Below are 61,657 nucleotides of genomic sequence, written 5' to 3'. Positions count from 1 at the left end.
ATTTTGTGGTAAATGTAATAACTAGTGACAATCTGGTTAATTTTATTTTTTTATTTTAATCAGTATGTGTTAATTGTAATGAAATTGTACAACTCATGTTAGATCACTACATTGTATATATTCATGGATAAGAAGCGAGGCCAAGAATCTTATCAATGAATAACTGCATGAATGTTAATTCAATGAACACTATCATCTTAACAATCCTACGATCCTCTGTTTCGATCCTTTGTTAGCATGTATCAGTAATTGAAGAGCATTTTCATGAAGATATTCATCTGTAAATCCGCTGCAATCAACACCATTGAGAGTTAGTAGTAGTTTTATACAATAAGGGGTTAGATTAAGAATCTGTTCTTCGCTTAGCAGATCAAGGATGTTAAATAGATTTAAATCAACATTGAGACTTGGTATACAAAGAGATAAAGAAGCTTTAGCATTTTGAATGCCTGGAGCGACTGGAGTGGATGGTGAACCTGGAGCGGATGGAGAACCTGGAGCGGACGAAGAACCTGAAGTGGCTGAAGAACTCGAAATGGCTGAAGAACTCGAAATGGCTGAAGAACTCGAAATGGCTGAAGAACCTGATGTTGCAGCTGAAACAGACACAGTCATAATGAAACCAACGATAGCAATAATTGCCATCAAAAAGAAATACAATACGGATTTATCTAATTGCATTTTAACTTTTTTATGATTAGTTGATTTTATAAGTTTGAACGAATATAAAATTCACTTAATTACTTTTCACAGTTTAATCTTCAATTGATACATTTTCTCTGAAAAACTAGACTTTTATACTCATTCACATGCACAGATGTTTATACATCTGAATTAATTTATGGACATAGTCTGTTAGATCTGTCAAATTGTATTAAAATTACTCCGCGTGAAACCCAAAACTCGATATAATAAAATACTGATCAAAATATTTATTCAAGTTTAATCAAAATCTATTTTTAATTAAATTTGACATGCGAGACAATCAAATATTATGATATTATCAAACGATTGTTTGAGTTTGATTTTGATTTTTGATAATTTTGCATACGAGTCTATCAAACATTGGTCTGCTTTACAAAAAACAGTTATTTATCAAAATAAGTGCTTTCTCTGGTTGACCCGAGGAGTGTGTCCGAATTGTTGATGGACTCTTTCCATTACCTTCATCCTTAAATTTTCAGGTAAAATAACCTTTTTTTCCCCCTTTTGGCAATTTTAAAACACAATCCATTTTCATTAACCAGTTATGACAAATTCATTCTCAATTTGATTTGTTCATTTCTAATTTCATTAAAATTAATAAAATTAACCAATTTGAGAGGCAATTCAATCTCTTCAATAGAAATCAGTTCTCTGGACAAATAGTCAGCTACTAAATTCTCAATTCCAGGTCGGTATTTTACTCCGAAATTGTATTTGACCAATAAGAAAGCCCAGGTAAATAACCGACTATTAAGTTTATTAATTTTTTTAATTGATTTCAGGGCAATATGATCAGTAATGATAGTAAATTGCCTTTCATAAAGATAATGGTGCCAGAATTTAATTGATTCAACGACCGCTAAACACTCAAGATGAGTAGCTGGATAATTTTGCTAATAATTAGTCAATTTTTGTCAAAAGTAACCAATAGGATGTAACTGTTTAGATTCATCACATTGTTTAAGAACTGCCCCAATTTCTATTTTGCTTGTATCTGTCTCGAGAACTATTTCATTATTGGGATTGAACATTTTCAATACTGGCTCTGAGGTAAGTAATGATTTAATTAAATTAAAAGATTTCTGGCAGTCTGAGTTCAAGCAGAATTTATTTTCTTTTCGAAGTAATTGATGCAATGGTTCTAAAATTTCAGTAATATTATTGATAAACTTTCTGTTGTAATTAACTTTACCTAAAAACCTTCTTAATTCTGTTAAATTTTTAGGAGGAGTTAGTTTCAAGATCAAATCAACATTACTATGGAGGGATGAACTTTATTCAGGAAACTTTATTTCATAGCCCAGATATCATCAGACTGATAGCCAAAAAACATGCTGAATTTTGTGGTAAATGTAATAACTAGTGACAATCTGGTTAATTTTATTTTTTTATTTTAATCAGTATGTGTTAATTGTAATGAAATTGTACAACTCATGTTAGATCACTACATTGTATATATTCATGGATAAGAAGCGAGGCCAAGAATCTTATCAATGAATAACTGCATGAATGTTAATTCAATGAACACTATCATCTTAACAATCCTACGATCCTCTGTTTCGATCCTTTGTTAGCATGTATCAGTAATTGAAGAGCATTTTCATGAAGATATTCATCTGTAAATCCGCTGCAATCAACACCATTGAGAGTTAGTAGTAGTTTTATACAATAAGGGGTTAGATTAAGAATCTGTTCTTCGCTTAGCAGATCAAGGATGTTAAATAGATTTAAATCAACATTGAGACTTGGTATACAAAGAGATAAAGAAGCTTTAGCATTTTGAATGCCTGGAGCGACTGGAGTGGATGGTGAACCTGGAGCGGATGGAGAACCTGGAGCGGACGAAGAACCTGAAGTGGCTGAAGAACTCGAAATGGCTGAAGAACTCGAAATGGCTGAAGAACTCGAAATGGCTGAAGAACCTGATGTTGCAGCTGAAACAGACACAGTCATAATGAAACCAACGATAGCAATAATTGCCATCAAAAAGAAATACAATACGGATTTATCTAATTGCATTTTAACTTTTTTATGATTAGTTGATTTTATAAGTTTGAACGAATATAAAATTCACTTAATTACTTTTCACAGTTTAATCTTCAATTGATACATTTTCTCTGAAAAACTAGACTTTTATACTCATTCACATGCACAGATGTTTATACATCTGAATTAATTTATGGACATAGTCTGTTAGATCTGTCAAATTGTATTAAAATTACTCCGCGTGAAACCCAAAACTCGATATAATAAAATACTGATCAAAATATTTATTCAAGTTTAATCAAAATCTATTTTTAATTAAATTTGACATGCGAGACAATCAAATATTATGATATTATCAAACGATTGTTTGAGTTTGATTTTGATTTTTGATAATTTTGCATACGAGTCTATCAAACATTGGTCTGCTTTACAAAAAACAGTTATTTATCAAAATAAGTGCTTTCTCTGGTTGACCCGAGGAGTGTGTCCGAATTGTTGATGGACTCTTTCCATTACCTTCATCCTTAAATTTTCAGGTAAAATAACCTTTTTTTCCCCCTTTTGGCAATTTTAAAACACAATCCATTTTCATTAACCAGTTATTCAATACAGCTTCTCACCGAAAATTTTTTTCTGGTGACAGAAGATGGCGCGAGAAAGAGACTCTTTCTTTTCTCTTTTTTTACAAATTTTTTATTCTCATTTGCTCTTTCATTTTTTTTTCTTTTCAGAATTAAAAATTCAGTTAATACAATTAAAATAAACATTAGAAAAGGCTTTTTTGATTGTTTTTCAATGTTTCAACGTTATTTTTATTGATTTTGATGATTTTAATGCTTAGATTTCTTATGTACAGGGCTATTCAGCTATTTTTACCGATGTTAAACGGCTATATCTTGGCCTGTGATTGACCTTGAGGGGTCAGATTTTTTATAATTAATTTCGCCGATACTTATTTGCTATATTTCAAGGTCAAGGTCATTCAAGGTCATTTGTCGGAAATCGCTCCTAATGCTATTAGAGGTCAAACGAAGGTTGCATAATAATTTTCAAGGGCACATAATCGGGCTGGTCAAGTTTTATTGCTCTGTTATTAGCGTAACCTCATTTATTCAAACTTAAAAGCAATCAAACTCACTTTAAAATTTCAATTTTGCGATTTTGTAATTAATCATTTTCATTAAAGCATTTTATCAAACTGTCATCAAAATGTCACACAAATTCACTAAAGCTCAAAAGATTGATCTTTTGGAGTTTTATTTAGCTTCAAAAAAATCCTGCACGGAGGCATTGCGAGCTGTAAAGTTAGCTTGGAATCAAAGGTTTCTAAAGATTTCACCAGGCACATTCAGACACCTTTATAAGGTTTTTCGAGAGTATGGGTCTGTGACATATCAGAGAAAAAGAGAAAGAATTGTGAGGACAGAAGAAGCTATCGAGAATGTACGCACTCTCGCGAGTAAGGCATCTCAAGATGGTTTGTCTCTGTCCTCATCGAGAATTGCAAGCTTGACTGGTATGTCACAGCCCACAGCCTGGCGGATTCTGAGGAAAGATTCTGACCTCTGTTCTGAGATAACTGTTGATAAAATCAAAAAAACCTTCAATTAGCCGAACTAGAATTTTGATGTAAAGCTTAAATACGAAGAATCAGCCCGCTAGACCTTATCAGTTTTGTGCACACCTGTTTCGTATGAATAGCCCTTCGTTCTGGTTTACCATGTTCTGCTATAGTTAGGAGATCCATTATAATATTTTTCAATAGTACTAAGAAAGGCAAGATTACATATGAAAAATCAAAGCATAAATAATACCAGAAGCTGCGAAAAACGCGTTTGAATTTCGCACTTTGACCTTGATTTTCTCAAAAACTGCTGATCACAAAGAAAAAATTCTTGCATAAAAAGTATTCTTATCTTAGTCCCTATCAGCCTACGAAGCCTGTGAGCTTAACTCAAAAGTGAGAATTTGCGACCATAGTCCTTTTAGCTTATGAATTGAAATTCGATTTAATCATAGATTTTCAACCAAATGACCCTTATCTGGGTCATCACTGTTTTTACCTCGGTGATTTTATCGATTACGGTTGAGTCACGAGACTCGAACAATGAAAAAATTTCATTTTATTTTATTCGTTTTCAATTATCTATTTTGATCCTTTACCAGTTACAACAGAATAATGGTCGATGCAAATACCTGACTACACGATTGTGCAACACGAAAATGCTAGCAAAGTTTCAACTTTTAGCTAGATCTTTTCGAGAAATGTCGATCAGAGAAATTTTGACACTTCACAAATGGACTCAGATTTTATGCCAGACATAAACTAATTTTTGCCCGTTTTTTGTCCATATATGCCAATTTGATGATAATTGTGTCTTTTAAATGTACACAGTTTATCTTGATTATTCCAATTACTCGTCGGTCGCCGAAGCTTTATTGATATCATAGAAAGATAAGTGCAATCGTAATCAATCTTGATGACTAAATTTGCATCAAATTAGAACTTATTTAACTGCAAGATCGTGGATGCTATTTGTTCTCGAATTGAGAGATGAAAATCGTCTTTTTGATTCAAGTTAAATCAAAAAAAAAACAATGAAGATAGATACTAATGAAATTTTATTTATACTCAATATTTGGCCATTATTATGTCAAATTCAATTTCAAACGCTAAAATTTTTGCTCAAGTTGATCCATTGTTGATTGAAAAGGCATGAGATTGAGTCCATTTGTGCAATCAAAAGATTGCTCTGGTCGACAGTTTTTATAAAATTAAGCTTATAATTGAAACTTAATAGATCATCTTTTGTGAAATTGAGGCACCAGATCTCTTCAGCAAACTCTTTATCCGAAATGAGCTATCAACCTGAATAGGAAAAAAGTTTTTCCTCCTCACTCACTCAATGCATTTTCTGCTGAAACTTTGTACTTTTAATGATAAAATGTTTTCACTGATATGCTAAATTTGTAAATATCCTGGTACTTGTGTTATGCACAATTTAACCCAAATTATTTATCATATCGTGTTTCTATTTTATTCTGCAAATCAGAATCAAAGCGAATGGGACTCCTTTTGCTTTTTGCAGAATGATTTTGATCTTGAAAGAACTATTGAGTTGCGAAGCAAATGTTCAGGCATGCTTATTATTGCAGCAATAACTTATTACTAGCAAGCTGACCAGTTATGAATTTACCAAGTTTGAAAAAAATCTGACTTTACGACCTGAGAATCTTTCCTTGTAAGTCATTTTTGGTTTTTACCTTATCTTTTTTTATTATTACAGAATTTTCAGCTGATGAATTGAGATTCGAGTTAATCATAGATTTTCAACCAAATGACTGTTATCTGAGTAACCATTTTTGGTTTTCACCCTATCTTTCTATGATTGTGTTGCGATATGAAAAACTCGAATTAAAACTCCATTCAGGTTGAGTCTAGAGACGCGAACAATTGAAAAGTTTCATTGCTGATTTTATCTGTTTTGAATTAGCTGTTTTGATCTTTTACCAGTTAAAACAGAAGAATGTTTAACGCAAATATCTGACTACACAATAGCACAAAACGCTAGTCAGGTTTAACTTTGAGCTCGATCTTCATGAGAACTGTCAATCAGAGAAATTTTCACCCTTCACAAATGGAATCAGTTTTTATGCCCAAAAACCAACAGACTCTGAATTTAAAAGAAATCAATTTTTGCCCGTTTTTTGTCCATTTGTCCCATTTGGTGATAAATGTGACAGTTGCATCTTTTAATACTAATCTTTTAAATCTTGTATTAACAGTTTATATTGATTATTCTATTAATAATTACTCGTGAGTTTTGTACCAAGAGTTTGATGCAAATCCAAATTGACAAGACTAATAAGACACAAGAACTTAAGCCAATTTTGATTATATTATTTCACCTGTTTTGGGCGTTTTTGTTATTGAAATAAAACTGGAAACAAAATCGGTGTTTACTTTATTTTGTTTTCATTAAGTCAGATATTTGTGCTTGTGAATAATCATCTCAACTGAAAAACAATATGATTAGGTTAACTTTGTTTGTATTTTTATGCACAACTGTCATAAGTGAAGTTTTTTCAGGTAAATTTCGACTGATTAACTACAATATCGACTGCATATATTAATCAACCTTAAAATTATTTTAGTGATGCCTGCGGAACTTCCGATGATCATTGAAGATGGAAATTGGCTGATAAAAGCGAAACTTTTATATGAAGTAAGTAGAAATGAAACCGTTCGTTTGTGCTTTGATACGAATTTATTACGATTTCCAGAAGAGTTCTCTTGAGATAAATATTATCGAGTATGTTAAATCTGTCAATGGAACAATCAGAGGCAGAATAGATTTTAAGATCGATGATGATGATGTTCGATCAATTTTTTATACGAATACAAAGCGATACAACAGATTATTTTTTCGTGGTAAGTTTTGTATATAACTACCTTTACATGCATCAGTTTGATTGATCTCTGCTTTTAGATCATTACTGTAAGTCATTCGCATATACTGACGATGATTGGAGTGATACCTTGCCAAATTTATATGATTTTGAGTTTCTCAATCATTTGTTACTCGTTGGACCTTCAGTTATATTCAGAATAGTTGATTACATACATGTCTGGGTAAGTCAAGCTGGAAAAGATATTATAAAGATATTGGAAAAGATAATATTTAATATAATTCTGAATGCATACTCGGCTTAATTCAGGCTTTCTATTGAATCCAGAAACCAGCTAAAGATGAAGTTATCAGAGGTTTTAAAGATCATGCTGCTAAAGGACGTCTTGATGAACATCTCGATGTGTGGTTTTACTTCACAGGTAAGACCCATTCAATGATGTGATTATCCGAAATTCATTAACAGTATTGAACATACAGATGATAATTATGAAACTGGAATCAAAAAACCAAATCAAGTCAAGTTTTATCAAAAAAGTGGAATGTATTGGTTCTACATTTATACCAACACACGAGTTGAACAAAATTTTGATACAATTGTTACGGTAAGTAAATTTGTTGGCTCATTCGTTAAGCGATTGCTTAAAATTTATCATTAAGTTTCAATTTCGACCGTGCTCTATCCTAGCCTAATCCAACTGCCTACTGCCAGCAATCAGCTATTGATTCTTTGGATGTACCCCATGAACCTTTTCCTAGGATAACAGAACATTCGATTCATTTCATTTCCAAAACCAAAAGTTTCAATGCTGGCCCATCAAAGAAAGAAGAAGTAAGAAAAATTATACCATTTGTTTGATCAAATATATAAATATGATAATAAATGTACTTATTACAGGTTTATGCTGATGAAAAGTATCAAATCCTAAACATTAAAAGTTCAACTGATGGAGATAATAAGATTTTTACAACTGAAACCATTTACGATTATCAATTAGGAATTGAATATGAATTTACAGAAGACGGAAATTGTTCAGTTTCTCCAATGAAACTATCAGCACCGGGTTTAGTTCAAGATTCATCATTGGGTTATGACATCTTTAAACTTGATTTGAATCGATTACTCAACTTTGATTTGAATTATCGCTATTTTGGGCCAGCACTTTTTGTAAGAACTTTGTTAGTGCTTTTAATCATGATTTAAAAATAATTTAATGTTTATTTTAGGATGAACGGAATGGAATCGGAACACATGCTTGGCAAATAAGTGAAGAGCAGGCAAAAGTCGAGGAAAAGACATATCCACGTGTCGTTACTTGAAGGGTAGAAATTTGGTCTTCTCCAAACTGTTCAATGGATTGGTTTCAATTCCCTAAATTAGCTTTTATATGCTCTTAATTCCTTCATTTCTTTAGATTCAAGTATTCTGATTTAACTTTTCATTCATTCATTCAATCTTAATTATGCTTTTCTTGTTTTTCTATTGCTTTAGCAATTTCAATTCAAAGTTAAAAACTTGTTTGCTTTTAAAGCCACACTTCAAAGTTAAGAAAGTAAAAGCTTTTAGAAGCTCTAATTACAGAAAATCTGACCACAACATGGTGATAATTCTGGTCACCATAAGTCTAAAATTTAAGCTTAAAAATTAGTGCACAAAAAGAAAGAGAACCAAAATTATCTTTCTTTTTGGTTGCTTATCTCAACTTGATTTCAACACTGGTTACTAATCCCTTTGCACATACAAAGGCTAAGATTGCTAAAAAGGGTAAAATCAAGTCTCAAGACAATACTGTTAATGCTACCAACTATTGGCGCCATAGCTTTAGCTATATTAATTTTTTCACCTCTGGTATCAAACCCAAATTAGACAAATTAGACAGAGATTTTCATTTACTTTCTTAATTTTCCCACAATTTTAATTTCTTTGTTCAACATTTCATATAAAAGACAAATCTTAAGATTTCTTTCCCTAACTGTTACTTTGACTGTTAACTTCAATGTCATACTGTTCTTGTTCAGTTCAACCATTTTATGTTTCCTAAGTATTTCAATACTATTTCAGTTAATTCAATAAATCCTTTAAAATACTCAAATTGAGTCTCTGTTATACTTTGTGAAACTCTAAGTTCTCGATTCTTAAATCTTAACCATCGTGAACCATAGCTCAAGCTATCTAAGTTATCTCTCTGAGATATCTATTCAGTAGTGCAACTGTTGAATCAATTGGTCTGTTAGTGATTCGATGTGAGTCCATGATGCGAGCTAAAAACTTGTAGTGAAGCAAGTTGTGCGATCTCCTGGAAGTTAGAACCTTTCCCGAGCATAACCCTCTCACTTGGCGACTCTGGCAGGATTCCCATCGTGTCGCTCTTCCTGTTGTTTCTTCATTTGCATGATCCGTATACCTTGTGGTATCTCTAGTGCTTGAACACTTTCCCTCAGTTACGATAAGTAAAACCTTCAACCTTCCATTTCAAACATTCTAACCTTCAATTTACCTTCAAAGTTATATGCTTTAAAAAGCTAACTCAAAGTTGAACTCTTTTCCTTTTATCACTCTGTGATCTCGACCCTTGGTATCCTCGACTTTAAGTCAAATCTCCGTTCAACTCGATACTTTGTATCATCCTCTTTCAACTTTATTCAAGTTATTTCAAGCCATTGAGCTTATTTCCCGTTGAACTCTTTTATTCATTATCACTTAGGTGATATACTAGTTTACCATTGTGTCTCTTCGACTAAAATTAAAAGTCAATTCGTTCAACTCCTTTTATATTTCAATTCCGTTCAACTCCAATTCAATTTCAATTTCAAATTCAACCTCCAATTCAAAATTAACTTCTCCATCACTTATGTGATTCTTACTTTCAATTCAAATTCAATTCATCATTAAAATTCAACTTAATTCCAAATTCAAAATTCAACTTTAAAACAATCCAAGAACAACTTTAACCATTCAACTTATCGCTTTGACGATTTTAATTCAACTTTAAAACTCCATCACTTTGTGATCTTCAATTCAAAGCATTTTACTCGAACTAGAAACTTTTCATCTTTAAATGACAATGCGTCTTCGCTCCGGGTTACACTTCAATGCACCTGAAGGTGTTGTTACAATTCGTATGTTGACCCCTAATCAAGCTGTTGAACACCTCGCTGTTTGGCAAGTTGGTATTCCCTCAGCTCCTTTTGCTCTCAAGCGACTCTATGAATGTCTCCGTACTCATTTGATGATTTATGGTGATACTCTCGAAGACAACGAGATTGGTGAGTTACCCGTCGATGCTGTTCTTAACCTCGAAATTCCTGAATGGATAATAGAGTGTAGACAACAAGGTCTAACTGAACCCGAAATTCAGACCATAATTAATACTCTAGGTAGGGATACTGAAACAATTTTCAGATCTGCCCCTAATGAAATCTATGCGTTACCTATTGCGCTTGGTTCGATTCGAAGGTTCATTGCTGTTCTCAATCAGCATGGAATTCAAATTCCTGTAGCTCCCCCTCCTCCTCCTTCCATCGCTTCATCTCCTCCTGTTCCTCCTGTCAACATTCACACTCAAGGTATTGATACGCAATCACTTGCCGCATCCTTATCTGTCCTTAAACCAGATCCTCAAGTTATTGAATTTGTAAAAGGCGAAGATATGATTGAGTTTATCAACAAAACTAAAAGTAGATTAGCTCAAGAAAATGTCGATGATGCTACTCGTTATCGATGTTTCCGTAAGTCTCTAGCTCACGAAATTCTTGCAATCGCAGAATCAGAAATCGGTGAAACAATTACTGATTATCATGAATACGTAAATGCTCTTATTAATGCTATCAAAACTCCAGTTCATCAATATTCAGCTTCCTTCCAATTAAAACAATTAAGATACAATCTATCTGAACATCCTTCTACATTTATTCAAAAACTTAAAAAAGCCTTCACAAAAGCTGTTGGTACTCATACTCCTGAAATATTCCTCCATGAGCTAATGTCTCATATTCCTCAATTTCTTACTTCAGAGATCTTTACTCTTGGCTATAATGGCAACCTCGAACAAATTACTACCTATCTTATCCGAAAACATTTTGAATATACTCAGCAACAAGCAAATAAATCCCGTTCAGATAAAACTCATTCCCAACCAAAAGTTTCCACTGTTTCCTCATTATTAAAGAAACCAGATCCTCGATATAATTCAAAACCTTATCAAACAAAACCCCATATGAATACTTCCCAGCAAAGCTCCACTATTACTTGCAATTATTGCAAAAAGACAGGACATACACTTAACCAATGTCGAATTAGACCCCAAAACAATCGTCCTTACAACCGAAATGCTTCCAATTCCAATTCCAATTCCGCTTCAAATTCAAATGCAAACCCAAATCAAGCTGCTTCTTCCTCACAACCCCTTGCTATTACCAATACTCCTGCAAATTCATCCAATTTAACCATTGGATCAAATCCAAACCAATTACCTCCTGAACCAACTCAAGATGGTATTAGAGATTCTCGATTCTCTTATACTTTACACTCTGCTCAAAGTCCTCCGATTCCCATGTTAACTCATCTTGGTGAATCTCAATTGTCACATATGCCTACTGCTGTTTTTAAACTTTGCCGACCTAATAAAGAAATTGTTAGAGAAGGAAAAGTTTTACTGGATACTGGATCCGCTATTTCAGCTCTTGATTCCTCTATCGCTGAAGAGTTAGGTGCTCACATAGTTCCCTATTCCCGCTCACTCAAAGGTATTGCTGCTCAAACCGTAGTTCCATCTCATGGTTTTGCATATGCAGTGGTCAAACATCCAAAGATGGCAGAATCCCGAGTTTTCAGACTCCAAATTGTCAAAGACTTTGAACCAGTTTGTTTAATTGGTAATGCATTCTTGCATTTATATTATATGCAGTTGAAATCTGATGGTAATGACTATATAACTACTTGTTCCGAATATCTCGATTCAACCCCGCTTGATCCCAACTTTTACTTTCGATTTTGTACTTCCGAGGAAACTCAACAAATCTTTGCAACCACTTCCTGTCCTACTGGCAACGAATCTGATTCTTACATTCTTGATAACCGTACTAAACGCTCAGCCAATCCTGTTTCTCTTCAAGTTGGTAATACTCCTGCTGTTATTGCTAAATGTGATCTCCATTCACCTCAAGAACTCATTGAAATTCAAAGAAACGAACGCCCTTTCAAAACTAAGATTTATGATAAAATTGATGAAAACCTTCCTGATCACCTCAAACACCAATTAGCAGATTTAATTGATTCCTTCCAAGACACATTTGCAAAATCAAAGAATGATTTAGGTCTTGTTCCTTCTTCCGTTTGTCCCATCTCAATTGATCTTGATGGTCAAGTCCCTGAAACTCTACCGTATAATTGTCCAATTCATCGTCGCACTGAATTCAAGAAAATCATTGATGAAATGATCGCCAATGATATTATTGAAGAAAGCAATGCTCCTGGTGGTTCTCCAGCCATACTTGTTCCTAAACCTGATAAAAGTTATCGAATGGTCATTGACTATCGTAAACTTAATCGATTGACCCGAGTTCCAAGACATCCAATGCCTCGCATTGATGATTGCCTCGAAGTCGTTCGAAATGGCAAATACTTCAATATCTTTGATCTCGCTCAAGGATATCATCAAATTGAACTTCCTCCTGAGGAACGAATCAAAACTGTTTTTGTCACTCCTGATGGCAAATATCATTACAAAAGATTGCCTATGGGTTTAGCCTCAGCTCCGTTCATTTTCCAAAAACTAATGAACAAAGTCCTCGAAGGACTCATCTACCAGAAATGCATAGGATATTTTGACGATGTCCCGATTGTTGGTAAACATTTTCCTGATCTGTTATCCAACACCGAAATGGTTTTAAAACGCCTACGACAATACAACTTAAAAGTAAAACTTGAGAAGTGTCAACTTGGATACACTGAAATTTTACTTCTTGATCATCTTGTTTCAGGACAAGGAATCCGTCCAGACCCCAAAAAGGTCGAATCCCTCAAAAACCTTCCTTACCCTCGCAATGTACGCGAACTTCAATCCATACTTGGCTGTTATAATTATTTCTCCAGATATATTCCCAATTACTCAACACTTGCTGCTCCTTTATACCGATTAATTTCAAAAGAAAAAAGATTTCGCATTATGCCAGAAGATAAAAAAGCCCTTGATACCCTGAAAAATTCCCTCATCTCTACAACCCTATTAGTTCATTATGATCCTCAACTTCGTCATAAAATTGCTGCTGATGCTTCCGATCACGCAGTTGGTGGTATACTTCAACAAGAAGATGCTAATTCCTCATCATTTAATCCCAACACACCAATCGAAGAAGTTAAAGATTGGCTCCCACTTTCATTCTATTCACAAAAATTACAAAAACACCAAAAACATTATTCCGTCTCCGAAAAAGAACTATTAGCCATATTTGTTGGTATCAATAAATTTAACCATTTCCTAGAAGGTGAACAATTCCTGATAGAAACCGATCATCATGCCTTATGTCAACTTACTAAAGTTAACTTCAAAAATTCACGCCTTCAAAGATGGTCAATTATGCTTTCAACTTATGATTTCAAAGTCGTCTACAAACAAGGTTCAACTCATCCTCCTGATTGTTTTTCCCGATATCAATCTGCATGGTCCCATAGAAAAATCATAGACCCCGAAGAAGAATTCCTAGATAGACTTTATCTCATTGATTATGTCTTTGATCCCTTTGAAAATCGTTTATACGATATTGGTTTCAATCAACTCTGTGCATCTGAGTCTGATCATTTAGATGATTTTACTCCTCCTCCAACTTTGTGCTATTCAACTTCAACTGAAGTTGATCAAATCAAAAACTCTGTTAAACCCTCAAAATCTGAATTTTCCCTCTGGAAAGAAAAAGTTAGAGAAATTCAAACTACTAATCCAAACATCCAAAACATCATCAAGCTTTATAAAGCTAACGATTCTGTAACGCTTAAACGTTATGTGATAAAAGACGGTTTACTCTATCGAAAGGATGTTAACACTCCTTTTGGTTCAAGATTGGTGATTGACTCTAAACTCCTAAAAGATCTCTTTTCCTACGAGCATGAATCTCCTCTTGGTGGACATTTGGTCCCGAAAAAACTTACTTTCAAATCGCTCGACGATTCTGGTGTCAATACTTGTATGATCTCGTTAAACAGTTGTGTGATAGCTGCACTATCTGTCAAATTTCCAAACCCACTAATGTCATTTATGTCGATCCTTCAACGAAACCTATCCCTAATGAAATCTTTGAAAGATTAGAATTAGATGTTCAAGGTCCGATAGTTATAAATCAGGTAAAAAAGTACATCATTGTTTTAGTAGATATCTTGTCCCGCTATGTCTTTGCAAAATTAACTACTAACCAAACCGCTAGCACTGTCATTTCCCTATTAACCTCGTTATTCCAAACTTTTGGATTCCCTAAAGTTATTCAGACTGACCAAGGTACAAACTTCACTTCTGAAGCTGTACATCAGTTTTTAAAGGAAAATGGCATAAAGCATGAAAAATCTAATCCATACCATCCTCAGTCCCAAGGTATTGTGGAACGGTGCAACCGAACCATAGCCGAAAGACTTAGATCGTATGTTTTACAAAATGGTACTAAGAATCTGAAAAATGCATTAGAAGCCTCTGTTTTTGCGATCAACACTTCAATTCATAAGATTACTCGATTTACGCCATACTTTTTAGTATTTGGTAGACATCCAAGAAAGCCTATTGATAATTTGCTCGAATTCCCTGATTCATTTTCATTTGACGTTAACCAAGCTAGAAAACTTGCTTATGCTCGTCTTCACTCTCAACAGATTTACCAAATTAATAGGACTAAAGCCCTCCATCAGTCTTCTCCTTATCGAGAAGGTGATTTCGTATTCGTTAAAAACGAATCAATAGATCCTACAATTAGTAAAAAACTCCGCGAAAAATACCATGGCCCATATTTGGTTTGTGGTATTCAAAAAGGTTCATTACTTTTATTAGAGTTAGAAGACTTAGGTCTTTTTAGTTGTAATGTTAGTAACACGAAACTCTATCGTGGAGAGTTAACTGAGAAAATGAAAAAGTTAAAAGATCAATTTTTCAACCCAGATACATTTCTAGAAAATGAAGATTTCAATATCCCAGATACTCCTTCCTTTATTGATTCATTCAATGAAAATTCAGATGATCACTCAAGTGATATTCAAGATTTAGCACCCTCAACTAGCACAGAAAGTGATCAAAATGATCAAATTGATTCAATTCAAAATCAAACTTTAAATGCACAAAATTCAGATTCAAATGAATCCATTCTTCCTCCTCTTCTTCCTGATTCCTTAAACAATAACCAAACTAACAATTCATCTCCCAATCCGCCATTAATTATAACCAAAAACCCTTATAATCTTAACCAATTCCTTAAATTTAATTTTGAAAAACCCATCACTAATCATTCCTTTAAGAATCTAAATACTAATGAAAACAATGATGGCTTTGACCATATACAAAAAGAGTTACAAATTGAAAATGAAAATTCAAGCCAAACTGAATCAACTAATTCAGTTCCTGATTCAAATCAAAACCATTCTATTCCTTATGGAATTTCAAATCAAACCTTGAACAATCTGAATTCAAATGCTTCTTTGATTCCTAATAGTTTAGACTATATTAACAAACAATTTACTGATAAAAATAAGAAAAAACCTCGAAAGAAATACATTACTGCTGATAGAGCTATTTCAAGCCAAAATCCTAATTCAGTTTCAGAAAAAAGGTTAACTCGAAACCAAGCTAAATTAACTAGAAATTTAACAACTAACACTTATGTGCTTTTCTTATGTTACTTTGCTAAGGATAAGAAACCAGAGATAAGAGATTTTGAAATTAACAAAAGTTCAACACTTGTCAAAGCTTATGCTTTCTCGACCAATAGTGTTAATCCTTTTCAACAAGGGGAAAGAAAAATTAAGAGTGAAAGGCAAAGTGAGCTTAACCCCTATTCTCACTCATTAGTGACAAAGAAAAAATTTTCCCTCCAAAACCGTTTCTTAACAGTTAACCACAGAGCGCTAATTGCTCCCTCACTTGACTTTCTTTTCACGCCACTTAATTTTTCTCACTTTACATTGTCCACCCTTTGTGAACACTTTCTCTTTGAATTAATTTCAAGTCTTTTCAACTCTCAAGAGTTCTCCTTAAATTATTTCAATTCAATTTATCATTTTTCTGATTTTCATCTAAAGTTTAATTATTCCTTATTCAATTGTATCAATTCCAAAATCTTTAAATTCAATTTTATTCAATTTCATTTCACCAAAAATTTCAAACTTAACTCTTTAGAGTTATCTCCGTCATTTTCAAATTACTTTGTGATTTCCAACCGTTTCTTTTCAAGCTTTTATAAGCTATTTCAAATTCAGAGTTCAATTTCCTTCAGTTTATTGTCTAAGTTAGTTATAATTTCATTGTCACTTCCACGCTTTAAAATGCAACCAAACAAACAACTCATCAAAAGTCGTATCTTAAAATCGACCCTCATCGAGAAAATTTTACCCAGTGGTGAAATTGAAAGAGTTCCCACTCCTGTTCGACCAATTCGATCACCTTCACCCAACTCTAAACAAGTGAAACCCAACGATTCTCATCTCGTTCCTTCATTGGAAACTGATGATTCCACCGTAGTGATCATGGTCCCTCGACCTGAAAATGAACCTCCAAGTGAACCTCAACAAAGTGAATCTCGAAGTGAAACTTCTAATGAACCTAAACTCTCTGGTAAAGGTGCTGTACGAACTGTACGACAAAGTTTTGGTGTTCCACATCCATCTGATCTTCATCATCATCATCTTTTGCTGCACATATGCTTCCACCTCCACTTCCAAAGAACAAAAAGTTCAACAAGGACAATTTCAAGTTCGATGCTCTCGTTGAGTCTGACTCCGAGACTGATGATGAGTTAAAAGCAATTAGAGTTGCTCAAAGAATTTCTGCAAACGTTAAGCGTAATGCTGAATCCTCCAATTCTGGTCAATCAAACAATCAAGTCGCTATTCAGAATCCATCTTCCAATCAAGCTCAACAATCTAATCAAACTGGCAAACGCCCATGCAGCAACAACTATCCGCTCGACTACAAGCGAATGTATTTGGCTCCTCCGATGCAAGCTCGAAACACCCAAAGACAATACTTTATGGCAATGCTTCCCGAAATGTTAAGTAAAATTAAGACACCCATTCGACCTAAGAATAGTATTCCCTCTCTTCCTTCCAATCCTAAACCTTCCGTACAATGGGGAAACCCAATAGAAGAAATCAAACAATTTACTCGATCCGAATCCTCGAATTCGCAAAACTCTGACTCCGACAATTTACCTAAAAAGAAACCTCAACCATCTCCTCCTATCAATCTCCATCCTCGACTTTTCATTAGTCCTAATAAAAAGTTCCCCGAGAAGTATCTCAAACCTAGTGACTATGAATTCCGACCCCGAGAATATCCAGCTCCTCTCCCTACTGCTCCACTTCCTCATTATTTATCTAATGAAAGATTTTATGAAGTTAAGGAAATAGTTGAAGCGAAAGCTAAAACTTTCTCTGAGTTAAAAACTAAATTTGAAAACATGATTAGAGAGAAAATCTTCCTAAATCTTTACAATGATGAGAAAATCAAAACTATGTCTCTGAATCCAATTCCTCATGGCATTACTAAAGCTCAAGTTAGAAGTCCAGACTTAGATTCAATTGAGAAAAGCATTCGATGCTATCTCTGCGAACAAATTTCAATTGATCCAAAAGAATGCCGTTCTTGTAAGAAATGGTATTGTGCTTTATGCATTGATTGGCTTAGAGACCTAGTTTCTTCACTCAACCTTTTCCCTCTCTTCCATCCTCATCAATTCCTTTGCCTTCTTCCTGAATGTGTCCAACATTTTGCATTCAAGGATGATTATCCCTTTTATCAACCAACTTCCTCTGCTGAACTCAATGGAAAATATAACCAACTCCAATTATTTTGCCGTCGTAATTGTTGCTCCAAATCATTCCCTCCAAACCAAATTCTCGAACATGAAAAGACATGTCGATTAGGTTTATTCCTTGAGGAATTTGATTTCAATATTGATCTTCCATTTGTTTCAACTCAAGCTAGACAAGAATTAATTAATGCTCCTAAGCGTTTGGCAAACTTTTTGCCTACTCATCTAAAAACTGGTCAAGTTAATCCTCCACCTAATCAAAACAATCATGAAAACAAATGGTATGACAAGTTCAATCTTTGGGCTTGTTTATCAAACTTGAAAGATTCAAACCCTTCAGATCCTCTCCTTCAACCCAGTGCTATTCGTTCCATAGCAAACTTTAGTCTTAATTTCTGGAACAATTACAAAAGAATTAAAGATCCCTCAGAACCCTTAGACGAAGATGAAGATTTCATCCAAAATGTTGTTGGTTTTGAACCTACAATCGGTAATAGAATCCCTTCCTCAGTCCCTCAACGTCCTCATACTATCTTTTGGTCTCGTGTGCCTTTTTACTTAATAAATGATTCAGAAGAATGGTTGAAAATTGCTGTTGGTCTTGCACCTAAATATGTTCCAAGATACAACAAAGAATTTGCACCTGAAAGTTCTGATCAACCTCTTGGTCCATTTGTCAGAATTGACCCTCTCGAGAGAATCCCTCCTGAACAACGAGAAGAAATCATAGCATCTGCAAAGCATTTATTCCCAAAATCCTTTAAAGGATTTACAGCAACTAAAGAGTCAAACAAGTCAACTACCAACATTCAGTACTTGCAGAATAGGCATAATAAAGCTCAACATCAATTCCACGAATTCAACCGATTGACTGTCATCAATATGCCAAGGCTTAGGCCTTCTACTGAAAACTTAATTCAAGAGGCAATCAATTTGCATCCATCTCCAGCTACTACATATAGTATTCACATGGCATATTGCCGAATTCAAGAAATGGCTGAACCATTACAAGTTTTGATGCGACCTCGTCCAGTTTGGGTAGTTATCATGGATGGCTATCGCAACATTGTCTTTGAAAGTTTTGTTTCATACCCTTACCATATTAATCACATGGATACTCATTTCCATGGTCTCACTTATCGAGATATTAAATATGCTAAAAACTTTGAATCGGTTAGAAACCAAATACTTGAATTTTTCCTGACAGCTACTTCCATCATTGGTGCTGGACTTATCAATTTGCTTCGATCCCTCGATCTTACTTATACTGAAATTGAGCATTTGAAACCTAAACTTCGAGAGATGACTCAATACTTCTCTCCATACCGAGAAGTTCCAGCTTCCCTTTCTCTCACTTCATTCCTCTTATTCCCTAAATTTGTAATCCGCCCTGATCCTCACTCTCCTGCCTTAGAAGCCATTACGGCAATGAATATGTATCTAGCTTTTTGGGAACCCATCGAAGAGATGGCTAGAACACACAATGGCATACACTTTGGAAATATCCCTCAAACTTGTGGAAATCCTCACATGGCCAGATTATTCCAGATTTACGATGAAAGAGTTCGTAATCGATTAGCAGAATGGCCCACTGATTGGACCTATCATATTCGCAAAGGCGAACCAGTTTACAATCAAAGATGTGTAAATCCAGCTGGACAACCAAATGCTAATTACTATGATAGTGATGAACACTCTGTTCATTCACCAAGTTCTCAATCTTCTTCTCCTCCATCAGAAACTTGGAACAATCAACCTGGTAATCAACAACATTCTCAACAATTAGCGATTCAAGCTGCCCCTGAGATCCCTTTGATTGATTTAGAACCCGAGGAGCCTAATCAAATGCCTCCTCCATTAGTTCCTAGCCCTCCAAATTCAGCTTCACCGCATTACACTCCACCTACGCCATTATCCCGATCTAGTTCTGGTACTTCTGTTCAATCAAACCAATCTAATCGATCCCATCACTCAAATCAATCTCAACGCTCTCAACAATCTGCTCATTCAACTCATTCAAACAATTCAAACCGTTCAACTCATTCAAACCGCTCTCTTCCACCTCGAATCCACCCATCTTATTTTGACAGACAAGCTCAGCCTCGATCCAATTCATCCTCATCACTTCCAACTTCAACATCTAAATTCCCTCCGCCTCGAATTGAATTCCCTGATTCAAGTTCATCTTCAACAATTTACTCTTTCCTAAAGGAATCAGATAAATCAGTGGACTCTGGATCAAGTTTATCCAACTCTCAATCTTCCAGTACTTCTTCATTATCACAACATTCTCACACTCATTCTCATTCATCTGCATCCTCAGCCTCATCTAATGCATCAGCTAATCGACAGAGAGAATTGCAAATTCAAAGAATTCGACAAATGATCGCAGAATTACCTCCACCATTTGCTGAACCTCACAATCCTGAACAAATTGTTCCGTCACCTCCAAGAAGCGAACGTTATACTTCAACTGGCGAAGATTACTCCACCAATTCATCCAATTCCTACCATCTTTATGATGATTATCAAAATTAACCAGGAACCCGGAATCTCAACCAAGCCATAAACCCAGTTTAAAAAAGACTTCATGGTCTTACTTCTTGGGAAGTGAAGGGTAGAAATTTGGTCTTCTCCAAACTGTTCAATGGATTGGTTTCAATTCCCTAAATTAGCTTTTATATGCTCTTAATTCCTTCATTTCTTTAGATTCAAGTATTCTGATTTAACTTTTCATTCATTCATTCAATCTTAATTATGCTTTTCTTGTTTTTCTATTGCTTTAGCAATTTCAATTCAAAGTTAAAAACTTGTTTGCTTTTAAAGCCACACTTCAAAGTTAAGAAAGTAAAAGCTTTTAGAAGCTCTAATTACAGAAAATCTGACCACAACATGGTGATAATTCTGGTCACCATAAGTCTAAAATTTAAGCTTAAAAATTAGTGCACAAAAAGAAAGAGAACCAAAATTATCTTTCTTTTTGGTTGCTTATCTCAACTTGATTTCAACACTGGTTACTAATCCCTTTGCACATACAAAGGCTAAGATTGCTAAAAAGGGTAAAATCAAGTCTCAAGACAATACTGTTAATGCTACCAACTATTGGCGCCATAGCTTTAGCTATATTAATTTTTTCACCTCTGGTATCAAACCCAAATTAGACAAATTAGACAGAGATTTTCATTTACTTTCTTAATTTTCCCACAATTTTAATTTCTTTGTTCAACATTTCATATAAAAGACAAATCTTAAGATTTCTTTCCCTAACTGTTACTTTGACTGTTAACTTCAATGTCATACTGTTCTTGTTCAGTTCAACCATTTTATGTTTCCTAAGTATTTCAATACTATTTCAGTTAATTCAATAAATCCTTTAAAATACTCAAATTGAGTCTCTGTTATACTTTGTGAAACTCTAAGTTCTCGATTCTTAAATCTTAACCATCGTGAACCATAGCTCAAGCTATCTAAGTTATCTCTCTGAGATATCTATTCAGTAGTGCAACTGTTGAATCAATTGGTCTGTTAGTGATTCGATGTGAGTCCATGATGCGAGCTAAAAACTTGTAGTGAAGCAAGTTGTGCGATCTCCTGGAAGTTAGAACCTTTCCCGAGCATAACCCTCTCATACTACTCAGTATTTCAACAAGCTAACTGTAAGTTTAACCCGATTCAATGGAAAAACTAATCTTATTGGCATTAATAATAAATACAGTGATTTTAAAAAGAAAACGAATGTACCTCAAAAAGTGTGAAATGTTTATTAAAAACAATGAAATGGGGATCAACAGATTAGCTCTTTGCTAATCTTTGTCTTACCTTGGGTGAAATGGTTCTTTTTCTCATGAAATATTCTTTATTTTCAGTGAAATTTTTCATGTATCTTCACAATTGGTTCTAAATAATTTCTTCATTCAAACTTTATATTAGGTTGTATAATCCTAAAATTTCATATGGTATATTTACTAGTCCTGCAACAATTCGCAAGTCGTGGCCGAATAGTAAAAATTATTACATAATTGTTACAAGAAATGTATACACCATATGCTTTCGTATTGACCAAAGTGTTATAATGCAATGAGGATACATGAAAAATTTCACTGAAAATAAAGAACATTTCATGGTAAATAAGAACCATTACACCCAAGGTAAGACAAAGATTAGCAAAGAGCTAATCTGTTGATCCCCATTTCGTTGTTTTTAAGAAACATTTCACACTTTTTGAGGTACATTCGTTTTCTTTTTAAAATCACTGTAAATATACTTTTTGTTAATGTTGTTTTCACAGGATATAACTTCTGGCTATACTAGTAGTAGGTATGATATACAGGCTGAAAGAGGAGGAGCCTCTTTCAGCCCCGTATATCATACCGCATTTTAGGGAAAGAGAAAGGGGAAAGAAGAGAAAGAAAAAGAAGGAGAGGAGCGAAAGAAGATAAAGAGGGAATGAAGGAAAAGGGTTTATTGCCTTCTAACTAAAAGGTAAAGTTGTAAAACTTTTTGTCAAATGCTTTTTGCGTTTAAAATAAACGTCTTTGACAAAAAGTTTTACAACTTTACCTTTTCGTTAATGATGAAGATGAAGAAGGCAAAGACGAAAAAGGCGAAGATGAAGGAGGTGAAGATGAAAAAGACAAAGGTGAAGAAGATGAAGACGGTAAAGATGAAGAAGGTAAAGATGAAGAAGGTAAAGATGAAGAGAGAGAAGGGAAAAGAAAGAAAAGAAAGCAAAGAAAGATGAAGATGAAAATGAAGGCAAAGATGAAGAAGGTGGAAATGAACAAGATGAAGACGAAGAAGAAGATAAAGAAGCAGATGAAGAAAGCGAAGAAGGAAAAGAAAGAAAAGAAAGATGAAGATGAAGAAGTAAAGGGTAAAGAATGAAAGAAGGGAAAGAAGGGAAAGAAAAGAAAGAAAGAAAAGAAGGAAAAGAAAAGGTAAAGAAGGCGAAAATGAAAGGAAAGAAAGGAAAAGAAAGAGATGGAGAAAGAAAAGAAGGTGAAAAGAAAGAAAACGAAGATGAAGAGAAAGAAAATGAAACAAAAGCATTTTGTTTTTAATCAAATTTTATTATTATTTTCATTATTATCATCATCATTATTATCATTACAAATGATTTTAACTAACTACGTCTACGACAATCTTCGGCGCTTGATGGCCCGATTAATATTGTCGTAGACGTAGTTAGAGTTGACACTGCCCTCATTATCAGCATCAGTTTCGTCAGATTCGCTCCGCGAGAACGAATCTAACGAAATAGAGGATGAGGATGGAGAAGAGTATAAAACTTCTCCATCCTCATCCTCTACAACGAATGCTGATTCAATGAGGGCAGTGTCAACTTTGACATCAATAGCATCATCACCATTTTCACCATTGTCATCATTTTCACCATTGTCATCATTTCCATCATTGTCATCATTTCCATCATCATCATCATTTCCTTCACCATCCCGAACATAACCATCAAGGTCATCGAAGTAAGGGCGCCTTATGGAGGCTATACGCAACAAACGTATTGTTACTTCACGAAGTAACAATTCGTTGCTGCATACAGCCTCCATAAGGTCCCTGACGAAGTGGCTAACATGATAATAATAAAGAACTTTATCAGTTGGATTTGTTGCCACTTCGTCAGGGACACTGGATATGTCCATGGAGGTTGCAGGTGGCCTGTTGATAGGGCGATGATGGTCGGTGGATGGTTGAGAGGTGGGTGCTGAGCGTTTGTTGGTGGAGGGTGGGGGGTCAGAGTGCGCGAAATATCGCTCCTCTGGAGGAAAACCTATACCACATCCCACCCTGATGGTCGTGGTGGTACCTATTAGATGATGCGGTGGGATGTGGTATATTATCGAAGCAAGGCTTTCGACGTTGTTAGGGAAATTGGGGTCGGGGAGAACAATAGTCACTGGATTAGGGGCCATGTTGAACAGTTGAAAGCAAAACTTAAAGTGGTTCTCCCAGACCCCTCTTCACATTGACAGGTCTTTTTGACAGTTGCGCGTGGATTTACCCCCCCCCCGTCTCTCACTGCCCAAGAACCAAAAAATTTTCTAAGTCAGAGAAAACTGACCCGCGCATGCGCAAGCGCCATCTATGAACAAAAAAGTTAGAAAAAGTGCCAATATGATAAAAAAAGTCATTTTCAGGATAAAATAGTATTATTTACGTAGTTTTCGACCAAAAAATGTTTGACAATAGTCGAGAATATAACTATTATTGTTATAACGATTATGAAAATGTATTCATAACCTTTATATGAACTCATTATGTATAAGAGTCAGTCGAACAATATCATAAAGTTGTAATATTTCTTTATATGATTTACATCCAGTAATAATCATCTTTCCTGTATGAAAGAGTATACATTTTTTCTGTCTTCAGTGTAGTATATAGCAGGATATAATTCAGGGTTGTAAATGAATATTTCAGGACATTGGAGAGCCAACTTAGTTAGGTTTATTTTAGTTGCGAAATTTGCAGTACCAACCATATTCACGACTTCTCGAGCAATTTTGAGATATGGTATTTTCAGCATTTTACAAAACGTTTTGATGCATTTTTCGCCTTGATTGATACTTTTTACTCCAACTACGTTTATCTTGCCATTTCTGAATATCAAACAACAACCACCGCATATTTTCAGGATAGCTCCATTGAATCTACTCGGTCTGTAATCAATATTGTGGAAAACGTTTTTCAAATCGATTAGTTTGCAAGGAAACTCCTTAAGCTGATACCTTATCACCATATTACTTATAACAGGGTTGGTATCCATTTGAAAGTTAATTTTCTTTCACATTGAACAGTAATTTCCGCAATTGGTTTTCGAGATAGGCGATATAAGTTTTCTGCTCACTGAATTGTTCATAAACATACTCGAGATAATTCATTTGATGCTCAAAAACCTCCAATCATTCTTCTTTAATTGCGATCTCATTATTCATACGAACATTTTGTTTCCAAAGTCTTCTATTCAATTTTTGCAGCTTCTTGTATTTGGCTTCACGTTGTTTGAGCTTTTCTTCTAACTTGAGATTTTGCACGTTTACTGAATCATTCACAAGTTCTAAAGCTAAAGCAAGACGATCCATTGTCACCGATGCACATTATAAAGACAAATGAGATAATGGAGGCAAAAAGCAGTATTTATAAATTAAAATAGATATTTAGTGAGTAGCTCCCTCTAAGTAAAAGTATACTTAAACGCGTATAGAAAATAACAAAAGTATATAGTGATACAAATTTTATTTTTATTTTTAAAGCAAATAGAAAGAGTAATGCAGATTGACATACATTGACAGAATTACATCATTTTTCTTTTTATATACCTACAAAACTTGTTATGAATAAAGATGCTTGCCATGCGAGAGCGGAAAGATTTAGATGGTGAATGATAACGAACAGTACAGTTATCAGCTTGAAGAACATTCGGAACTCCTGATTCAGTTAAAATGTACGCTAATACAGGATCCGTTACAACGAAATAGTCAGGAAACGATGATTTGAATATTTCGTGAAATTTCTCAAAAAAGTTTATAATTTCGCTCGGGATTGCTTCCTTGAAAAGTTGAGAAACCTCGCCATCGGCAGTCAATCGAGGTATGTGACAGTAGATTTGTTGCCAACATACATCAAAAGCCAAGTCAAATGATATTTTGAAATTGTAATACATAGTATTCATTGAAATTTCCATACCATAATATCTTTCTGGTGAAGGTATGTAGTCACATTCCATCCTTGCTGTTCCAAAAACGTAATTAGCCATTATCAATTATCTTCCAAGCGATTTTGTCGTTCGATGAAGTATCTTTTTTGAAAAGATTGATGAAACTTTTGAAGGTTCTTCCTTTAGCTTTTTCTTTCACAAAAGATACACAAAATGCACCACAGTTTTTAGAATTAGGGTTTTGAATCTGACGACCGTTCCATATCAACTGACGGTTCTTGTAAAGTTTTTGCATTTCTTTGTAAATTGGAGGCAATCCAAAAGAGTCAAAATATTCGCACCTGCGCTCGTCTAACCAGAAAGCAACCCAGTGTCTCCCCCTCTGAGACTTTTTGTCCGTATTTAGAATCAAACTACATGGAAAATGATGAATAGTAGGTATTTCATCACGGGAAAATACACCCACGAAGTTTTCTACTCCTTTGCAAATTTCTTCTATCTCATAGTCATACATTCTCATTTGAAATCACAAGAAACATTTCTTTCTGAATCAATTTCAATTATATTATCATATTCACAGAAAAGAATGACATCAATCACTTCCGTAAGTGCTTTTTTGAAACGGATATTTACCCTCAAAGTTCCTCTTTTAAGAGGGTTCACATGCCCAACAAGATCACAACCATTCGATAAATCAGGAGAAAAATTGAAACCGAATATTGTGTTACCCTTAATGTAGTCCTTTCTCTTTATATTGATTGTCGATTCAGTTGAGTTCATATTCATAGCCTGGAAAAGTCCTGAATATTCACGTACATATAGTTTTTTTTCGAAATCCGGTTGATAAGGATTGCTTGGATATTGAACACCATCAAGATAACATACAACATTACTTATATTGTAATGGGTAAAATAGAAAGGATTCTCAGTCTTTGAACCATTCAATGCTGAGTTCGCCACACAACCCAGAAACAGACGTCTTGGTAACTGACCGATTATAATATTATCCAAAACAGCATCCATTGAACCAGATGCTATAGGGACATGTTTAACATCTATACGAGTTATAGGGTATTTAGCTGGTGCATTAGCTAAAGCTTTATTGTGCGCTACAACAAGCTTCTGATTAGCTTGCAACCTATGAATAAATAAACTAGCATCCATTAATTTCATCTGCACAGACATATCTTCCGTACATTCAAAAACGAATTCTGGTGAATTGAGAATTAATTTAACTATCAAATCACACCCGCCTAACAGGGCTTTACCTTGAAATGTTAGATCAGTGTGTAGCCTTCCGTATAACTCGACAACATTGCTTGTACTTTGATCCGTTGTTGCGGCACTTGGTTGGAAATATTCCCTCCTTTCTTCTACATTATTGGTCCATAAAGCACAGCCTAAGTGACTGTTTTTCGCATCACCACCAAATCCTAAAAGATTTTCAAGATATGCTCTATAAGCATATGTACCAGCATTTGAGGTGACTTCCTTGTTTCCTATTTTCAATTCAATTTGTTTTATCATTGTATGCAATAGGTTATTAGCTGGTTTTACGTTTACCCAGTCGTCAGCTTTTATTGCTATAGCTTCTTTTTTAGTTGCATCTTTTTTAGATAAAATAATCTTCATTTTAAAATAAAGATAAGATTCATGAAACAGAATATATTCATCTTTTGAAGTAGGGATATGGAATTCAATGAAACTATTATTCTCTATAGAAGAAATAGGTCGATGTTGAGTTTCATAGCTTCTTTCAATTGATTTTTGTGTCGGTGGTACTGTGAACAGATCCAATTCGGGTAATAGTGCTTCAGCAGAAAGTTTATGGATGGCGGTCATTGTAGAAAATTATAAAGAGCTTGATTCAAGCGTCTCTTCTTTCTATGTTTCAAGGTTCTTTTTATAACCTTCTTCCCTTCACCTTCCTGAAAGGATTTTGAATTCACAGCATTTAATGTATCTTGTGCTATCTTCTGCATTGTATCAGAGGCTCTACTGATCGCTGATGATTTCACATCACCCAGAATAGCTCTCCCTGTCTCCTTAGCTTGACCTCCTAAATATCTCAAAATAGGTAAAATTTTCGAGACGAAAAATCTTCCGAAGAAACCATTACCTTTTTGATATCTAACACCTGAGAAAGCTTGCAATGGTAATCCATTACCCGCCTGGCTTAAATAATAGCTCTCCATTTTTGTCTGAAATGCAGAATTACAAAAACTCTACCGAAATTGAAATGAATGTTTTCACCAACTTCATCCTTTATATCAATTAATATCGAGTTAATATCGTTACATATCAGAGGGAAGTAATAAGGTTTGTCAAATATAATATTCGTATCATCTCCATATTTAGTACTGCTGTCTATTCTGCATGACCTTAGTAGCTGAGCTTGCATGTTTCCAACTATAGAAGGTTCAACAATATCCGAATAAACCATGAGTGCATGTATACCAGCTTTCAAATCATAATGTCTGTCAGCAACTCTAGCATTTGTATTTTCTAATGACTTCCCAAACAGATTTTGCACATTCGTTTTGTTTTTCAAGATGGATTTTGGCAATGGATTATCAAATCCTAACATAGCTTCTAAATCTGCACCTAAATGAACAAACTGAAGGGTTCCAGGCTTCCGTGCACTCATACCTGCTCTTTGTAGAACTCTTTGAGCTAATGGTGACCATTCAAGAAATGGTGCTGATGCTGTGTATCCAAAAGTTTCAGTTAAACTTTCCAGAACTAAATTTAATTCTGTACATAAACTTTCGATGCTATTGTAATAATCTGCACGTATATGAATATCTTTAGACAGTGTATGATCCTCTGTTGATACCAAAGTGAATTTGTGTTTACTTTTGACATTAAGCCAACTTTTCGTATAAGTTATCTCCGCAAGACCAACTTCCCAATTCTCACCAAGCTTCAATGTGTTTGGCAGGTATGTTTTGTAACTAGCAATTGTATTATGAGTCAAACTTTGCACATTGCTTGGTAAGGCTAAATAAAAAGACTGAGACATTTTTGATGAATAAAAAAAAAGCTTTTATTTGTTTCTAGAAGTATTTATATAGATGTTTGTTTAACATTTAGTCGAGGGGCTGGTAACATACAGCCTAGAGACATTGATAGTAGTCCAATCCAAAGTTTTTGTTCTTCGAGATTCAAGGATAAATTAATTAGTGAAATCAATGATACAGAAAATAGCGTCAAAACTTGAAAAATGAATAGAATGAACTGAGCATCTTTCAACTTAGTCGCTGGATATCCTCCACTTGTATCCATGAATTATATCTGCTGGGGTATCCTAACCACTTCACGAAATAACTTGTTTTACCGTTTGAAATCTTCCTTTTAAGTATTTTCTCGATACGATGAATAGTTTCTCGAACTGATTGTAATTCGTCCTCGTAGTATTTTCTTTTTATAATATTTTCACCATCATATTCTTTGAGTGTATATCTGATTCTCTCACCGGATTGGTCGATTGCATAAATATTATAAATTTGCTCTGACCAGTTTGGATAGAAGGCTTTGTCAAAGACTCCTAACTCATATTTCACTCTAACTTTTTCGCCGATATCAAAACGAGGTCTTTTCGATTTACTTTCTTTCCTTACTAGGTCAAGTAAATTATCAGCTCCATAAAGATTTCTGAATACATTCCGTGTTTGGTTCTCTTTCACATCTATTGGGGCCATTTTAATAGATCTGTGATAACTGGAATTATAAGAGCTAACAAGGTCATCTAATATATTTATGAAACGACGTGTACCTTTAGCTGTAAAATATTTGAACATTTTTTCTTTCAAAGTTCTATTAAACCTTTCTACTATAGCACATTTAACTTTCGGATTATTCGATGTATAATGACGGATCACATTTTGAGTTAAAAGTGATTTCATTTGGGTATTCAAAAATTCTTTGCCATTATCAGTTCTCAAAATTTCAGGCTTACGTTCCTTGAATAACTTTTTGAAGGCATTTGTTACATCCACAGCTCCTTTAGTTTTGAGAGGTAGTGTCCAAGCATATTTACTGAAACAGTCGATAACAGTTAGAATGTATCTTATTCCTTTATTTTGTCTCGAAAATTCTTGCATTTCAACTAAATCCGCTTCCCACTGTTCATCAATAGTAGTTACGATTATACGATTTCTCCGGAAATTTTGTCTCTTTTTCCTGTGTAAGGTGTAAGTAAGTTGACTTTTCAACCAATTTTTAACGATTTCTCGTGTAATACTTTTATCTTTTGCTTTAGCGCTTTGATATAACTTATCAATAGAAGCAAAAGCGTTGGGGTTAGTAACAGAGTAGTAAATATCATGCAGTATTGCATCAGTATTCTCCTTCTCTAAGGGTGATCCAGTTGAATCCGATAATTGGTCTTCCATTGTTACTTTTTCTTTTTTTCTTAGCAATGCGTTCACTTTTACGGATGTTTCCAATGTCTAGGGTTTTGGCTTTTCTTTTTCTACTAACTATTGGTTCCTTTCTAGTTTGAATCACAGGTTCTAAATCAGTTTTTTCGTCATCACTAGGTACTAATTCTACCTTCGGATTATCATTGACCTCTGCATCAACCTTTTTATCAGCATCACTATCAAGATCATCGTAATCGTTAAGAGCATCTCCAGTTATTGTAAAAACTGAAGGATAAGAAAATGATTCTTGTTCTCTCAACTTTGATTGTCCTGTTAGTATTTCTTTCAGAGATTTATTTGTTATTTCATTAGCTTTAACCTTGGCTTTGCGCAAAAGATGTAAAAAGTTAGGATTCCATTTCGGTTTAGCTTTAGCTGTGAAGGCTAGTTGGACATATTTAATGATATTTGTATCTTTTAAAGATTTATCATTTATGAACAACTTAAACTTATCATCATACCCTTTTATCAGTGACAGTCGCAGTGCTACAGTCAAAATATTTTGCAATTTAGAAGGTTTTTTGTTGAGACCTTGCAATTTATCCATGATGAAATCCTTACCGTTTGTTGCTCCAGCTCCATAGTTTACAACATACTCCTTCTTCTGATAGTTAGCCATTTATTAAAGATGAAAATAAAAAGACGATGGTCGGAATAACAATTGGTAAATAACCACCGCTTTGAGCTATATGCTGCTTTCTTCTAGACTTAGCTTTATCGGTAGCTAATTGTACTATTTCTTTACCGTATTTTCGTAGTTTCTTTTTATCAGCACCTGAGAGTTTCACGTTTTTATTAACTATATTAACTGCTATTTCTTTTATAGCTTTATATATTTTAGGATCATGTTTGAATTGATCTAGCAAGAAAGCTTTTCTTAATTTAAGATTTTTGATTTTTGATGCTAAATGAAGTGTAGATAGAGCATTTTTCAATTCAGGAGACATTATATCTCATACACTATAATTTTGTGTTTGTTAGAAGTAGGAATGATATTAGTTTGAACTCTTAAATTATCAGGTGTATTTGGTGTCAGATCAACCTTTATATAACTGTAAGGATGCTTAGTAGCATCTTCGTATGCTGCAACAAATTTTGAGATTGCAATTGGGTACAATTGCCTAGCTAGTGCATATATTTGAGCTTTGTCTCTAGGATTTTTCATCAAAAGTAGATAATGACAATTCAAACTTATATTTCGCATATTTTTACCTTGATGAAAGACATTTTGCACTATGAATATAACTGATATATTGAGGTGATGACTGCCTTTAGTAAACAAATTCAAAAGTCTAGTATCAGCAGAAGCTTCATTCATGAGATCATCTATTATGATGAGATCGTATTGTGAGGGATCTTCTATCAATCCTTCGTGATATGTTATATCAGTTTGCTTGGAAAATCTTTGTTGCCATTGACCATAACACCACAATACTTTAGAGTTAATTTTTAATCCTGGTATCAATGCACGTCTATTAGCTATTATTGATTCAACTAAGACAGTTTTACCGCTGGAGGTCGGTCCTGCGACCATACACGTGAAAGGGTGTTTGAAAATGAAATGAGACATATTTTTATCGAGAAAATCATTTTTATTTGATCATTCAATTCATGTTTATATAGATTACATGAAAATATCACTGAAGAAGCAGTTTATTCATCAACTGCATCAATTTTTCGTTTTTTGTCTTTCTTAACGCAAAGACCATCTTTCATTTCAAGATTTTCTTCCTTCCAGCTTTCTCTTAGATAATTTCGTAAATCCATGAGAGCTAAACCATAGATATTTTGGCCTTTCCATAATGATGGATTGTTGGACTCTCTTTGATCAGCACTGAGCCCTATTCCTAGGATATTATCTTCCGGGTCAGCATAAACGATCAGGGAACTGCCAGTTGCTAATAAGCGATGTTGCAAATAACGGCTTCGGGAAAATTTGCTGTAGAGCATATCAGTAACTGCTTCATAGAGTTGAGTTCGATTTTCACTTTTCTTTAAAAACTCTGTAACAAATTTATGAGGCGAGAAAAACCATTTACCTTCATGTTTGAAAGGATGTTCATCCATTGGAGAGGTCCATGGGTTCTTCAAATCTATTGGAGAAACAAGAGTAAAGACACCAAGATATTTGCTTCGAAAGACAGAGATATCTGAAGCAGTTTTATCTTGAATCGGTGTTGAACTTCTTACTATTTCAGTCATGATGATGTTGATGTTGAATATACTTCCAAGTAGACTTTAAAAAGGAGACAATAAAAAGAACTAAAGAAGTTAGAGATGTTAGAGATGTTAGAGATGTTAGAGGAGTTATAAGAGACGTTTCATATAAGAAAGCAGAAAACTGAATGACTTATCTCCGATATTTTCCTCTATTTTATACTTACTTGGCAGATCGGAGCGACCTCTAAGCTCCCAACGTGTATTCTGACGAAATAATGTTGCAATATTTTGTATCTTTTGCAATTCGAATTTTTATTGACAATTAGAATGGTTTTAAGGTAAGTTTTTTTACAATTTATGACTTATAGCCAAAGGGTCTAGTATTATTTCCAACTATTCTTCTTTTCTCTGACACAGCTCGATAAATCTTAAGAAATCTATTTGTATGCACTTTGTGTGTATACTTACATGCTTTTATGTTCGTTTGTTTGACAGTTAAAGATGTTTTATGACCTTCAATATATTTTTCAACCATTTGACAAAGACGTTCTAAATTAATGGTTTCTAAAGTATTTACAGTCAGTTTTATACCCTTAACTTTTATGGTTGCTTTTCTTGAACCATCTGGTTTAACAATTTCATATCCATAGTTTTTGGGACCAAGCGTAACAAATTTATCGCATTTATTTCCATTACCAATTTCATCAGTCAATTGTCCTAAGTAGTCTCCGCATTCTATTTCAGGATCTCCTTCTTTCTCAATGTATACAACCGAATCGGTGTCGAAGTATATTACTCTACCCTCACGAACGCTTTCTATCTTTTGAATCAGGTTAAATAGCTCGAGGCGGGCATATGCTGTGACAAAGCTAGCGATTGCAATATTTGCTTTTGAAGACCTTATCTTTTCTTCATGACCTTCAGCAACTTTGTGTTGTACAAGTATTACAGATGGGGAAGCTTCGTAGACTCCGTGGATTTCTAGAGTTTCATCATTCATTAATGAGTATAAATCAGCATAATTTCTTACAATTGTTGTCTTCATGAGATTGGCATTCTGAGCGAATTTACCCCATAAACTATTTAACATCAGCTTAGCGATACTCCGTTTACCAGGATTGGTTTCGATGGATTCTGGATCTAACTTGATTTCTTCATGTTTTTCATAATTAATGATGTAATTAATTTTATCTGTTTCGGTTTCACACCATGATGGCCATCCACTTGACTCTTGTTTTATCTTGAGCCACATATCAATATATCCTGAAAAAAGATTTTTAGACTCTTGGAATTGTAAAACTTGATAAACTTTGATGATTTTATAACCATATGCAACAGCAGTTTTCAATTCGATAGTTGTCCATGTATTGGTTATCATTCTGGCAATATCTTCATGTTCACAGTCTTCCATATTATTTGTTAATACACAAGTCTTACATAAGGGAAAGACGAGTTTTTTGTTAACTTTGAGAGGTAAAACCGGAATATTCAAATCCTTAGGAGGTAGAACTTTACACTTAACAAAACCAAAATAGCTGGTAATGTCTCTTCTGAAATTTTCTTCTATTAGTAAAGGAGAACCAGCAGGAAAAGAATTCTTTTTAAGCACAAAGGGATATAATGATGTAAAGTCTACATATTTGACTTTTTCGTTGGATTGACATTTATGATAAAACTTTATATTATTAGTTCTACCTCCGAAGAAACTTTCAAATATATCTATAGGACCAACTTCTTTGATAGCATGACGATGATGTAATCTTTCGGCAATATATGGTAATGTTCGCATTGTATTAAATTCATGTTCCCATATCTCCACTAATTTTATTCCTCTTCTTTCATAGTAGAAACGTTTATCAAGCAGCTTTGCATAAAGATCTCCATACTTAACTCCTAGCAATGCACATTTTTCGTCTTGTTGAGGATGGCAAACTGGACACCCGTGAAAAAGACACCCATAAAATTCAAAAGCAATTTTCTTTTCGGGTTCATATCCATCAGCATAAAATGGTCCTATTCTGAATTCTCTCAGGATCATATAATCACTTCCTAAAATACTGCGTTGGTAATCGAGCCAAACCGAGGCAGACATAGACTGCAATCTTGAAGTGTATCCTTTAATTGGCGTTATGTTCAAAGTTCTTGGTTGTAAAAGACGAGCACGGAAAGTTTCCATCGCCACAGAAGCTAATGTGAATCTTCGAGTTATAGGATTTAGCATTGTTATATTTCTAAACTGAGAAATAAACTTCATCATTGCTGTCGTAAGAATGTTGACATCTGAGAGACAGTATTCTTCGAGCTCTTTTTTAAAGTTGAAATCTTTGTTTAAAAGTTTTTCTTTCTCGTACCATGTGATAAAATCATTTCTCATTGCGGGTTTCATTTCATCAGCTCCATAATATTCTATATCTGGTATTGGACCGTCGTAATCTTGATTGGCAGGAATATTGAAATAATGTGGAAAGAATCCTTTCTTCATTTCGGGTATATTGAATGATTTACAAAGAGCACTTAATGGTTGTTGAAGCAATGACAGAGAATCGATGAATCTTAAGTTTTGCATTCGTATGTACAACAATTTTGATCCTTGCATTATTATTTCAGGAACAACTTGGAATTCCCTCACAAAAAAGTCTCTCAGGATGAAATGTCCATCATATCCTTTTTGATTGTGGGCAATGATTCTCACTCCAGCACCTGCGGCTCTAGCTTTTGATGAAATATCATTATAAATATAATCACAAAAGTTCTTTATGCATGTTTCTCCGTAGAATTTTTGATATTGCGTACCACAAATTTCACAATCATCACTTCTTTTCATAGTTGTGTAATCAAAACATTTGTCACAAAGAGTACTGGATATCAAAAGATTTGGTACATGAAGAGCCTTATTTGGATCTTGACTTTGTTGCATGGATTCAATATCGTAAAAGACTATTATAGATGGAGCACAATCTTGTTTAATCAGAGCTGCCATTGAAAGTGGAGTGATGAAACAATAGTGGGGAGTTATAGCATATTTTTGCATACAGATTTGACAATAATAGACGTCGCAGGTATGTTGTTCTTTAGTGTTATGTATAATCCAACAAGTCTTGCACTTAATTTTCCTTCCACATATGTTTAAATCTTTGTGATTTTTGCAGCATTGAATATTGTTCATTTCAATCCTACATTTTCTGCAGCTCATTGGTTCATTCGGTTTACATTGCGGAAAAGATGTACAGGAATTACACGCATCTTTGCACAAATGGTTGTCCTTCTTTATTTTTAACCAACAACGTGTGCAGAACTCATCACATTGCATATACCCTGCAATTGAGGTAATGAGATTGAAATGTGGTGCATCAAGATATTCGAGGATGATCTTCTTTGTAGCATTAGGACCAGAAAATAACTTCAGTTTTGTTTTTGAATCGACAATGATAATTTGGTAATCTGGTAAGAGTTTTTGAATGTCGTTTACTTTATCGATGCTCATGGGACCGTCAATAGTGATGGATAACTCAGTGAATAGTATTGCTGCATAAGCTTTAAGCTTTTTGTGATATTTGCGAAGGGAACACCATTCATTCATATCGTCTTTGGTCTTATCAGAATAAAATTTACCTAATGCAATAGCATAATAACCGCAGTACTCATCTTTGTTTTTCACCTGAACAACTGATAGTCTTTTTGATGATAATTGTTCAATGGGTTGCAGTCTATTCAGTCTTCCTAATCCAACGATATTTCTGATAACATTTATTGATATTTCTAAAGCACCACCATCAATGAAAGCTCCACTCGACTGAGCACATTTTTCAGCACGGGCTAGAAACTCAGTTTTATCAAAGTTTTTCTTTTTGAAATAGATGAAAATTTCTCTATCATCTCTAGGGTTTCTAAATGTGAGACTTACACAATCGTCAGGAGATGAATCAGAAATGACTTCTGTAATGAAACGTTCATAAGCGTTGTTGATAGCACCTGCGATGTTCAAAAAATCAACGTTTGCGTCTTTAACTGCATGTGATATTGAAGCTTTGATGGTTTTGGATCTTGTGTGAAAACGTCTGTTGTTTTTCCAATCACTTTCAGATAAAATTTGAAAACTCACATCAGCTGTTGAAATGTCACCGAATCCTGATTGAATACAATCGTCACGTGAGTTGGCAGGCTGAGAACTAATTGATGCATGCACTGACACTTGTTCAGGTTGGTTGTGATTGTTGATTTGATCCTGTTGTTGACTCAATTGAGGTATTTCGACTTCCTGGCACAGTCTATCCGCTTGGTCATCAATCATTAAAATATCCTCTGGCAATTCACAGTTGACACAAATCTCATCATCTTCAACACTAGATAAAAGAGAATCAAGTTCCAATTCACTATAGTTGGATGGATACTGAAATTTACGTTGCATGATGAAACAGTTGAAATAAGAGGATACTAACTAAAGGATGTAAACAGTAAACAAAACTTCAAGTAAAAACGGTGGAATAAAAGTTAACTGGTTGAGGTCGGTAGAATAAGTGATTCTGAAACTGATTCAACCTAACCTTTTTAAAGAAGAAATGGGCGGCTCTCTAAAGACTTGTATTCCAACCCTAGTATCACTTATTCGAGTTTTTGAATTTTAACTTTTTTTCCTTTATTGAGTTTTGCTTTAACGTTGAATCTTTTAGAATAAGGCATAAATAAAGCAATAAAACTAAAGTGCATTCTTAAATTATTTGAGTAAAACCGTGCAATATTATCCCTTCTAAGCCCACAAGCTCTTCTGTTTAAGCAACCTTTTCTTTTTTCTAAGCGTCTATTGTTTTGTTTTTCAAACTTAAAAATAAAATCATAGAACTTTTGACAAAGCTTGCGATAATAAAATAAATGTACAGTCAAAACGTTTTACAATTTCAACTTTAAGTTTTGAAAGCAAAATAGTTGTAAAACAAGAATAGAATTTTTGCCTTTTTTCATCTCTTTCTTTATCTCCATTTGTTTTACTTGGTAACTTTTTTCTTTGTCTGTTATTTTATCTTTAGCTTCTTTCTTTTTTCTTTTTCTCATTTTCTTCACCTTTGCCTTCTTCATATTTACCTTTACCCTTTGTCTTTTTTTTGTTTACCATTTTTTACCCTTCTTAATCTTTACCTTTGTCTTTTTTTTGTTTCCCTTGCTTAACCTTCTTCATCTTTACCCTTTGTCTTTTGTTTCCCTTTCTTACCCTTCTTCATCTTTACCTGCGTCTTTTCTTTCCTTTCTTAACATCCTTCATCGTTTTGTTTTATTGCTCTGACCATCAAAGGTAAAGTTGACTCTTTTGTTTAAAAAAAGTTTTGACTTTGACCCTTAAAGCAATAAAACGAGCGAAAATAAATTTTCCTTTCATTCCCTCTTTACCTTCTTTCGCTCCTCTCCTTCTTTTTCTTTCTCTTCTTTCCCCTTTCTCTTCCCCCTTAAAAGTCACGTGATATACGGCCTGAAAGAGGCTCCTCCTCTTTCAGCCTGTATATCATACCTACTACTTATACTCTTATCGGCACCAAAATCAATGCCTATAACAACTACGTAAGTATTGTGAAGGATTGTTCGGAGTTAAAGTTTGTTAGTAATAATTAACTCTCAAAATTATATGCAATTGTATAACATTGAGCTAGATTATTCAATCGATGATAAAATCAGATAGCCTAAAGTTCCTTTATCAAAGCGAACTTGTAATAGCTTCGTGAACCAAACATTTTGACTTAGCATTTCAAGACAACAAGACTCAATACCAAAATCAATATTAAGTGGAAGACTATTAGATGAATGACTTTTACTGGAACGTTTCGATATTATTATTATTGACTAGCTAATAAACTCAACTATAGTTGCAATGCATCTAATGAATGTTATCCAGTCAGGAAGATTGACCGCTCGTTGCTGGTCGAGTATTCAATAACAATGTAACTATGAAGAAGCTTTGCTTCGAATACAAATAAATGTAGCAAACAAATACTCTTGCATCTTGCCTTTACTCGATTCCCGAGTCAATATCCATTCTAGTTTTTTACGCTAAACATTTAACATATTATTATTATTATAATATTATCAAACAAACAATAGCCCCAAACAATCTTAATAACGTTAGCATTTAAAAAATGAAATGTCGGCTTAAATATGGCAATACATTTTACAGGTTGGATTGACTGCTTCACGTGCAACTGAATACTTCTTTTATGGACATGAAATAAGCTCATCAGAATCAACAAGAAAGTTTAATCTTCAAAACTGCTATCCTGATCCTGCATCGAGAAAGACTATTGCAATGTATTTCACCTGTAAAGGTTAGTATCAAATCTCGATTTAATTTCAATAACCTTGTCACTTGAAAAGTAAACGAATATTTTTTACTCCTATTTCAGATATTTCTTGCGATTACTTTGATCAATATTATTACCAATTTCAAGACAAAGTTAAAGAATCACTAGTCAACTCTGGAACAGTTGCTGCTTCAAGAATCGCAAACATTGAAACAATATTTAATTCCAATGAAATTATTATTTACATTACGATTTTGGACTTTCCAAGAATAAAAGGTAACGAAGCTTTACTGAACAATGTCGAATGAGAAGTCACAATAAGTTTATTTACTAATATTTCTTGTTTGCTAAATAGATGCATTCGAGATGCGAAATATGAAGTTGAATGAAAAGGCTTTGACAAAGGCGTCGAAAGTCCTAATTGATGGGGATGAAGAAGATTGTTTGATAAAAAATTCCTATAAATATGAACCTTTCGAGTAAGTAGAAGCGGCTAAGCACAGGAATTAGTTTTAACAGCTTTCACGATTCATTAACAGAGCAATTGCATTCTGCAAGACTGTGGATGGTAATTTGTGCCAGAGAATCGATGGTAAAAACGTAAAGCTTGTGGAAGATCAATATCATGGAGTTTCTTGTTCAGTTTTCATGACTCCATTGAAGAACTTATTTCGCTATAGCCAAGAAATACCTTTGGAAAACCTCCATGAGAGACTCAATCACATTAGTATTTCATTCATTTCGCCTGAGAACAACAAGATGTTTACCTTTACTCCATATCATGTGACTGATGCAGCAACTGTCAATGACAATGAACACGATTCGTTATTTGATTCAATCTACAGAAATATGAAGTTGGTTGAAGACAAAATGAAGACGATATCAGTTACTGGCGCTACTGATTCGAGTTCTTGTTACCGAAAATGTGCCAATTCAAATGACAATAATTGTAATTCATTCTCGTTTTGTGTTTACAATGATAGAGTTGAATGTCTTGTGTCTACCAATGAAAATGTTTCGTCTGAAACTGCATCTTCTGATGCCTCATGCATCACCTACTTAATTGACAATCTACAAAAGTTCAAGAAAATTCCATCCAAAAGATTTACCGACAATCAAAATACAGTATCATTCGATAGTTCTCTCGGAAAATGTGCCTCTTTATGTCATAATTCTGATTTATGTAAATCATTCCAATTCTGTTCTGGCTCATGCAGTATGGCAGGTCAATACACGGATGCAGCAAGTGATTACAGTGAAGATTGTGATATTTATATTCGTAAGTAAAATTCACTAATCAATTATTGATGAAGATTAATACATCAAACTAAAGATTTCTTTTATTTCAATACAGCAAAAGTATTGGATAGGTTTGAAGTAACGGGGACATTAATTGTCGAGGACGTTTTTCTCACTGAAATGAATCTCAATGCCGATCAATGTGCTGCTCTTTGTCATGATTGGAACGATAAAGAAGTCACTTGTCACTCTTTCAATTATTGCCCAGCAAATGCCGCAAGGTTGAGCATATGTCAATTATCTAAGTATTATCTAAGTCATGATGCTGATGTGAAACTTGTTCATTCAGATTTTTGTCAAAATTACCAAAGGAGTAAGCAAAGTTTGATTGACAAACAAAAAAACAGCGCAATCACTAAAAGTGCGCACATTGGAACAATTTTTGGTTCAATCGTGTTATTCGCGGCAGTTGGACTCATTTTTGGTGTCATTGTTGCTATTGTGATCAATAAATTTTACTCTGGTAAGAAGAACGATCCATCCGAGTCTCACAATCGTCACACAATCAGTTGGGCTAAACAGTTAAATGAAGATTAATTGTGAATAAAATCTCATTATGTATTGCTAAGTGAATAAGAAGCTCTATCAGCCTGTATATCATACTTATTACTTCTATTAAAACAGTACCATTTAATTAATATTTTGATAACTCAATCCCAGCGCATTCAGTCAATGTTAATTAGTTAAGATTATCTACCAGAAAGAAGATGAATGCAATAAATTTCGTTATGGATGTATAAATACCGGTACTAACGATACCGGTCTCATTTATTTGGAAGCTTAAAGTTCAAATGGTGAAAGATGATGATAAACCTCGAAAATATTGTTAGCTGCATTGTTTGTGTAAGTTTCATTTGTATTTGACTGAATTTTTTAAGTTAAACATTTTCATGCAGTCCTGGTCATTTGAATGCATGTCTTGGTATCGGTTTATTACTTCAGAAACGAGGTCATCAAGTACATGTGGCTCATCTTCCTAGCACCGTTCAACTGTGGAAATCATGGATTAGAGTTTATTTCATTGTTGGACTATGCTTGACCCGAATTTCCAATCATGGATTTGTTACCAGCAGTTGGAGGTTATGCGAGACTGGCATTTGAAAGTTCGCGAAAATTTACGGTATTAGAGCAATTAAAAAATGAGCCTAGGAGTAATCCTTTTGGTAATTTGATGCAAGACACAAAAGGCGAAAATTATGCTATGATGAAGATTATCAAAGAGTATAATCCCTACGTTTTCTTGACTGATTACCTCTTCAATATGCCTTAGATGTTTGCTGTTGATTGTTCCTGTCAAGCCTGTCAATCCTATTGAACTGACTAATGGTCCTCCTCCTCTTAAAGGGAGTTCATTTCATGATCCACCGACTGTTTGGGAAGAGTTCAGGCGATTGACCCGAAGATCTGAATTAGAAATGGAAAGTGAACTTGAAAAGTTGTTCGCTCATTTTAAATTTGCATTTAAATCGTATAACTATGCACAACATTTGGGAATCTACATTTATCCTGGTCCATTGGATTACCACGAATTGGGTCCACCAAAAGAAAATTGGGTTCGTCTTGTTGTGTGATTCAATGTTCGCGCTCTGTACTGTTGGATTAGGTAGCAACCGGGTTGCTACTGTTAACTGTTGCTAACTGGAAATACTCGGTATTTCCTTTATTCTCATTTATATCCTTTTCTTTAATTTCCTTTATTTTTGATATAAATAGCCTTAATTTGTAATCTTTATTTAAGTGACCTTTGATGTATTAAACTAGTTAGAGTTAACTCAACGTGTGTCCTTCATTGTAATAGATTCTCGGAATCTATCTGTTCAGTATTCTAGGAATACTCATCTTGCCAATTAGGTTGGTGAAACCTCTGTAATACTCGGTATTGCTTGTGAACTTGTGATCTAGTTTGATCCTGTGAATAGTCTTGGACTATTACAATTAGAAGTGACTATTTGTTCAGTTATTAGTTTCAACCCTGTTGAAATATTGAGATAAATACTCAACCCGGTTGAGCCATACTGCTGATCTAGCTTCTAGGAAGCTCAGAGTGTGTTAGAAGAACTTGGAAACCGATAGTTACACAACATTTGGTGGAGATGCCCTTCGATTTGTGAGATTCTCGTGATTAGCTGTGCTTTGCTGTTTGTGCTTTCGTTTTTGGAGGTTGTTTTGTCTCTGTGTGGGGGGAATTGGTGTTATTGGTGTCTAGAATTTGGAATTCTATGCTATTGGAAATAACGCTTATCGAATTTGTTGCTGTCTTGCTGATATTGGTAACCGAATTCTACTGTTCTGTATTCAGCTTGTTTTGGTTGGAGTGCGATTTCCAATAGAATTCCCGGAATTCTACAATGTCTGATAAAGATGGTTTTCCTCCGCTCGTTCCGCAACAACAACGGCAACAACAGTCTAAGACAACCATATCGCCTGAAACGATTGAGGCTCTGAAACACAACAATAATATATTTCAGAAGTCTTTAACTAATATGGAAAAGACCCAGCAGACTATGGGAGAAGTCTTGACGACTTTACAAGCTCAAGGTACGAATTTAGAAATTCTTATGAAAGATTTGGCTGATGTCAGGAAGACTCAGAATGATCATGTGAATATGATTCACGCTTTGAGAGTTGCTGAAAAGACGAGAAGTGATAAAGAGAAATTGCTTGAGAGCAATAAGTTGCGTGTTCAGGGAACACCAACATCGTCTAAAGAAACGACAGGTTTAGAGGATTCCCTGAATCCTCCGGGAGAATCTGATTCTCAGTTACCTGGTAACAGAAGAATTCATTCCTTCTTGGATGAATTTTCAGCAAATGAGAATGGTGAAAGGACTAGAGGTGCTCTGATGAAGGCAGTGCCTTTGCCTCATTTTCATGGTGAACATGAGAAAGCTGCTAGTTGGTTAAGGAGATACGAGGAAGTTGCTGCTCTGAATTATTGGAATGAAGCAGAACTGATTCGAGGAGTTGGAGCTTCGATGAAAGATGAAGCATCAACTTGGTATTGGTATATTTATTTACCTAAGACTGCTGGAAAAGGTCAATCGTGGATGCAGTTTAAGCAACTGTTTCTAGCAACCTATGTTAAGGACGAAGATAGGCATGCAATTTATCAAAAATTGATGAACCGGGTTCATCAAAAGACTGAGCGATTATCTGCTTATTGGCATTCTGTCTTAGCATTATGTATGGACTTTAATCCAGATATGCCGGAGAGTGAAATTATTACTCATACACTGAGAGGTTTGGAACCTGCGATGAGGAGTACTTTTACATCCTCCTTGATTGGCCGTAGAACTTTAGAAGTTCTCGAACATTTGATTTCAGTCAATGATGCCATCATTGAAAAAGGTCGAAAGGTTGACTCAAAGTCGAATGAGTCAAAACCTAGCCAAAAGAGTAAAGAAGAGAAGCAAGAAAAGCCGCATGATAAAGCGAACAAAGTGTTCAAGAGGAAAGATCCTTCTACAGTTGTTTGTTACAATTGCATGAAATCTGGGCATTTCATGAAACATTGTCCTGAAGTTTATGATGCTGCTAAGGTAAAGGCTAATTCTTTACAATTGAAGAACCAACGAAGTGCTGCAGTTGTGAACTCAGCTAATGTTGGAGATGTTCGAGGAACATCAGATGCTCAGAGAGCGTCAACTTCTAATGTTCAGGGAACATTAGGGAATGCTACGGATGTTCCAGGAACATCAGGTACTCAGGGAGTACGGAATGAGGATGAATCGTTAAGAAGTTTCAGTGAGATTGGTATACATTCGTCAGATTTACCCTTAACGTTGGATTCATTTCTCGAAAATGTTTCGTTGCCAACATTGCCAATTGAAATAAATGGAGTTAGAAGCAGAGCATTAGTGGACACAGGAGCTCGAGTGTCACTAATCAGCGACTCATTTAGGATTCGATGTGGTTTGGATTTGAAGGCATGGAGTTTTGGTGCTTTGACGATGGCGAACACGAATGTGGATGTTCCTCATGGATGGACTGAATGCAAATTGGTTGCAGATTTCCATGTCATACCAATTAGATTGATTGTGTTGAAAAAGTTAACCCAAGATGTGTTGTTGGGAAGTGACTTTTGCACTCGCCATAACGTTATGATAACGTATGGAAACAAAAGTGTGAGATTGATTAAACCTCATAGAGATGTCGTGAAGACAAGAAGATTAATCAATTCTGTTGTGAGTTCCCGGAACTCAAATGTTGGAAATAACTCGGTTATTTCTGCTGCTGTTGTAGATCTTGCTGAATTTGAAGATGTTTTTAGCAGATCACCTGGAGATGTTGGTTGCATCCCAGATGCAGTTCATTCGATTGATACAGGTAATCATCCGCCGATTTACCAGAAGTATTACCCGATTGCTGTGTCAGAAAAGCTAGCTATTGGAAAGCTGTTAAATGATATGCTGAAGGATGGAATAGCAATTCCAAGCGAAAGTTCTTGGGCAACCCCGATTGTGCTTGTTGGTAAAAAGAATGGTCAAACTCGGTTTTGCGTTGATTATCGCAAACTGAACGCGATTACTGCTTTGGACCCGTACCCTATCCCTAAAGTTGAAGATGCATTGGATGCCTTGGAAGGATGCATTCGATTTTCATCTTTAGATGTTGCTGCGATGTATTGGCATATCCCAATGAAACCTGAAGACCAGTGCAAAACTGCATTTGTGATTCCTCAAGGATTGTATGAATTTACTCGAATGCCTTTTGGATTGAAAAATGCACCTGCGACTGCTGTCCGAACGATGAACCGGGTTCTCGCTGGACTTAATTATATTTCATGTTATATTTACTTTGATGACATACTGATTTTTGGTAAGTCAGAGGAAGAGCATGATCTAAATTTGAGAAAAGTATTGGAACGCCTAAGAAAGTTTGATGTAAAGTTGCGAAAAGAGAAATGTTCCTTTAACCGAGAAAGTATTGATTATCTAGGATATCATATTAGTGCTGTTGGAATTTCTCCGAGTCAAAGCAATGTTGAAACTGTCTTGAGGTTCCCGGAACCTGAAAGTTGTAAAGATATTAGAAAGTTTCTTGGATTGTGCAGTTATTTTAGGAGATTCATTCCTAAATTTAGTGATTTAGCTAGGCCGCTAACAATTATGTTGAAGAAAAATGCTGTTTTCAGTTGGACTGAAAGAAAAGAAAAGTTTACGAGCGATTGAAACGAATCATTACTAGTAAGCCTGTTCTAGCATGTTTTCAAAATGATGGTAAAGTCGAGATCCATACCGACGCATGTGATTACGGTATTGGAGCTGTCTTGTATCAAAGTCAAAGTGATGGGAATTTGAAACCAGTTTGTTATATTTCTCGAACTTTGAACCCCGCTGAGAAAAATTATGGAGTAACGGAAAAGGAGTGTTTAGCCATAGTTTGGGCTTTACAAAGATTACGCCATTATTTGTTTGTACGCATATTCACTGTTGTTACAGATCATTGTGGATTGTGTTGGTCTACATCAACTAAGAGACTGACGCCGAGATTGATGCGGTAGGCAATCAAATTGCAAGAGTTTAATTTTGTTGTCAAGTATCGTAGTGGACGATTGCATGGAGATGCTGATTGCGTTTCACGCTATCCACTAAAAGAGTTCAGTAATGATGATGAGGTTGAGATTAATCTTCCGGGAAGATTAAATCAAGAAGAGATTACGATTTGCTATATTGAACCTGTTGCAAAGTTCAAAGAAGTGCAAATCAAAGATACTTATTGCTTGAAAATCAGAGATTTGTTGAATTCAGATGAATTAACAAAACGAGCAAGAAGTAGATTGAAAAAGAAGTTCCTGATTCTGAATCAGACGTTGTTCTTTAAAAGAGGAAAAGAACTTGTTCCAGTTATTCCTAAAGAATTACGAATTCTTGTGATGAGCGAGGCTCATAATGAAGGTCATTTGGGTATGAATAAGTGTTTGGAAAAACTCAAATGTCGAGCTTATTGGCCAGGAATGGCAAAGGATTTGTTCAACTATATTCGTAAATGTGATAAGTGCCAGAAGAGGAAGCCTTATCCTGCAGCTAACCAAGGATTGATGATCCCGATAAGATGCCCGAAAAATGTGTTTTTCGACATAAGTTTGGACATTATGGAGTTACCGCTGTCGAAACTGGGTTTCAAGTACGTTGTGGTAATAAATGATCGACTAACTAAGTTTGCCGTAGCAACTGCTGTGAAATCAACTGAAAGTGAACAAATCATTGAAGTGTTGTTTAATGATTGGATACTTAGATTTGGAGTTCCCGGAACTCTGATAACTGATAGAGGTACGAACCTTATGTCAGACGAGTTTGAAACTTTTCTGAAAAGTTTTGGAATCAGACATTTGCCTACATCAGCTTATCATCCTCAAAGTGATGGACAAACCGAGAGATTTAATTCTTATTTGGGAACAACTTTGTGCATTTACAGTAGGAATAATCCTAATGAATGGGACAAATTCCTGAGAGAAGTTGTATTTGCTTACAATGTGACGCCTCATAGAGTTACAAAGTATTCACCATTTTACTTAGCTCATGGAGTGGAAGCCAGGCTTCCATGGGAATCCAAAATTGGATTAAAGATCGAGTGGAATCAAATTACCACAAGAGAAGATGCATTGGTCAAAGCTAGGGAATTGGCTCAATCAAATATTTCGAATTCTCAAAGCAAATCAAAGGAGATATACGATCGATCGCATAAGGAGACTGAATTTGGTTTACATTCACTTGTTTTGGTAAAACAACCTTTGTTGGTAAAAGGACGAAACAAGAAGTTTATTGATAGGTTCAAGGGACCTTATAAGATAGTTAAAAAGATAAATCCAGTTAATTATGAGTTAATTAACCTAAAAGGGCCGGTTAAGAAAGAGATCGTTCATGTCTCTAGACTGAGGCCATATCACAGTGAAACTCGTGAAACTCATTCCAGGAATGAGGAGGAAGATGACGAGCTGTTGGATATGCTTGGATTTAATTAATCATGCTTATTCTGTTTGAATTAATTTATTTTTCATTTGGGTATTTTGTTAAATTAATTTGGTATATTTTACATTTGGAGGCAACAATTTGGTCATTGCAATGGTTACTCGGTAACCTTGACATTTTGTTTCCCTCGCAACTGTGGAAGTGGAAGTTACTTGTTCCAGGAACAACGTTCTGACTACTTCATCTTTAGTAATTTCATCTTTAGAAATTTTGTTAATTTTGTTAATTTTGTATTTGCAAATTGTGTTGCTTTTGTGCAAATTTGGTATTCTTGGAATACTCTTGTTGTATTGTTTTCGTGTTCCCGGAACACCGTCAACATTGTTCTCTTGATCTTTGAGATCTTGATTTAGTTACTGTGTAACTCGTTCGTATTCTTGGAATACATTGTGATAAACTGTTTGAGTATATTGGATATACTTCAGCTTGTATTCTCGGAATACATAATTTTGGGTGTTTGTCAACTTATCGGAAGTTATCTATTTGTGTTGTTGAACCGGGTTCAACTTTTCCTCATCAAATCATGGATATTGAGTGGGAACCTTTGGAAGATGCTGATGGAGATCTTCCAGAAATAATCTTTGAAGCGCAAAGATGGGATCCGAATGGTCAACCTCGTTTGGTTGTCGCTGGTGTAGATCGTGTTGGGAATATCGCTATTGGAGAACCGGATAACCGACCTCCACCACCGGTACAAGAATGGCAGCTTGTTGATGATGAAAATGTGTTAACTCATCGTCAAATGGTAAACCCTCAAGAGTTTGAGGATTATAAATGTTTACTTTGTTTAAATGTAGCTATTGATCCGTTGGTTCATGTAACCTCACCGCAACCAGGTTGCCCGACGATCTTATGTACAAACTGTTTTGAGCGCTTCCTGGAAGCCTCAGCAAACCAATACTGTCCCTTTCGATGCAATCGTAATGAGTTATTGAGAAACGGAATTGGCCCCTTACCTTTGGAAGGTGGGAGAAGAAACATGGCCACTCTCAATAGCCTCCAGGTTAGATGCAGATATGAAGCCTGTGAAGTTATCGTTCGATACGATGAATTAAAAGCACACATCGATATTTGCAATTTCAATCCGAATGCAAATCTCCCATGTGAAAATTGTGGTGTTCCTAGAAGAGGACACAATTGTAGGGATTATGTTAGAAGCCTTGAATCCCGGATTCAAGCATTGAATGGTCGAAATGAAGAGTTGGCGACTCAAGTTATCGATCTTATGATGGAGCGAGATGAAGTTCGTGAAGAACTAGCCCAAGCAAGACAAGACAACAGACCTCGGGGTATGATGAACAACATTCGTTGCCGCAACGAATATCGAGGTGTTGCTCCTCAGGTGATTGTACGCTTTGGTGGTCGCTCGGGAAGATTCAACGATTTGAATCCAGGAATGCGAGCTAGTGATCTTCGATCCCGGATCGAAAGGTATTTCAATACGGAACTGGGTTCCATCATACGAATTGACTACACTGTGTTGGGAACGCATCAGACGCTTCGCCAACATCAAGTAGGACACAGACCGACTTTCTGGATTGCTTTGCCACCCGGTGAACGGGTCGTGGATGGTCAATCGATCGAAGTTACTCTAGGAGATAATGGACCGGTGGTCTAATGTCAGTCGGGGGGAATGTTGTGTGATTCAATGTTCGCGCTCTGTACTGTTGGATTAGGTAGCAACCGGGTTGCTACTGTTAACTGTTGCTAACTGGAAATACTCGGTATTTCCTTTATTCTCATTTATATCCTTTTCTTTAATTTCCTTTATTTTTGATATAAATAGCCTTAATTTGTAATCTTTATTTAAGTGACCTTTGATGTATTAAACTAGTTAGAGTTAACTCAACGTGTGTCCTTCATTGTAATAGATTCTCGGAATCTATCTGTTCAGTATTCTAGGAATACTCATCTTGCCAACTAGGTTGGTGAAACCTCTGTAATACTCGGTATTACTTGTGAACTTGTGATCTAGTTTGATCCTGTGAATAGTCTTGGACTATTACAATTAGAAGTGACTATTTGTTCAGTTCTTAGTTTCAACCCTGTTGAAATATTGAGATAAATACTCAACCCGGTTGAGCCATACTGCTGATCTAGCTTCTAGGAAGCTCAGAGTGTGTTAGAAGAACTTGGAAACCGATAGTTACACAACAGTCTTGACTCATCTATTCGCTCGACAGAAACACCAAATTTCGAGTTACCAGAGAAACTTAAAGATAAACAAGACAATTAATTTATATCTCAATGGGAACATTGGCTTCATTTGTAACTGAATTACTAACCATGATATTAACCCCAGTTAAAGTATCCTTCATGGATTCATATATTTCATTTGTTGAGCCAATTCTGAGACAGGGAACCAAGATTTACCGCTTAAATAGGCTTCTTCTTCTTAAATTTTTAGCTCGATTCTCAATTCGATAGCCTCCAGCACAATCTCCAATTGTGAATTCTGGGGACATTTTAACAATTTTCTGTTGAATAACAAATGAAAAGCTGACATTTCTTGAAATATGTTTGAGTGAAATTAAATAATCAGAATTGCAATTCTTGTCTAATTGCCATTTCCTCCATGAATTTTGTGTAGTTGATTGAAGCGCATTTCCGCCATTCGCATCGAATCATTAAAAAGCAATGAAATTTTTTCGAAGAGCATTTCTCATTTCGAAGATAAAGTAAATGTGTAAAGATGAAAACAGAAAAAAAGAAACAAGTAAAACGTTTTTTCACTCACAAATTCAATTGATTCATTAACAGATAGAAATAAATATTTTCAACAGAAAATATGATTCAGTTATTTATGGCATTTTTATAATGAACAAGAACAGAGATTACAGTTAATGGTGACGATTACATGTGAGGTGAAGAATCGTAATAATTGATGAACATTTAGTTAAGAATCAATTTTACAACTGATTTGAGTTGACAACATGAATGATTTGATTGAATAAATGATAATAAAAGAAAATGAATTAACTGTTTTAAAGAAAGATTGAAACAAAACTGTTTTCTTTGTCCCATTAACATTATCATTTATCTCGTTATTATTTTATTTTTTGCTTCATCAAAGTCCCAATGCCATTGTAAATCAGTGCAATCGTGACTCAAAATTAACAAGAATTTTCCCAAAGCTTTTGCACTAAGCTTCATTGACATCAGAGAATCTAATCAGTCTTGATGACTGTAAATTTTCATCAAATTGTATTAAAATTTATTTAACTGCAAGATCGTCGGCGCTATTTTTTGTTGACAGATGTCTTTTCGATTCAAGTTAAAACAAGAAAACAATGAAGACGAATACTAATGAAATGTTATTTGTGCTTAATATTTGCCCATTGTAATGTCAACTTCAATCAGAGTCGTTGAAATTTTTGTTCGAGTTGATCAATTGTTGATTGCAAAGGCATGAAATGAGTGCATTTGTGCAACTAAAAGATTGCTCTGGTAGACATTTTTTATAAAATTAGACTTCAAATTGAAACTTAATAGATCATCTTCTGATTAAGGAACCAGATTTTTTCAGCAACCCCAAAAGACAAAGTTTTACATAAAATCCTGGTCCAACAATGAGCTATCAACCTGAATAGCTAAAAAGTTTTTCCCCTTCACTCACTCAATATATTTTCTGCTGAAATTTTGTATTAATACTTTAAATGATAAAATCTATTCACTGATATACTAACTTTGTAAGTACCCTGGTACTTGTATTATGGACAATTTAACCCTAAATATTTGTCATATCGTGTTTTATCTATCGGTATTTCATGAATTATTTTATTTCAAAAATCAGAATCAAAGCGAATAAGATTCCTTTTGCTTTTTGCAGAATCCTTAGCTGATGCAATTCAAGTTAATCATAGATTTTCAACCGAATGACGATGTCATCATTTTTTGTTTTTACCCTACCTTTTCATGTTTATGTGGTGATATGATGAAAAACTCGGTTTAATTTCTTGATTTTATCGCTTCAGGTTGAGTCTAGAGACTCGAACAATTAAACATTTTCATTTTGATTTGATATGTTTTGAATTAGCCATTTCGATTCTTTACCAGATACAACAGAAGAATGTTTGATGCAAATATCTGACTACTTGATTGTAGAAATGCTTGGCAGGTATCAAATTTGAGTTTGATCTTCATGAGAACTGTCAATCAGAGAAATTTTCACACTGCACAAATGGACTCGATTTTATGCCCGACAACCAACAGAGACTGAAATCAATTTTTCACGTTTTTGGTCCATTTGTGCCAATTTGTTGATAAATGTGATTGTTTTGGCTATAAAATGTACAAAGTTTATTTTGATTATTCTAATTACTCGTCAGTTTTATATCAAGAGTTTGGTGCAAATCCAAATCGACTTGACTAATAAGACACTAGAACTGAAGCCAATTTTGATTAAATTACTGTTTTGGGCGTTTTTGTTGTTGATTATTGAAAATAAAAACTGGAGACAAAATCGATGTTGACTTCATTTTGTTGTCATTAAGTCAAATATTTGTGCTTGTGAATGATCATCTTAACTGGAAACACAATATGATTATATTAACCTTGTTTGTATTTTTATGCACAACTGTCATAAGTGAAGTTTTTTCAGGTAAATTGCGATTGATTAGTTGCAATATCGACTGATGATATATTATATTGTGAATATATTAATAAACTTTACAATTATTTTAGTGATGCCTGTGGAACTTCCGATAATCATTGAAGATGGTAATTGGCTGATAAAAGCGAAACTTTTATATGAAGTAAGTAGACCAAAAGAAACCGTTCGTTTGTGCTTTGATATTAATTTAATATTACGATTTTCAGAAGAGTTCTCATGAGATAAATATTATCCAGTATGTTAAATCTACAAATGGAACAATCAGAGGCAGAATAGATTTTAAAATCGATGATTTTGCTGTTCAATCAATGTTTTATACGAATACAAAGCGATACAACAGATTACTTTTTGGTGGTAAGTTTTGTGTATAACTTACTTTACATGCATCAGTTTGATTGATCTCTATTTTTAGCTCATTCCTGTGCGTTAATCACATATACAGAGAAGGGTTGGAGTCATCACTTGACACCTTTATTGGGAAATGATTTTCTCAATCATTTGGCATTCGTCGGACCTTCAGTTATATTCAGCATAGTTGATTACCTACATGTTTGGGTAAGTCAAGCTGGACAAGATACACTGGGTGACAAAAGTATAAGACCACTTAATATTTGTTTATAAATCTTTTGCTATTGCGATTGTGTGCATTATGATAATAGATTTGAAAAGAGCATGAAAAATTGAATCAAATGAGATCTTGTTTTAAATAATATATGAAATAATTAGAAAATTATAATGAAAAAATTGAGATTTGCTGGTGACAAAAGTATAAGACCACTTGATAAATTTCACGATTTTTTTCCATACATTTAATTTTTCTGAGTTTTTTGGAGCAAATATTATTAAAATCATGTAAATGAATCTGTTTCCAAGATTCAGTAGCAATATGATCAATGGATTTTCGAAAAATTAAGTAATCAGATTGCCATAGGAATACATTGAAAAATTGGGTTTATTCCTATTATTTTTAAGATTAAGTTTATTTTTTGAATTTTTTTTCATGATAATTGTTCAGTATTATCATAGAAGCTAAGAACAGTTTGAATTTTGATAATATCATGAATATTTCTCAATTTATGAGCATTTGTTTCTTTCTTTGCATGCTTTTCTATGCTTTTGCATTGAAAAGCATATGTAAAGTATTAAAATTGTAAACAATTGCTCATAAATCGGAAACAATTCATGATATTCTCGAAATTCGAACTGTTCATAGTTTCTATGATAAAACTTAACAATTATCATGAAAAAATTACTAAAAAAGTAAATTTAATCTAAAAAATAATAGGAATAAACCCAATTTTCAATGCATTCCTATGGCAAGCTTATATCTTAATTTCACAAAAATTGGTTAATCATATTGTTATCAAACTCTTGGATTTTATTCATTTACATGATTTAAATAATATTTGCACCAAAAAACTCAGAAAAATTAAATGCATGAAAAAAAATCATGAATTTCATAAAGTGGTCTTATACTTTTGTCACCAGCAAATCTTAATTTTTTCATTATAATTTTCTCATTATTTGATAGATTTTTCTAATTAAGGTCTCATTTTATGCCACATTTTACACTGTTTTCAAATATATTATTACAATTCCTAATATCGAAATGTTTAAAGAGCTAGGCACAAAAATTAAGTGGTCTTATACTTTTGTCACCTACTGTATTTAATCTAATTTTGAAATGCATACTCGGACTGATTTTGGCTTCCTATTAAACCCAGGAACCAAGTGAAGATGAAGTTGTCAGAGGAATCAAAGAACATGCTGCTAAAGTGACCCTTGATCAACACCTCGATGTGTGTTTTTATTTCACAGGTAAGAATCATTAAATGATGTGATTACCCGAAATTGATTAAAAGTAATGAACATGCAGATGATAATTATGAAACTGGAATCAAAAAACCAAATCAAGTCAAGTTTTACGGCTATGATTCACGTCTCAATAATCCAAATAAAATCTATTGGTTTGACATTTATATGAACACACGAGTTGAACAAAATTTTGATACAATTGTTACGGTAAGTAATTTTGTTGGCTCATTTGTTAAGCGATTGCTTGAAATTCTTATTACATTTCAATTTCAACCGTACTCTATCCTAGCCTAATCCAACTGCCTACTGCCAACAATCAGCTATTGATTCTCTGGCTGTACCTCGTGAACCTTTTCCTAGGATAACAGAACATTCGATTCATTTCATTTCCAAAACCAAAAGTTTCAATGCTGGCCCATCAAAGAGAGAAGAAGTAAGAAAAATTATACCATTTGTTTGGTCAAATATATTATAATAAATGCACTTATTGCAGGTTTATGCTGATGAAAAGTATCAAATCCTAAACATTAAAAGTTCAACTGATGGAAATAATAAGATTTTTACAACTGAAACCATTTATGATTATCAATTAGGAATTGAATATGAATTGACAGAAGACGGAAATTGTTCAGTTTCTCCAATGAAACTATCAGCACCGGGTTTAGTTCAGGATTCATCATTGGGTTATGACGTCTTTAAACTTGATTTGAATCGATTACTCAACTTTGATTTGAATTATCGCTATTTTGGGCCAGCACTTTTTGTAAGAACTTTGTTAGTGCTTTAAATCATGATTTAAAAATAATTTAATGTTTATTTTAGGATGAACGGAATGGAATCGGAACACATGCTTGGCAAATAAGTGAAGAGCAGGCAAAAGTCGAGGAAAAGACATATCCACGTGTCGTTACTACTCAGTATTTCAACAAGTTGACTGTAAGTTTAACCCAATACAATGAAAAACTATTAACAATAAATGAATTTGAATGTTGCTTTTACAGGATATTACTTCTGGCTACACTCTTATCGGCACCAAAATCAATGCCTATGACACCGCGGTAAGTATTGTGAAGGGTTGTTCGAAGTTACAGTTTGTTAGTAATTATTAACTAGGTCAGCCGGGAGCCGGCGTAGTCTGAGCGAGCGTTTGCCTTTGAGAAACTGACAACGATTGCAGACAATATGCATACACCCAGCAAAAACTACACATAATTTTTGTATGATTCTATTAAGCAAAAGCTATATGAACTTTTGAATTTCATCAAATCACGATGCGATTTCTTTTTTCGTAATTCCGCTCAATTCAATTTTCTTTCGTGAAATATCGATTCGAAAAACAGTATTTATAAAAACTTTGAGTTAAGAGTAGGGACTGCGAGAATTTTTAGAAGCATTAAAACTGAGTTCATTATAGCTATTAAAATTTTTTTCTAATCGACAGTTTTTAAGAAAATCACTGTCAAAGTCGAAACTTCGATCGCCTTTTATTCAATTATAAAACAGATTTTTCGATGCTTAGGTTTTATTTTGGGTTGAGTATCAGAACATTAAAAATACTACGAAAAACGAATAGAATTTCTAGGCTCATGTTGTCAGATTTGGTGAAAATTTGGTGACCTGAATGATTTATGCTAGAACTTGACCTTGCTTATGAAGCCTAGCATAATCATTCAATCTTACTCTATTATCTGAAGACTATTTTCAACAAAAATGACTATTTTTCATGACAGTTGCGTGTGTACGGGGGAATGCAATCGAAAAGCAGAACAGGAACCCAATTCAAAAGGTTTTAAAGAAACAGGCAATTTTACAACAGATCTGATTTCTTTGTATCACCTTACAAGTTGTTTTGAGCAAAAAGAACTAATTCGGGTTAGCGTTCGTATTGATTCAGCATTTTAAAATTTACACCTGATTGAGATACTATCTATTTCCATCAATTAATCTCTGCCGGGTAAATCGTTGAATGCGCCCATTCTGTTCACTGAGTTAAGATTTACCACAGCATTGGTCAAACGCCATTGCCATTGTTAGCATCCTATTAGTGCTGTGAATGTTTTGACGTACAGTCTCTGGATCGGCGTAACCTGAGCTAACGTGAGTTATAGCTGTAAACAGGCCTGAATGCCCTAAAATCACCTGGTACTCAATTAAGTAGTAAAATTGTGCATGAAGATAGAGGTATGAGTTTGAAATAAAGAAGATGAAAAGATTAACTTATAATCTTGCGTATGTTTAGCGTATCTAGCAAAACAGTCATCAACTGTTACGAAAAATCACGAAAATGAGCTATTTTGGCAAAAAAAATTCACGCATGCGCGATTTTTTTGTTAAATAATTTCTAATATTTTTTTACGTAAGCTCACTGAATTTGGTGTACCTAAGTACATCATAGAGTTTTTCAGTCTAAAAAAACGATTTTTACGACTTGAAAAACGTTATTTTTGGGACACCCTGTAAGGTGATATAAAAAATCTTTATCTCAGAGCTGCATATTTATATAACCTTTCATATTCGAAAATTTCATACAAATCCGTTAAGCCGTTTGGTCTCTACATCAGTGGAATGGTCATTTTTTCGCCTGAGTCTAATACCTTAGTCTTCGCTACGCTCAGACTAATTACTAATCAACTGTTACAATTATATATCATTGTATAACATTGAGCTAACTTATTCAATAGATGATAAAATCAGGTAATCTAAAAGTTCCTTGTGTGTTGATATTATGGACCAGCAACTAGACGCAACTATAGCTGTAATGGAGAATTTAATGTATTTAGAATAAATGTTATCCAGTCAGGAAGATAGACCGCTCGTTGATTGTCGAGTATTCAATAACAATGTAACCATGAAGGAGCTTCAATTTGAATACAAATAAATGTAGTAAACGAATACCGTTGTATCTTACTTGTACACGATTCTCAAGTCAAGATTCATTTTGTTTTCTTAAGTGAAACATCTAACATAACCTGTGCGGAAGTATTTCTAGACAAATTAGATAAATCCTTTTTTCTCAGGAATGGATAATCCTTTCAGGCTAATTCTTTTTGCAAACGCATCTGGAATCTTAGGGCTATATTTGGTATAAATATCAAAATTTTCTGAAAATGCATTCATTCTTTTTTCATCATGTCTTTGAGAGCTTTAAAAATTGTCTGCAAAAACTTTTTCATGTGCAATAGTCAGCAATTAAATAAATTGCAAATAGTTAAAAAATTTCAATCTTTCGGTGTTCCTAAGGCTACATCTTATAAATATTACAATGATTTAATCAGTGACGCTGAAAATTTCACATTTAATGGTGCTGGACAACCTCAAATTAAATTAACATCAAAATTGCGTAATCAAGTGCTGAAAATTACTGAAAACAAGATCTTCCCTGGTTATCGAGCTATTGGTCGCAAATTGAATGTAGATGACCATACTGCAAAAAGAACAGTGAAAAGATTGGAAATTAAGGTGAAATTGCGTAAAAAAGTTCCAAAAGTTTCAACCAAACAAGAAGATGTCATCAATGAAAGATTGCCTCGATTGAAAAGTGAATTGAATTATCGGATGGTAATTATGGACGATGAAACATATTTTGATTTAAATGGTCATGATTTCTATGGTGGCCGATTTTACTCAACAACAAACGATGAATCTGTTTCTGATGCAATCAAATTCAGATTCAAAGCAAAATTCACTGAAAAATTACTCGTTTGGGCTGCAATATCTGAGAACGGAATCTCTCAAATCTATTATCATGTTTCTAAGGGTGCTATGAATTCTGATCTTTATATTCAAGAGTGTATAAAAAAGCGATTATCTCGATTTATTGATGAGAAACATGCAAAGAAAAGGGTAATTTTCTGGCCAGATTTGGCAACTTCTCATTACTCAGCAAAAACTTTGAGCGCCTTGAATGAACTCGAAATCAAGTTCGTACCAAAGGCGTCTAATCCCCCCAATGTGCCTCAGCTTAGACCAATCGAAACATTTTGGAGTCATCTTAAGTCTAAAGTCTATGCTGGTGGATTTGTGGCCCAAAATACTCAAGAATTAATCAATAAGATAAAAAAAGAGTTGAAAAAATTTGATATTTCGTATTTTAAGAGCCTCATGAAAAATCTTAAGTACAAAGTCAATTCCGCTTCTGAGAATGGATTAACTTATATTAGAGAAAGCCTCTAATCCTAGACAATGTATTTCCGAAGAAAAAAAGTTAAAACCATTAAAGATGAAATAGTTAAATCAATTCAAACAATTAGTCTAGGAATACTTCCGCACAGGTTATTATAATATTATCATAGCCCAGACAGTCTTAATAAAGTTAGCGTGTAAAAATTTCGCATTAAATACCCCAATACATTTTCAGGTTCAATTAAATGCTTCACGGACGACCGAATACTTCTTTTATGGACATGAGATAAGCGCATCAGAAGCAACAAGAAAGTTTAATGTTCAAAACTGCTATCCTGATCCTGAATCGAAGACTATTTCAATGTATTTCACCTGTAAAGGTTCGTAACAAGCCAGGATTTAATTTCAACTGTCACTTGAAAAGTAAACGAATATTTTTTACTCCTATTTCAGATATTTCTTGCGATTACTTTGATCAATATTATTACCAATTTCAAGACAAAGTTAAAGAATCACTAGTCAACTCTGGAACAGTTGCTGCTTCAAGAATCGCAAACATTGAACCAATATTTAATTCCAATGAAATTATTATTTACATAACGATTTTGGACTTTCCAAGAATAAAAGGTAACGAAACTTTACTGAAAAATGCCGATAAGTCACAATGAGTTGATTTACTAATATTTCTTATTTGCTAAATAGATGCATTCGAGATTCGAAATATGAAATTAAATGAAAAGGCTTTAACAAAGGCGTCAAAAGTCCTAATTGATGGGGATGAAGAAGATTGTTTGATGAAAAATTCTGATAGATATGAACCTTTCGAGTAAGTACTTGCGTTTAAATCTAGCAATTATTGATTCAAGTTTGAAAATTTTTAAATATTAACAGAGCAATTGCATTCTGTAAGACTTTGGATGGATACTTGTGCCAGAGAATCGATGGTAAAAACGTAAAGCTTGTGGAAGATCAATATCATGGAGTTGCTTGTTCAGTTTTCATGACTCCATTGAAGAACTTATTTCGCTATAGCCAAGAAATACCTTTGGAAAACCTCCATGAGAGACTCAATCACATTAGTATTTCATTCATTTCGCCTGAGAACAACAAGATGTTTACCTTTACTCCATATCATGTGACTGATGCAGCAACTGTCAATGACAATGAACACGATTCGTTATTTGATTCAATCTACAGAAATATGAAGTTGGTTGAAGACAAAATGAAGACGATATCAGTTACTGGCGCTACTGATTCGAGTTCTTGTTACCGAAAATGTGCCAATTCAAATGACAATAATTGTAATTCATTCTCGTTTTGTGTTTACAATGATAGAGTTGAATGTCTTGTGTCTACCAATGAAAATATTTCGCCTCAAACAATATCATCTGATACATCGTGCATTACCTACTTAATTGACAATCTACAAAAGTTCAAGAAAATTCCGTCCAAAAGATTTACTGATAATCAAAATTCAGTATCATTCGATAGTTCTCTTGGAAAATGTGCTTCTTTTTGTTACAATTCTGATTCATGTAAATCATTCCAATTCTGTTCTGGCTCATGCAGTATGGCAGGTCATTACACGGATGCAGCAAGTGATTACAGTGAAGACTGTGATATTTATATTCGTAAGTAAAATTCACTAATTAATCATTGATGAAGATTAATACATCAAACTAAAGATTTCTTTTATTTCAATACAGCAAAAGTATTGGATAGGTTTGAAGTAACTGGGACATTAGTTGTCCAGGACTTTTTTCTCACTGAAATGAACCTCAATGCCGATCAATGTGCTGCTCTTTGCCATGATTGGAACGATAAAGAAGTCACTTGTCACTCTTTCAATTATTGCCCAGCACATGCTAAAAGGTTGAGTACTTGTCAACTATCTAAGTATTATCCAAGTCATGATGCTGATGTGAAACTTGTTCATTCGGATTCTTGTCAAAATTACGAAAGGAGTAAGCAAAGATTGATTGACCAACAAAAAAACAACGCAATCACTAAAAGTACGCATTTCGGTACAATTTTTGGTTCAATCGTGTTATTCGCGGCAGCTGGACTCATTATTGGTGTTGTTGTTGCTTTTGTCATCACTAAATTTTTTTCTGGCAAGAAAAATGATTCATCTGAGTTTTACAATCGTCACATATTCAGTTGGGATAAACAGTTAAATGAAGATTAATTGTAAATGCTAATTATGTTTTAATAAGTGAATAAAAATGAACAATATGAAGCAACCTAATTGATTTTGTAATTCAGTGATGATTTTCAATTTCCAATATTTTCGTTTTACTTATATTTTCATTGTAATGATAATTATGAGATTTTTTACATCACTTTTTCGCTTATTTCTGGCATTGTATAACATTTTTATCTTATTTTGCTATTTGAAAACTTTTTTACCCAAAAACCTTGAAGATGATCAAATCAACGATTTTTACAATATGGTTAGTCTTTGAATCTAGTATATTATATGTTTAGTAAAATAACATAAATTGTTAATACCATTAATTGCCAGTAAATGTACGGGGTGATTGATAATGTACTCCGGACGTTTGAACGATAATCAATTCGAAATTACTGGGTCAATATTTTTGTTTTTGGTATCATTAGAAAGCTGAAAGTTTAACTTAAAAGTTATGTATATATTTATAGTGAAAAATTCCAGGCTGAATTATCAATCTCATAAAATGCACAAAATTGGCGTAATTTAAGCTGTATTTTTGAGGCATTTTTTGGTCAATTTTCAATGGGATAGAAAAGGGGTGAAAATTCAAGAATAGGGAAAAATTTTAACTAGATAATTAATTGGAATGAAAAGTTCCCAATATTTTTGAAAACCATTCAAGATTCGTTTGACACTGAAAAGCCAGAAAAACTGAAATCTAGAACCTGTAGAAAATTCGAAAAACCAAAACAGAAAAAAATGCAGTTTTTGTTCGTTTTTGAGAGTAAAAGTTATGTGAAAGTTCTTTTTTTTATTTTAAAATGTTCTCTGGTCAAAGACGATTCTATTGATATATCACAAGTCTGTTTACTCTGCTTAGTTCGAAAAATATTTGGGCGCAAAAATCCGGAGTCAATTATCAATCACCTTGTATATCAATTTCAATATCACAATTGACCAACTCAAAGTTGCACTTATACAGTTGTAGTTGGTTAACATTTAGATTTTTGAGTTTGTATTCAGATTGCCAGAAATTCATTGCAAATGATTAGCTTTCCAGTAGATTAGTTCCAACTTTGCTATTCAATCTTAGTGAAGGTGAATAGCTCGGATTAACCCAATAAAATATTAATACAAACTCCAAAAATATCATCAGCTGTTAGTAATTTTGTTCAATTATTTTGTCTCAATCAGGATCAATAAAAGTTTGTTTACAGTTTCTTAGAAGAAGCCTATTTAAGTGGTAAAACTTGGTTCCCTGTCTCTGAATATTCAATGCTCCTAATGGCTCTGATGGCTTTCTTGTGTATCAAAGTTTTAAATTGGTGATGAAGTAACTCCTCAAAACTTCCTTGGTGTCCTTCCTTACTTGAAAGTGACAAGAATCTTGCTGCCAAGGCTAAGAAAGTACTCACTTCTGGACACAATGATCATGTTTTCATTCACTACTCTGACCACGGAGCTACTGGTTGGTTTCCCATCTAGAACACTTTCTTCAGATGATTTGAAAAAAGCTTTAGTTTACATGCATGACAATAAAATAACTTCCTCACTTCTAAAAATAAGATTACCAGAATACTGGTATTAGCCACTTTCCTAGACATCTTTTCCATGATTTTCATTCTTTCAAGTTACTGAACATTTTGCTCTCGTCTCTCTGGCAAATCTTTCAACTGCTTCGCCATCATCATAACAAGATTAGACTTACTGATAAAAACTGTGTCTTCAACTTCGGACCATCCACTAGCCTTAAATGAAAATGAACAGAATCACCAATATCAGAAAGCACAGTATTCGCAGGGGAATGCCAATTCTTTATCATCTTCATCCTCATTCGATCACAATCAGGGCAATGGGCATAGAGTTGAAGAAGAGAGCCAACAATCAAAGGTTGCCGAGCAAAATGATAACAATGAGTCCAGTAATATTAGGCGAAGTGAGGTCTATATAAGTCTATTGGAGCCTGGCGGACTAGCTGAGCGCTCTGGTTTAATCAAAATCGGTGACCAAATTTTAGAAATCAA

The 61,657-nt window shown here is 34.3% G+C and overlaps 5 protein-coding genes and 1 pseudogene across 5 annotated transcripts; 4 read left to right on the top strand and 2 right to left on the bottom strand.

Annotated features, from left to right (window-relative positions):
* Positions 1–6,649: 6,649 nt before the first annotated feature.
* On the top strand, positions 6,650–9,137 carry LOC149094657 (uncharacterized). Its single transcript, XM_089266051.1, has 9 exons — positions 6,650–6,781; positions 6,847–6,917; positions 6,976–7,123; positions 7,182–7,324; positions 7,429–7,522; positions 7,581–7,705; positions 7,789–7,932; positions 7,999–8,268; positions 8,328–9,137. Exons 1-9 carry the CDS (start codon positions 6,721–6,723, stop codon positions 8,418–8,420), a joined length of 1,149 nt encoding a protein of 382 aa, XP_089122177.1. The 5' UTR covers positions 6,650–6,720; the 3' UTR covers positions 8,421–9,137.
* A 17,152-nt stretch (positions 9,138–26,289) lies between these two features.
* LOC149094656 (uncharacterized protein F54H12.2-like) lies at positions 26,290–27,615 on the bottom strand. The gene has a single exon (XM_089270364.1). It carries the CDS (start codon positions 27,613–27,615, stop codon positions 26,290–26,292), a length of 1,326 nt encoding a protein of 441 aa, XP_089126490.1.
* Positions 27,616–32,712: 5,097 nt separating this feature from the next.
* LOC149094655 (uncharacterized) lies at positions 32,713–36,765 on the bottom strand. Its single transcript, XM_089270359.1, has one exon. The coding sequence runs from the start codon at positions 36,763–36,765 to the stop codon at positions 32,713–32,715; it is 4,053 nt and encodes a 1,350-aa protein (XP_089126485.1).
* A 908-nt stretch (positions 36,766–37,673) lies between these two features.
* LOC107371923 (uncharacterized) lies at positions 37,674–40,574 on the top strand. The gene is made up of 6 exons (XM_089266050.1): positions 37,674–37,907; positions 38,518–38,665; positions 38,744–38,917; positions 38,997–39,120; positions 39,181–39,920; positions 39,996–40,574. Exons 2-6 carry the CDS (start codon positions 38,647–38,649, stop codon positions 40,475–40,477), a joined length of 1,539 nt encoding a protein of 512 aa, XP_089122176.1. The 5' UTR covers positions 37,674–37,907; positions 38,518–38,646; the 3' UTR covers positions 40,478–40,574.
* A 157-nt stretch (positions 40,575–40,731) lies between these two features.
* Positions 40,732–49,510, top strand: LOC112539455 (uncharacterized; annotated as a pseudogene).
* A 1,853-nt stretch (positions 49,511–51,363) lies between these two features.
* Positions 51,364–59,708, top strand: LOC107367792 (uncharacterized). Its single transcript, XM_089266049.1, has 15 exons — positions 51,364–51,511; positions 51,595–51,665; positions 51,730–51,877; positions 51,936–52,078; positions 53,248–53,341; positions 53,400–53,545; positions 53,628–53,771; positions 53,832–54,101; positions 54,161–54,274; positions 54,340–54,396; positions 57,696–57,840; positions 57,914–58,087; positions 58,163–58,286; positions 58,352–59,091; positions 59,167–59,708. The coding sequence occupies exons 1-15, from the start codon at positions 51,451–51,453 to the stop codon at positions 59,646–59,648; spliced, it is 2,913 nt and encodes a 970-aa protein (XP_089122175.1). The 5' UTR covers positions 51,364–51,450; the 3' UTR covers positions 59,649–59,708.
* The last annotated feature ends 1,949 nt before the right edge of the window (positions 59,709–61,657 follow it).

This window comes from Tetranychus urticae, chromosome 1 (assembly GCF_039701765.1).
Source record: "Tetranychus urticae isolate SD_2017Ah chromosome 1, NJAU_TeUrti_SD_1.0, whole genome shotgun sequence".
Lineage (NCBI taxonomy): Eukaryota > Metazoa > Arthropoda > Arachnida > Trombidiformes > Tetranychidae > Tetranychus > Tetranychus urticae.
Note: the sequence above shows the minus strand (reverse complement) of the source record. Positions and strands in the feature narration are given on the sequence as shown.

Coding starts and splice junctions, on each gene's coding strand:
- LOC149094657 (XM_089266051.1), top strand. CDS start 6,721: ATGATTAGGTTAACTTTGTTTGTATTTTTATGCACAACTGTCATAAGT. Junction 7,325..7,428: donor TTGATTACATACATGTCTGG/GTAAGTCAAGCT, acceptor TATTGAATCCAG/AAACCAGCTAAAGATGAAGT. Junction 7,933..7,998: donor GCCCATCAAAGAAAGAAGAA/GTAAGAAAAATT, acceptor TACTTATTACAG/GTTTATGCTGATGAAAAGTA.
- LOC149094656 (XM_089270364.1), bottom strand. CDS start 27,615: ATGACCGCCATCCATAAACTTTCTGCTGAAGCACTATTACCCGAATTG.
- LOC149094655 (XM_089270359.1), bottom strand. CDS start 36,765: ATGCAACGTAAATTTCAGTATCCATCCAACTATAGTGAATTGGAACTT.
- LOC107371923 (XM_089266050.1), top strand. Junction 38,918..38,996: donor GGACTTTCCAAGAATAAAAG/GTAACGAAGCTT, acceptor TTTGCTAAATAG/ATGCATTCGAGATGCGAAAT. Junction 39,921..39,995: donor AGATTGTGATATTTATATTC/GTAAGTAAAATT, acceptor ATTTCAATACAG/CAAAAGTATTGGATAGGTTT.
- LOC107367792 (XM_089266049.1), top strand. CDS start 51,451: ATGATTATATTAACCTTGTTTGTATTTTTATGCACAACTGTCATAAGT. Junction 53,772..53,831: donor GCCCATCAAAGAGAGAAGAA/GTAAGAAAAATT, acceptor CACTTATTGCAG/GTTTATGCTGATGAAAAGTA. Junction 57,841..57,913: donor AATGTATTTCACCTGTAAAG/GTTCGTAACAAG, acceptor CTCCTATTTCAG/ATATTTCTTGCGATTACTTT.